A 65,870-nucleotide genomic window follows, 5' to 3' on the forward strand; every position below is an offset into this window, starting at 1 on the left:
GCTCCTTGGGCCATATGTCCAGATATGGCAGATCTGGGTTATATGGCAGCTCTGCTTTGAGCTTGTTGAGGAATTTTCAAATTGATACCTTGGAATTGGAGTTCCGGGTGACTGTGAGCTGTCTTTTGTGGGTGCTGGGAATTGAACCGGGGTCGTCTTGAAGAGCAATGTACTTTCTTATCTACTGGGCCATCTTTCTAGATCAGATCAATGTTATAGTTTTAAATATTTATCTATTTATTTAATTTGGTGTTAGGGATGGAGTCCAAGGCTTCACACATGCTAAGCAAGAGTTCTACCAAAGAGCTATACTTGCAGCCCAAGTTTCTTAAATTATTTTCATTAATTAATTTAAGAAACATCACTATAAACCAACCAATTTTTTTTCTACAAATTTGTTGAAGTTAATAAAAGTCTTTTCTTAGCCTGGGCGGTGGTGGCGCACATCTTTAATACCAGCAATAGGAAGGCAGGGGCAAGCGGAGTTCTGTGAGTTCATTGCCAGCCTGGTCTACAAAAATTGTTACAGGACAGCTGGGACTGTTTCACAGAGAAACCCTGTCTCAAAACAAAACAAAAAGTCTTTTCTGTCCTACTCTTGTTTTTGGTTCTTTTTAAGACAGGCTTTTGCTGGGTGGTGGTGGCGCACGCCTTTAATCCCAGCAGTTGGGAGGCAGAGGCAGGGAGATCTCTGTGAATTCGAGGCCAGCTCAAGCTGCAAGAGCTAGTTCCAGGACAGGCTCCAAACCTACAGAGACACCATGTCTCAAAAAACCAAAAAAAAAAAAAGACAGGGTTTCTATGTGTATGGAAAAGCCGGGCATGGTGCATCTGCAACCGCAAAACTGGGGATGGAGGCTCCGAGACAGGTAGATTCCAGGGTCCCACTGGTTAGCCAATCTAGCTAAAATAAGCTCCATGTTGAATGGAAGCCTCTGTCTCAAAAATAATACAATAGAAGAGCAATAGAGCAAAAGAGCCAACGTTTACCTCTGGCCTCCCCACACACATGCAACATGTAAGATATGCACACACAAGTGCATACAAAGGCATGCATTACACAGGAACAAAGAAAAAGAGGAAAATGTCATAAAAATAGTTAACATGCCAGGCAGTGGTGGCACACACCTTTAATCCCAGCACTTGGGAGGCAGAGGCAGGAGGATCTCAGTGAGTTCGAGGCCAGCCTGGTCTATAGAGCCAATTCCAGGACAGCCAGGGCTCTTACACAGAGAAACCCTGTCTCAAAAAACAAAAGACAAACGAATAAAAAAACCCAATAAATAAATAAACGTGATCATTATAAAAATAAAAACGGGGATGTGCTATTTTCAGGAAAACAGATAAAAGTGAAAAAAGCCGCATTTAAAAAACCAAATACCAAACCCAGCACTCAACGGGACAGAGACGGGTGGATCTCTGTGAGTTCAAGGTCAGCCTGTCTACAAGAGCTACTTTTAGGACAGGCTCTAGAACTACAGAGAAACCCTGTCTTGAAAAACCAAAAAAACAAAAAAAAAAACAAAAACAAAAAACAAAAAAAACCCAAAATTCAAATACCACATGAAGACTCTATATCTAAAAAAGGAAAAAAAGAAAGAAAGAAAGAAAGTAGAGGAGGAATATCTGGGAAGATAAAGGGGACCAGCAAGAGAGGGTGAGCATGAGCAAAGCACTGTATATACAGATATGAAAATGTCATCATAACAAAGGCCATTATTTTGAACAATTAGTACATGGTAATAATAGAGATCACATGGTAACGAGTAGATGATCGCAATAGTGCTTGTTGATTTCTTTAATTTTTTTGTTTGTTTTTTAATTCCATTTTTTTCAAGACAGGGTTTCTCTGTGTGGCTTTGGAGCCTGTCCTGGCACTGGCTCTGTAGCCCAGGCTGGCTTCAAACTCACAGAGATCCACCTGCCTTTGCCTCCCGAGTGCTGGGATTAAAGGCATGTGCCACTACCACCTGGCTTTAATTCTTCCTTTTAATACATAATTTATTTTATGTTCATTGCTGTTTTGCCTGCATGTATATCTGTACGAGCGTTTCATATTTCCTGGAACTGGAATTACAGATAGGTGTGAGCTTCTCTGTGAGTGCTGGGAATTGAAATCAGGTCCTCTGGAATAATAGCGCTCTTAACCACTGAGCCATCTCTCCAGCCCCTGCTTCTTAATTCTTAATCTCTGCACCTGTAAATTCGATTCCTTCGTCTAAGGTCTGGATTTCATCCTTTACCAAATCTAGTGTGGTTTCTTTCTTTTTGAAACAAAGTGTTACTGTTCAGTACACAGACCAGGCTGGCCTCGAACTCACAGAGATCCTCTTGCCTCTGCCTCCTGAGTGCTGGGATAAAAGGCGTGTGCCACCACTGCCCCGACAGTGTGATCTTTTCATATGTACATATTGTAAAGGTAAAAATAAAATGCTACAGATCCCCAAGTGGCTGCAGCAGCAGAAACGCTGCGGGTTCCAAAGTGGCAGCAGGCAGCAGGTCCCTGGCAGGGATGGTGCATGAGACCATGCCGCAGGTCTCTGAAGGCATGCCATGCAGAGTGAGGTTGGATATTTATTTAGTGGGTTATGGAAGTATGGCAGGGAAGGGGAGAAGGAGAAGAGCAGAGATAGAGAGAGAGGAGAGACAGAGAGGAGAGAGAGAGGAGAGAGAGAGGAGAGAGAGGGAGGGAGGAGAAAGAGAGAGAGAGAGAGAGAGAGAGAGAGAGAGAGAGAGAGAGAGAGAGGGGATAGATAGAAGCTACTTCTTCAAGAGGGAGATAGAAAAGGAAGAGATTCAGGCTACAAGCAGGAAGGAAGGTCTGCCTGCCTCAGCGGGGGGGGGGGGAGGGAGTGGGCGTGGCTTGTCTCTTAAATAGACAGGACAGACCATTACACATTTGACAAACTTTGTCTTTTCAAGGTCTTTATTCCATCATTCATTGTCCTGATACTGGTGAAAGGGTTTGTCAATGATCTTCCAGCCAGGTTAGTTGTGCAAACCTTTAATTCCAGCACTGGAGGCAGAGGCAGGAGGATCTCTGTGAGTTCCAGGCCAGCCTGGTCTATACAAGTTCCAGGCCAGCCAGGGCCACATTAGTGAGATCCTGTCTCAAAAAACAAAACAACAACCAAAAAAAAAAGGAGAGTTGAGGAAACGGAAAGAGTTCACGAATAAGGATTGATGGGACAACTTCTGAGGGCTTGATTCAGCCATGTGTTCTCTACAGATCCAGGACACAGCTCTAGCCAGATCTTAGGGGAGGGAGAACAGTCAAATGACATTTTGCTAAAGCTAAGACTAATGCTATCATGCATTTTAGTCCCATGTTCAGCAAGTCACTTGCCCATGACAGAGAGCACTTGTCAGCTAGTGTTCTGACTTTCAGGAACTAATTTCATTAAAGGGAATAATAGTGAATGCAGATCTATGGCTATTAATATCTGTGCTGGAGTGAGAGCTAGGATGGGTAGTCGCCAGTCTCATTAGAAAATTAACTAAGGCTTTAATCCCAGCACTCAGGAGGCAGAGGCAGGAGGATCTCTGTGAGTTTGAAGTCAGCCTGGTCTACAGAGCAAGTGCCAGGACAGGCTCCAAAGCTGCAGAGAAATTCTGTCTCAAACAAAAAAATCTATAAAGTTCCACAGAAAAATCCTCATCAGTGTTTCAGGAATTTGTGGGAATTCACTTAGCTGCCCCCTCAGCTTTTGCTCAAACTAACTTATAGACAGAACCCTCAGATTTAAGATCTTCTGGACTGTAAGTTTTTGAAGTTATATTTTAGTGTTTCTCAAATTGTGGTCCATGGACAATAGTGACAGAAACGCTCTAGGTGTTTTTTTAAGAAAGTAGTAAGACAGGACTGGAGGCAAAAGCCTGCAGTCCCAGCTTTTTGTCATGTTGAGGCAGGGGAATCATGTGTTCAAGTTCTGCCTGAGCTACAGCTATGCTGTGAGTTTAAGGTTAAGCCAGGCAATTTAGTGAGATCCTCTCAAAACAACTTTCAAAAAGGACTCAGTTCTTGGTGAGCATGTGTGATCAGGCCCTGGGTTCAACCTCTAGTATCGTCAAAAAGAAAAAAAATAACAGTAAGTGTGTGGGACAGACATAGGCCATTTATTTCAGTGTGAGGCATCAGATAAGAAACAACAACAAACAACCTTCTAAATCCAAGACGTGTGTGTGTGTGTGTGTGTGTGTGTGTGTGTGTGTGTGTGTGTGTGTAGCGTATAGTGCATTTTGGAAACCAAACACTGGAGGGTCAATGTTTTATTCCGACTTTAGAATTTTATGTTTGAATGTTTTCTTATGTTGGCTTAAGTTGTGTCTGTTTACTGTTCATTTGGCAAGTGTACAGAATATGGTTTAGTCATTAGACAACATTTGTTATATATGCATAGAAAAATATCTGGAAGCTTATGATGTTTGTAAACAATGCCTCTGAGTAGTAATAGGGGATGTTCTTTATTTCCTTTTAGTCTTGTTTTATTTCTCTCACTTTTTTCTTCCTTGATTTAAAAATACCCTTCCCCTTTCTGGCTTCAATTTCCCCATCTGGGAAAGAGAGTTGTAACTTTGTGAACTTCAAGAGCAGGGTCTGATAGGGTGGTCAGTGACTCCACACTAACCCCTAGCTTCCCCGTCCACCAATAGCATAAACTGCATATATAAATAACCATGTTATATTTTTACATATATTTACCTTGAGATACCCAGCGACTGTTTTGATGCCAGAAAAATGATTCCGTTTGTTCTCAAGGACCGGGAACAGAAATAACCCACTATCTACAAACCTTAAAAGTTCCCCCTCTCTTATTAGCCTTTAAAAAAAAAGCCCTCCGCGCCTATCTCTTCCTACTGCAATAAGACTGTGAACCAAAAAGTCAGGGCGTGGCCACCCCGTTCTCCCTCCCGGACATCACCGCCCCTCGCACTGCTTTCCTGCATGGTGATTGGCTGAAAGGAAGAAAGAACTCCGCCCCTGGTCTTATGACTGGAACCCCAGCCTCGATTCTTGGCTTTCGCGGTGCTGTGGTCGGTGGTTGCCAGTGCTTTCGTTTTTCCCGGGTCTGCAAGGGTGTTCGTAGCCATCGCCTGTCAGGTCGTCGCCTGCCCCGCGGGATCATGATGCCCTTCCGCCTCTCTCCGGTTTCGGGCTCGGGGCTCATCCTGTTCTGTCTGCTCCTGGGTGAGTTTTCGGGCCCTCTCCTTTAGTGTCTTCAGCTGGGCCCGGGGGGAAGGGAGGGGGAGTTCAAAGGCCACAACCTGACAGACTGGTCTGCAGGGAGGCATTGAGAGACGGAGCAGCTGACACTGGGCGGCGGCGGCCGGCGGCCCGAGGCGCGGGGCGGGGTGGGGGGGGCGGAGGGGAGCGGGGTGGGGGTGCCTTGAGCAATGACCTAGAGAAGGCCTGGCTAAGGGATGGCCTGCTAGGAGGGCCCTTGAGAGTAACAGCCGTGCAAGTAAGGGGTTGTGGAGGAGAACGGCATCGGATTAGGCCAGAGGAATGAAGAGTTCGAGACACCAGGCATGGACGGAACAACTTGGAAAACAGTCTGGGGGAGCAGGGGAGCAGACACCGGGGAGTCTGGGTTATTTGTCTCAGGGAAGAGTTTTGAAGATGGTGGAAAAACTATAGCCTGAGAAAGGAAATTTGGAACCGACGGAAGACGTTGTACCCCTGGGAAATTGTTGGGGGTCAGAGTACAGGGTTCAGATATAGGACAGTAGGGCCTAGGGGGCGGAGACAGCGTTGGGGACTTTCTAGGTGAGATCCGAGGCTAGGAGAGAAGGTGACAGGATGGGGAACGATGTGGGGGTTTAAGGATGGTCTTGGAGTTTTTAGAGCAGAGGGATCTAAAGTAGCTAGAGTAACTTACTGCAAAGAAAATTTATACCTAACCTCCGGAGACAAACAGGATGAGGGAGAACTTTGCGGGGCGGCGTGGGGGGGGGGAGTGAATATCCGACTTATAGGTGGGTTTTTTCTTTCCCCTGTAACTTTTTGCTGCTTCCTCCCCGCCAGACTCCGACAGAGAAATCCCTCCTAGATGCTAAAGCCGGGGGAGCTTCCAAGATGGTAGTTTGTGTATCTGACTTTTGTATCCCACCTCCATTTTTTTTTAGAGCCTCTTGGTTTTTTTTTTCTCCTTTCCCATTGCAGTTGACTTATTTGTGGTTTAAAAGTGGTAGGTAATAGCCTAAGGATCAGTGGTAAGAGGAAATGGGTTAAGGTTGCTTGTGATCTGCCCCAGTAGACTAACATAATAGCCTAAACTTGAACTTTGATCACAGTGTGTCCTCCTGACCTGATTTACTCTGCTTGTTGCTACTCAGTGGCTCTGGCTGTTTGTCCTTTAATAAAGGGATAGAAGGTAAAGACCCAGATTGGAATGGAGTAGAAATAGGTACATTTGTAATTCACATTTTGGTGGAATAGAATCCGCTGGAACAGTCTGTTCTCACCAGTGGGCATTTGGCAATATCTTGTAGAGGCATTTAAAAATTTTCCATAATAGCTTTTAAGTTTTTTATTTTTGAGATTGTACTGAGATTACATTTTTCTCTTCCCTTATCACTTCTAAATTCTCCCATATACCTCTCCCTGCTCTCCTTCATGATCCCTTTTTAAATTTATTCTAATTTCATGCATATATGTATTTGTATATACATCTATACCCTAGAGGCAGTTTTGCATGTCCCACAGGGCGGTGTCTAGTTAACAGAAGCCAGGAATCCTACTAACCTGCCTGCAAGAACGGGACAGTGCCTCTCAGAGTTATCTCCAGCCTGGCGTGGTGGCACCTCCTTTAATCCCAGCACTTGGGACATAGAGGCAGGCTGATCTCTGAGTCTAGCCTGGTTTACAGAGGAGTTCCAGCACAGCTAGAGATGTTACGCAGAACAACACCAAAAGAAAAGAAAAGTTATCTCCTTTAACACATTAGCAGTGGCAACTGTGAGGAGCCCAGCTTCAGAGCATGGCACCAGAGGAGTTTATCCAGTAACCCTGAAGGACCTTGCGAGGGAGCCTCTGCAATCACACCTTTCTCCAGCAGTACTGAGCTCTTTCTCCTTTTCACTCTCAGCCTTTTGCTTATATACAGTAGAATTTTCCAGAAGCTACATAATACGTGATGATATCACCCCTCCACCATGACTCCAGTGTCCTTAACTTCCATTTCTAATACAGAAGTGCCAGCAAAATATAATTCACCTAAACCAAATCTCTGGGAGGTCTTCCAGAGATGGGACATTCTGACTCTAAAACATTTGCAGGTCCTTGATCTGGCCTAGCTGATCACATTGTGTAAGCAACTCCTTGTATACTTCTGAAATTGGGCTGTGACACTTCATTCGAACCCTTACATGGGGAGCACTTGCTGCAGGCTGGCCGACCCCACAAGAGGCTTGTTTACAAGAACACGTCTGACAAAAGCAGCTATCAACCAGTAATTCCCTGCCAATTGAATCTGCACCAACACAGTGCTGTTATTGTTCAGAGAAAGAAACATAGTTGACCTACATGTTTGCTTTTGTGCCATTAATTTTTTTTAAATGAAATCTTTCGGTTTGTGTTTACAAAAGCAGTCCTTGCTTGCCGCGGAAAGTTAACAGGTGAAACAGTACATAGAAGAAATGCTCACACCTAGTGAATCTGGAGTTACTCGGTTCATCCTTTTGCGTAGTTTCCAAAGCTGACTCCCTCCCTTCCCAAGTTTATTCAGAAAGGGATGTATAGGAGCAATGTGTAACAACATAGGATTCAAGGGTAAACATTTTCTTGAGTTATCTTTTTTTTAATTTTATGTAATGTTTTGTCTGCCTGCATGTCTGTATACTACAGGTGTACCTAGCACCTGTGGTAATTTGAAGACGACAGCATTTATGTCCCCTGAAACTGGAGTTTCCATAGACGGCTGTAAGCTGCACTGGGAACCAAAACTGGGTTCTCTGGAAGAGTGACCACTAAACCACCTCTCCAACCCAGGATCCAGTTTTTAAGTCTAGCTGAAGCCAGGCGGTGATGGCACACGCCTTTAATCCCAGCACTCGGGAGGCAGAGGCAGGTGGATCTCTAAGTTTGAGGCCAGCTTGTTCTACAGAGCGAGTTCCAGGCCAGCCAGGAATGTTACACAGAGAAACCCTGTCAAAATCTGCACTGCTGTTCTTTCTGACATCTCTTGATTTTGATGTGAGGTTCAAGATTCTGTGTGCCTTTTGCTTCTAAGAATTTATCAAGCCTTCAGTGTTTTTTCTTTTCTGGATTTTGTGTTTTTATATTTCCATGTCATAATGGACACCCAATAATAGGGGTTTGAAAACTCAGTAGGCACTTACTGTGTGCCTGGTACTTACCTGAATGCCAATCCTGAATGTGTGCTCTCATTACCAGTAGTGCACTGGTGTTTCATTTGCAACTTCCTAACTGTCCCAGCTCTATTAGTAGCCTCTTAAAAATATCTACTTTAGCCAGGCAGTAGTGGCGCACGCCTTTAACCCCAGCACTTGGGAGGCACAGGCAGATCTCTGTGAGTTCAAGGCCAGCCTATTCTACAGAGAGAGCTCCAGAACAGCCAAAAATGTTACACAGAGAAATTATGTTTTGAAAAACTAAAAGGAAACAAAAACCCTACCAGGTTGCGCCTATTCCTTGGTTGTAGAACACTTGCACAGAATGTAAGAGACCCTAGGTTGACTCTCCAGCATTGTGAAAAAGGCATATCAAAATCCTTGTTTTAAATAAGTAGAGAAAACATTTTTAGACTTTAGATTGGTGTTTCTTACAGAAATTTATTCATTTATTTGGATTTTTGAGTTCTGGGATTAAAGGCATACACCACCACTGCTCACAAAAAAAATTTCGCTGCCTTTCATTTGAATGACTTATAACCAATGAAAAACCATGCTGGGGAAAAAAGTCTGAGTTAGAAACATGAAAAGGGCAACAGGTGAAATTCTTTTCCTAATATCATTGCTTAATTATATTTCCTTAGTGACAGAATTCTGTGGTCATCGATTTTTATAACTAGCTTAACTTCGGTTTTTTGTTTTTCGAGACAGGGTTTCTCTGTGTATCCCTGACTGTCTTGGAACTCACTCTAGACCAGGCTAGCCTTGAACTCACAGAGATGCACCTGCCTCTGCCTCCTGAGTTCTGGGATTAAAGGCATGTGTAACTATGCCTGGCTTAACTTCTGATTTTAAGGGATTGAATGAGACTTTTAAAAAAGCTTCAAGGCCCCTCTTAGGGCTAAAAAAGCTTTGATGAGCATCCTGAGTGTAGTCCAGGTTGGGTCGCTCTCTCCCCCAGATGTTTATTAACTGCCTATTACATTCTAACCACTACAAGCAGATGAAAGGGAGACAGCAATGGACAAGACAGTGGAGGGTCTGCTGTCATAGGATCTCCATTGTAGAGGGGGAAGATAGCCCAACAGGTAAACAATAACATTTTCAGATAGTGACAAGGGCCATAACAAACAGGAAGCAGATAATGAGGAATGAAAATGACTAGGTTAGATAGTTGGGCGGTAGGGATGCTCTGTGGGTTTATATTATGTGATCATAGGGCTTTCTAGGATTGAGTGACATTTGGTAGCAACCTTGCTGCTGGAAGGAGGTCCGTCTTACCTGTTACTATTTGAGATAATATGGGTGGGGAGGATCTGGAGGAGTTGGGGGAGGGGAAACTGATCAGAATATATTACGAGTTTTCAATAAAAATAAAAGAAACATAAAAGAAATTACTTAAGCTAAAAAAAAGAATAAATCTTGTCTCCCAAAATCTTAGGTTACTAGCCTATTTTCTGTTCTTTACCTTATGGTGTTAGTCTCTGAGAGGATACGATGACCTTAGCTGCTGGTCTTCCCGTAGCCTGTGTAGCACCAGGCCTAGTGGTTAAAGGTCAGTAAATTTTTGCTGGGGATATTCACTGGATACTGCAGATAAGATGGTGAATTAGGCCAGATGTTTTCTGTGGACCATAAAGGCTGTTTCCCAAAAGCTCCTTTGTGTCTTTGGATCAAGAACTTCCAGGGGCTGGAGAGATGGCTCAGTGGTTAAGGGCACTGACTGCTCTTCCAGAGGACCCGGGTTCAATTCCCAGCACCCACATGGCAGCTCACAACTGTCTGTAACTCTAAGATCTGACAGTTCATACCAATGCACATGAAATAAAGTTAAATAAACCATAAAAAAAAAGAACTTCCAAATCGGTGGTAAGAATGCAAGATAATTATAGGATAATGTCACATGACAATTCTAGTCTCTCTTACTTGTGCTCCTTCTTGGAGGTTAGGAGTGACCAGGGTCTTACTATGCAGCGCTGGAACTCAAACTTAGAGATCCACCTACCTCTGCCTCCTTAGTGCAGGGATTTAAGGGGTGCAGCATCACATTTAGCTTCATTGCTTAGGCATGAGGATTAATGTGGAGAACTGGAAGGATTTGGTGAGAATTAGGTTTTCTCAGCCAGCTAGCATCTGCCTCCTGGAGAGCATCAGAAAGACAAAATGTTAAGCACGGTTTTGTTGTTACTGTTTTGTTTTCTACAGTCTTAGCACATTTTGTTTCCCTGATAATGTTGAATTCCTGGTTCAGATAAAATTTGTCTCTTTGTAGTAGAGATACTTGAAAGGACAGGCTTGACATTAATCCATTATTATTAGTCTTTGGTTGGCATATCTGATATATATCAGATCTATTCTGTGTATCTAGCCTTCTTTCCCAGTAATGTACGGTGGACTTTTGTCTGTAACCTAGCATTGTTTCGTAGCACTGGAGCTAACTTCAACGACCCGGGTTCAGAAAGGCTGTACTTTCTAGTCACAATTTTGTACTGAAGTGGCCAGAGAGTCTTCAGTTCCAAAAGTGTATTATGATATTATGAGTACTTGTTGGTATCCCACTGTGCATTGCAAAAGCACTCTGGAGGTCTGCCAAATGCAGCTCAGCAATAGGCACTTTCCATTACTGCAAGAGTCGTCTACCTACTCTCTGACCTTAAAAATAATCAAGGAAGTCATTTCATGGTGTTTAGAATAGTATGTTTTGTTAATTTTAAATGTTGCTTTTCGCATGACCAACATTTATTGCTTAAAACCTTATTATTTTCTGTCATAGCAGACCTAACAGAAGGAAAAACGTGAGGCCCAATAAACAGGAGCAATTCTTTGGATGGAACTTACAAGAAGGCCATCCTTAGACAGGGAAGAAAGCATTGTCCTTTATGTCCTACTTTTTTTTTAGTGGTCTCATTCCTTAGCCCAAGCTTGCCTGGAGCTCACTGTGTAGCCTGGGCTGGCCTAGAATTCATGACCTCAACCTCCTGAGTGCTGGGATTGTAGGCCCTGCCCTGTTTTGTATAGTATGTGTGTATACTTATACATATATGTGCGTGGTACGCATGTGGAAAGCAGAGGACAACTTGCAGGAGTTACTTATCTTTTGTGGGTCCCAGGGATTGAATTTAGGATGTCAGGTTGGTACCAAGTACCTTTACCTGCTGAGCTACCTTCCTGGCCCTATGCCTTTTAAGATTTGGTTTATTCTATATGTATGTTTTCCTTGCATATATGTCTGTGTACTGTATGCATGCCTGGTGACCTCGGAGTTCAAAGATAGATTTGGATGGTTGTGAGTACCATATGGGTGCTGAGAATTGAACCCAGGTCGTCTGTAAGAGCAATGCTCTAACCACTGGGCCATCTCTCCAGCTCCATATGCCTTCTCTCACCCCCACCCCCCCAAATCCCTTTTGACCAACCTCAAGGTAAATGGGTAAAGTTTAGGATAGGACCTAATATGATGAAAGTAAAGACACAGCTTAAGATGGGAAGGGTCCCTTTCTTTAAGCTCCATTGTTTACTGAAAGGGAGGCTTTTAAATAGGACGTCTAACTTGCTTGGAAAACATCTCTTAGCTCTGAGTGTTGTTTATACCCCATCGAAAACCCGTTAGACAAATAGACACTGTAATTCTTGGCAGGGTAACTGGCCAGAGTCTCACAGCTAGTAAGCGTGGCTTCCTGAGTGGAATTTTAGCTTCTCAGGTCCACAGATGGTTCTCTTCATTGCTTCATTATATTGATTTTGAGGTCACTGTGTCGTATAAATTTTTTATTCTTATTTTCAGTTTTAAAATTTTTATCTCCGTGTTTTGCATGCTTGTATGTCTATGTATCATATTTATCCCGTTACTTGAGGAGGCCACAAGAGGGTGTTGGATCTCCTGGGACTAGAATTAGAAACTTCTGTGGGCTCTGGGAATCGAACCTGAGTCCTCTGGAAAAGCAACCAATGCTTTTAACCACTGAGCCATCTCTCCATCCCCTCTTGTATGATTTTTTTTTCACTATCTTCCATCTATATTTCTTGTTTATTTGAGACAGGGTCTCCATGTAGCCCTGGCTGTTCTGAAACTCTGTAGACCAGTCTGGTCTCGAACCCACAGAAATCTACCTGCCTCTGCTTCCTGAGTGCTGGGATTAAAGGCATGCACCAACACTGCCCAGTAGGCCTTTGTTTTAATCTGTGTACCTTTCAGGTACATTTGGGCCAAATAGACTTGAAAAAAATCTAGCCACTATTTTTTTTAATACAGTACTTTGTGTTTGGGTAACTGTGGCTGAGTTAGTTCTAAATGAACCTCTAAATGACCTGGTTAGAGCAGTACCAAGAAGATAATTGCACTCGAATGTTGACTTTTGAGGCATGACCCTTTTCTTTTTCTGTGTATGTATGTATATATTTGAATTTATTTTTGTTTTATGTGCACTAGTGTTTTGTCCACATGTATATCTCTGTGAGTAATTTGCACCCCCGGGAGTTACAGACAGTTGTGAGCTGCCATGTGGGCACTGGGAATTGAACCTCGGTCCTCTGGAAGAGCAGCCAGTACTCTTAACCACGGAGTCATCTCTCCATCCTTTCTTTTCTTTTGAGAATAAATTTTCAGCTCTATAATCAGATATTCCAGAATATATTCAGCTGTGGCTTTTAAAGGCTTTCTAGCCTTTAAAATAGTTTGGATATTCTAAAAATCACGCATAGCAGTTAAATGTGGAATTGACTTGCTAGAGACATTGTACTCAAGTGTAACATTTCAAAATTAATCTTTTACTTTATGGGAAAAGCATTATTGCTAGCTTGAAATCTGAGTCACAGTTTATGGAAAGCTGTCATGAGGTTTGAGGCAGCATCCACAACATTGCTAAGTTCATGGTTTGGAAGGCCAAGAGAACCGGCTCACCTGTAATTAGACTCAGCTGGATTTCAGGTCCACGTTGCAGGGTATTTTAATTTTGATGTAATCAATCAGTATTTATTGAAAACCTAATATCTATTCAACACTACTAGGAATGATAGGAGATAGAGGAAAAGTAATAGATCTCCTCTAATGTGACAGACAAGATAGATGACATTCATAGAAAAGATACACTTCTAGGGACTGGCTTAGATAGGATCTTATGGTTATAGGTACAAATTGGAATTCAAATGAGTGATGGAAACACTAGCAAAAGAGAATCTCTCTCCACATATATCACTCGCTCCCATACTCTAGTGTTTTATTAATAACAAACCGCTTACTGTATTTCAGTTTCCACAGCGTACTTAGTTTGCTTCGAAGGGACAGTTCAAAAGTGCTGTTTTAGAGCCTTTGCTGGTAGGCGAGACAGGCTTCAATGATAGAAAATGATTATGTTGAATACTTATTCAGTGTATTTATTGGCCATTTGTAGTTCTTCATTTGAAAATTATCATTTGTCTGTATAATAAAAAATCTTGAAAGAATAAAAAATAAGGGTAATCAAGATACTGTAAAGTCAACTGAGATGTACTAATATGCACTGTGGACAGCTCTGTAGGGCTCTTATATTCTCAGGAAGTTCTCAGAGAAGTGACTGCTAACTGAGAGCTGGATAGCATGCAAGCATGGGGTCTGTGGGGTTTTTCCTTTTTTTTAGACAGGGGTTGAGGGGGCTTACTATCCTAGACTACAGCCTTGAATTGATCTTCCTGCCTCAGCTTCCCAAGTGCTAGGATTTACAGGCATGCACCCAGCTTCAGTCCAGGTTCTCAGTTACAAACAAGCAGCAGAAAGAAAACCTGATTGATTTGAAACAGAAAGGGAATTTATTGAAAACAGTGGGGCAGGGTTAGGGAACACAGACCTGTAATTCCAGGCGGGGAATGGAATTCTTAGCTAGCCTGGGAAACTGAGTTCAAGGCCATTCTGCATTGTTTAGCCAATTGTCTGACTAGGTGTGGTGGGTCACACCTTTTAATCCTGGCACTTGGGAGGTGGAAGCACTTGGGACTGAGTTCAAGGCCATCTTAGGCTACTTAGTGTGAGGTGCTGCTGCCTTAAAAAGAAAGGGGAAGAAAGGAAGAAAAGACTTTTAAAATAAGCAGACAAACCAACTTCCCACTGCCAGATAGCAATAACAACAAGCCCTCAAACTGTAATGGGACATTTGCATACTCCCTTGAAACCACAATTCCACTGTTAGATAAATACTCAATACACACTGGTATACCAATACACAAAGAATGTTTACAACAGCATTAGGGATGGGCAGATTGAAAACCTTCTAGCTGTCCGTCTACAACACCACAGATATATAACAAGATCACCCCATAGTCAGAAGCAGTATAATAGAAATAATGAATTAATTGCAGTTACACACATCACAGTGAATCTAAAGAAGCCAGACCTAAAAGATAGCATAGTAAATTGTTGTTTATTATCAAGCTAAAAAGCAGGCAGCAGTATCTACCTTGTTACAAGTCAGGGTAGCATTTTACCGTGGAGCTATAGGAACTTTGAAGGTATAGTCAGCCTTCTTTCTTCTCCCTAGGTTGCAAATTCACAAGTTCAATCAACCATGGATCAAAGTATGAGAGAAAATCATAGTATTTATTATGCTGAAGTATAGACTTTTTGGTTGCTGCTACCTAGACGACATAGTACAACTATTTACATCACATTTACATTGTATTATGTGAGTGATCTAGGGAGGTTTTAAAATATATAGGAGGGTGTGGATGGGCTAAATGCAAATACTTTATACACCATTTTATGTCAGGGACTATAGCATCTGTGAACTTTGGTATCCTCTGAGAGTCCTGGAATCTGTTGACTCTGTTCCCATGGATACTGAGACTGTACTTGGAATGTTCTGCTTCTTGAAGGAGGATTCATTTACTCATGTAATAAAAAATGCTTTGAGCTGTACTTAGCACTGAGTACATATTTTCCTTGCATGTTATGCTGTATATGTAACATTTTAATAACATTTTGCTTTTTTAAAAAGAGAGCAAGGGGTGGTCATGTAGTTGAGTGCTAGCACACTTGCTCCCCAGTTCAATTTTCAGTAACGAAACCACAAAATAAATAAATAACGTATACAAATAGAAAAAGGTGCATAGATTAAATTACTTAGAAAGAGGAACTCCTTTGGCCGTGTGTACCAAAACTTGATTCAATACTGAATTGCACTGTTGCTGGATTGCACTGTTATGACCAAGTGCAAAACTTCAGCTTCTACCACTGGCTAATGTCACCTTTTTCCTGGGCACTTGAACCTGCCAAGCCATCCTTAACCATAGAATGCTTTATCTATAGCTGGGGCTCCAGTCTCAGTCCTTGTACTTTATAAGTCTGGGGTGGAATTCTTGGTTAGGAACAGTTTAGCTGTAAGGGAGAGTGGGAAGAAGTGCACACCATTTTCAGTTTGGATAGCACAGGAATGTGGGCCAGCCGTTAGAATCAAGCTGAAGGGTGCAGCTATTTCACATTTACAGTCTTTCTTGAGGAAGATTTAAGCCAGCAGAAGAAAGTGGCTCTCAAGTGCTAGACACAATAGAAGCCACTCTGAGTGGAGTGTAGCCTTTGGGCCCATTGGAAACAAGTTCAACCAGATTAAATAAAGGGTGTGTTCTGGGAAAATGGTCTGAGTGATTGAAGCCATAGGGTGGGACAAGATTAAAGATTACTTTGAAAATCAGACAGGAATTAAATTTATTTTGGGACCCAGTAAAAACGTTTAAAAGGGAGTGTTGGAGAAGGAGTGGTGTTTAGCAGTGTGTTTCAGGGACTCCCGGAGGGGTGGGAAGTACTGGAAGGATGGAGTGGTAGACTGGGAATAGAAGTAGGACCAAAATGCCAGGCTTTGCCTTTGTTTTCCAAGGTACAGGTTGAGGAGACAGCCCATTGGAGGAGGAAGTGAAAGTGAATCTGGTTTTTGAAACTGCTGAGTGAGCCTTGCTGGTGCTGGTGGCCTTGCAGAGGTGGCCAGGTGTGTCTGGGGGCCACAGGGCAGTCTTGTTTTTAGGCTTCTGGAGGTGCGTTAGCTACTTTGAGTTGGATTCTAAGTGATAAATGAACTAACTCCAACCTGAACTCTCTTCTGGGAACCTTTACTTTCTTACCTTGGGCAAATTGGTCTGATCACTATCTTCCACAACTTCCTGTCACTTTAAAGTCTTTGAGAAGAAAATAGTTATCATGAGACACTGTTTCTTTTCTTAATTAATTTTTTTTTCCAGACGTCGCTTCTCTGTGTAGTCCTGGCTGTCCTGGAACTTGTTCCGCCTGCCAGGTTGGCCTCCAACTCATACAGATCCGCCTGCCTGCAGATATTGTTTTGTGAGACCATCTTTCTTTGTACCTTAGGTTAGTTTTGAACATGTAATTCACATTCCTCAGCCTCCTTTTACATTTTTAAAATTTAATTTTAATTTTATGGGCATAGGTTGTAATGGTAAAAATGCTGAAGGACCCCAAGTGGCAGCAGCGGGTAGCGGGCCAAAAGACCTCGCTGCAGGTCCCCGAGTGGCGGCAGTGGGCAGTGGGTCCCGAGACTACGAAGGCAGCCAGTCCCAGGCAGGTAGCCCCCGAGTGTCCAGGAGGGGCAGAGAGTCCCAGACAAGAAGCTGCATGGCGGATGAGAGACCGAGACAGATAGGCATGTCATGCAGATTGAGCTTGGATATTTATTTAGTGGGTTATGAAAGGGAAAGGGGGGAGAAGGGGAGAAGGCAGAAGAGCAGAGAGAGGCAGAGGTGGGAAGAGGGGGGAGGAGAGGAGCCACAGCACCAGCTACTACCTCTTAGGGAGATGGAAAGGAAGGGACTTGGGCTGCAAGGGGAAGGAAGATCTGCCTGCTTTGGGGGAGGACAGGGGAGGAAGTGGGCTGGGCTTGTCTCTTAAAGGGCAGGACAGACCATTACATAGGTGCTTTGCCAGCGTATGTGTCTGTGTACCACTTGTATTCCTGGCGCTGGCCTAGGCCAGAAGTGGCTATCAGGAGGTGGAGTTACTGGTTGTGAGCCACCATATGGTACTGGGAGTCAAACTCAGGTCCTCTGGAACAGCATCTGGTGCTCACAACCACTGAGCTATTTCTCCAGCCCAGCCTTTTTTCTTAAAAAAAGTATTTTAGATTTATTTTTTATGTATATTAGTGTCTTGCATGTATGTAATTATGTACCCATAAAAGTCAGAAGAGGATATGGGACCCCTGGAACTGGAGTTATAGACTGTGAGCTGCTATGTGAGTACTAGGATTTGAACCCCTGACCCCTGCAAGAAAGAACAGGCGTTTTTAACTGCTCAGCTATCACTGCAGCCTCATGCCTTAGCTTCCTGACTGCTGGGTTTGTAAGTGAGCACTACCATGCCTGGCTTCTCAATTATTTTCGTAATAGCTTTGAGTGGTTTGAGTAGAACAAGAATATCCTTTATTTTTAAATTGATTTTAAGTAATACATAAACATAAAATTGTACGCAATAAAATGGGGTATTATGTTGATACATATGAGTATTGTGTAATTTTAAAGAATCAGGCTAAACATTGATCCCTGGTGCTGCTCATTTCTTCATGGGGAAAGCTTTGAAAGACCTGTCTTTTTGAGACATTCAGTACATTGCTGCTGTCTCTAGTCGCCCCATTGTGTAGTGCCGTGAAGCACGTCTCTCCTAGCAGTCCTAACTGGAACTTCGTTTCCATTGATTGGCATCTCTCCACCCCTTTTTCTCATCTACTCTGCTCAGCTTCTTATAACCACAGTTCTAGCCTCAACTTGTAAGGACTACCACAGAAGAGAGCTGTACACTGATACCAGTAATGAATGCAGATGCAGAACTCGTAATGAAATCATAGCAAATTGATTGCAACAACATATTAAAAGATCTTTTGTCATGACCAAGTAGGCTTTCTACAAGGGATACAAACAAGCTTAGGATGTTATGCCAAGCTGAGAGGGCAAGCACAGGCAAAGCAAACTTCCAGGTGCTTAGGAAGATTGTAAGGGTAGACTTAGATCTGCTTGACAGCTAGCTCCATTCCATGTCTGGAGAAAAGGAAGTGGCAAAAACCTGTGTTCCTCATCCAAACTTGTTCTGAATCCTTACCAGTACTTAGTCCCTGTCAGCAGCCACAAGCTTTAGCATAGCGTTTGGCCTTGCTAAGATAGCCAGATCTCTGGAGCATGAAAGGTAGGCTTTTGTGTACAGCTCGAACGCTGTTGCTGACGCGTGCCAGTTTGGTATTCCTCAGGAGTTTTCTCTTTAGTATAATAACATGTCCCTGCCTGTAGATAGATGACACTGGATCGCTTGGATAGCACTAAAGGGTGTGCAGCTATCTTAACAGGAAACAACTATCCACTTGGGTAATGTATGAGACAGGCAAGACAATTCTCAGATGGTTGACTGTTATTTATGTTGCAGGTGGATTTGCTGGCATATTTACCCCTTCTCTATCAGGATATTGAAGCTTTAGACCCTTGAGTTTAATAGGTAATGTTTCAGTAACCTTTTAAGTATAGAAGATGAGAGATAAGTTAGATGAAAAGTCCCAAAACATTTCTGCCTGAAAAGTTTCTCCATTTGCAGAAGGAGCAGGCTAAGAATTTAGAAAGTAATTGTAGGTCCATGTGAAAAGTTCATCAGTGCAGTTTTAAAGGGAAATAATTAGAACTCAGCATTGGTAAAGATTGACTTTTCTTATCGATCCAGGCTCTAACAGCCCTTTGAGATGTTGCTTCAAGAGCTAACCCTGATCACATCAGAATAACATCATTTGGGAAGACTTCCATGTGCCCTAGGTCATATAGTTGGCAACAGAATTCCGAGAAGAGCCTAAGACATCTGACCTGTCATTATTGTAGGAAGGTTTCACTGAATGGGTTTAGAGAAGCAGGAGTTTAATCCACTTTCCAGACTTCCCCCAACCCTAGTTACCTCAAAAATGAAAAGAAGCAAAGGTTGTAGCTCAGTAGAGTACCTGCCAATGTGTGAAGCCCTGGTTTGATCCACAGCATTGCAAGAAACAAACAAGAACAGCAAGAAGGCAACTGTAGTTGTCTAACAGTGACCTGACAAGGCACAAGTGAATGTGGAAATCAAAGTCACCAGTTTCTGCCATCACCTAAGCATCAAGGATCTAGTACACATTTATTTCCAGAAGAGAAAATGCTACCTTTATTACTAGTGCTCACGTCTTTAATCCCAGCACTTGGGAGGCAGAGACAGACGGATCTCTGTGAGTTCGAGGCCAGCCTGGTCTACAAGACCCAGTTCCATGACAGGCTCTAAAGTCACAGAGAAACCCTGTCTTGAACCCCCTCGCCAAAAAAAAAAAAAACCCAAAATCAAAACTACAAAGAAAGTAACCACCAGGACACCATATACTTGACCATATGGGTTTCATTTTAGAGTTGAACTTCAGCAGTGGCTAGAATTTATTTTTACCTTATGTTGTATGATTTATTTTTTTAATCTAGGAGCTGTTCAATCCTCTGCATTGGAACTTAATTTGACAAATTCAAACGGTACTTGCCTTTTTGCAAAATGGGAGATGAATTTCACAATATTTTATGAAACTACAAACAAAACTTTTGTAAGTAAAAAACTTTTTTGTCTTTTTTGAGATTGACTTACTTTTTATGTAGATGGGTGTTTTGCCTGAATGGGTATCTGTGCATCATGTTCTTATAGTGCCCTTAGAGGTCAATAGAGGACATTGAATACCATGGAGCCAGAATTACAGATGATGGTGAGCTACCATGTGGGTGCCAGGAATCCTCTGGAAGAGTAGCCACTGATATTAACCACTGAGCAGTCTTCCTAGTCCCTTAAAAAGGTGTTTTTGTTTTGGTGTTAGGGTTTGAGCCCAGAGTCTCTTTAGGTGGTACTAGGTAAACACTGTTAATTGTCCTACTTCCCAGTCCCATATTTGTCTTGAGTCTTATAGTAGGGATTTATTTACATTTGGATTTTTTTTTGTTTGAGACAGGATTTCTCTGTCCTGGAACTCCGGACCAGGGTAGCTAGCCTCATCTGCCTCTTGAGTGCTGAGATTAAGGGTGTGTGCCACCACATCTGGGTTTACATTTAGACTTTTGTACCCTTTGGTGGCGCATGCCTTTAATCCCATCTCTTGGGAGGCAGAGGCAGGAGGATCTCTATGAGTTCGAGGCCAGCCTCGTCCACAAGACCTAGTTCCTGGACAGGCTCCAAAGCTACACAGAGAAACCCATTTTCGAAAAACCAAAAAAAAAAAAAAGAGATATGTACAAATAATATTTCATGATTTCATGTTAATTGACCTAACCCTTAAAGCCTGTGTTTGTTAAAACTATTAAACTCTTAAATGTACACTGTTTAAGGTTGGAGTGGATACTTCTAATTCATTAATTTTTTTTTGAGTTTTCCTTGGAGATGGTTATATGCCAATGAGGAAACTTCATGATATTTCAGTTTTAACCACTTCTGAAGTAATATACAACATTAAATCTTAAATTTCTTTTTTTCATCTTTAAAACATTTTGATCTTTTTTTAAAAAAAATATGTGTATGTATAGGTGTGTGGGTTTAGAAATCTTTTTCTCTGTGTATTTGTGTACCACTTATGCCTGGTGCCAGAGAAGGAGAGAAAGGGTCATTGCCTCCCCCTGAACTGCAGTCAACAGACAGTTGTGAGCCCACAATGTGAATTCTGTGAATCCAACCTGGGTCCTCCTGGCGAGCAGCCAGTGCTCTTAACCATTGAGCCATCTGTCCAGCTCCCAACGTCTAAGAACTAGTTTGCTATTTCTGTCTACCTTTTTTTGGGGGGGGGGTTCTATAGCTTTGGAGCCTATCCTGGAACTCACTCTGTAGACCAGGCTGTAGACCACAGAGATCCACCTGCCTCTGCCTCTCGAGTGCTGGAGTTAAAGGTTTGTACTCCCACCACCCGGCTAAAGATATTTATTTATTTATTTATTTATTTATTTATTTTGGTTTTTCGAGACAGGGTTTCTCTGTGACTTTGGAGCCTGTCCTGGAACTAGCTCTGTAGACCAGGCTGGTCTCGAACTCACAGAGATCCACCTGCTTCTGCCTCCCGAGTGCTGGGATTAAAGGTGTGCGCCACCATCGCCCAGCTCTAAAGATTTTTTAAATTAATTATGTATACAATATTTTGCCTCATGTATTCCTGCATGCCAGAAGAGGGCACCAGATCTTTTTACGGATGGTTGTGAGACACCATGTGGTTGCTGGGAATTGAACTCAGGACCTCTGGAAGAGCAGTCAGTGCTCTTACCCTCTGAGCCATCTCTCCAGCCCTCTATCTACCTTTTTGTTTTTCTTTTCTTGGCCCCTTTGCCTTATTTTTGTTTTGTTAAGGCCCTATTTATATCATCATTTAAAAAACCGGTCTATAAGCTAGGAAAGCGCTCAGTGGTAGAACAGTTGCCCATTGTGCAGGAGACCATGATTCCATCTCCAGGTCTGCAGAAGTTAGTACACAGCTAGATGCCTTTTCCTGTTTTCTTTAGACATACATGAACTTGTCCAAATACCTGGTGTGTAACTAAAGAATTTGAGAACGGTTTTCATAGTATATCAAGTAAAGGGGTAGGACTCACTGCTGTTTTTTTCTCATCCACTCCTAAACTTTTCTTTTGTCTTTTAGAAAAATGTAACCAGTTCGGAACTTCCCAGAGTGACATATAATGAAAGCAGCTGCGGGGATGACCAGAATAGTGCCAAAATAGTGCTACAATTTGGATCCTCTGTCTCTTGGAATGTGAATTTTACCAAGGAAGCATCTGATTATTTTATCGACAGCATCTTGCTTTCCTACAACACTAGTGATAACACAACATTTCCTGGTGCTGTAGATAAAGGTAACCTTAGATGTTGGATTTGTGTTACATTCTCTTGCTTTTGTTAGTAACAAAAAATGTAAACAAAATAATCATTAGTGTGCTCGTCTATCTTCTCAATAAGAATGAAAAAAATCAGTCTTCTACCCATCTCAGTCCTAACTCCATGAATAGAACAGTGTTGGGTATAAAGTGATTGTGACTGTCATTGCTGGAGTCTCTTACTCTCTACCATTGATTACCCTGATTGTCACATGCAGTGTTTTACTGAGTGAACAATTGATAGCAACCCTGGGAAGTAAGTAAAGGGATTGAAGCTTGGTGACTTTCCCAAAGGCTCTAAATTTAGTGAGTGAGTGAAAAGCTAGTGCTTGAAGCAAAGTTTCCTGAGCTGCAGAGTTCATACATTTATTCATTAGCAGAAACTCAGCAAATGTTGGATGAATGAGAAAATTCTTTACTGGAAGTATACAAGTCCAGTCATTGGAGATTAGAAGAAATACCTCAGATCTTTTTACTATTAAGATGAACTTTTACCTGAAAAGTAAATAGTGTAGGGCTGGGGAGATGGCTCGGTGCTTAAGAGCAGTGACATCTCTTCCAGAGGACCCAGGTTCAATTCCCAGCATGCACATAACAGCTCATAACTGTCTAACTCCAGTTTTGGGGGATCCAACACCCTCACATAGAATATATACAGGCAAAACATCAGTGTACATTAAATAAACAAACAAATCTTAATAAAAATAGAAAAATAGTGATTACAGTTAAAATAACTAAGGTCAGCATTTGCTATTTTGAGACACCATCAGGTCAAGAACAACTTAGATAATTAGGCCAGTCTTGTCATTCTTAAAACAAATATGCCTTAAAATATTTTTAAGTGTGTATAGTGGAGATTTTAAGTTTTTTGTCTCTAAAGCAAGTCAAACTGACCTAAAATGCACACTCGTCTTAGCTCAGCACTCCTGAGTACTGAGGTTATGGGTGTTTGCACACCTGTATCATAAACATATTGAGTTTATGATACTGATTTTATTAGGGTCATGTGGTGAGCCCACAAGCTTTATACAGTAAATGTACAGCTGACCGATCTATTGGACTATCTGTGATAAATGTATACGTACACTCCACCCGGAGATCCCATTTTTACAGAGCTACATCTGTCCTTTGGATAAGTCACTGTCAATTCTGTAGAATCTTGTGGAATCACGGCATTTCTCCCTTCTGTAGTACCCCAGTAGTGTAGAAACCTGACATTTCCTGTAGGGCACCTGGATACTTCCCCTCACAACATGATCCAGGGTGTGAAAAGGATCCAGTCAAGTCTGTTCTCATAGCCAAAATCTACATAAAAATAGTCCCCACAGACTTTCCTTTTTTTTAAATCTATCTTTAATAACCTGGCATTAATTCAAAGCATGAAAAACAAAGTTAAGATTGTATAGGAGGTGCCCATTACGATAGACTAAATCACATTGGTGAGATCGGATTCCAAACAGCACGGGAAGGCATCACTGCTCACGGATTGATGCATTTGGTTACTGATAATTGGCCTGGGGGCAGGCAGCAGATGAAATTTACGAACTCTCAGAGAACAGGACATGGTTACTGGGTCATGAGCACTTTGAAGCGTTTCTTGATGGTGATTCAGTGTCTTGAGTATTTGTCTTCAGGGGAGAACCGAGCAGGATGGGCAGAACAAGTCTATTGTCCCATAGGGTCAAATTTCTGTAACGTATAGACACAATCTCCCTGTTCATTGTGGTAATACTGGAGGAACATGACTGTACTTCAGCAGGAAGACGCCGACCTGTCTGCAGTCAGTCGCTTTTGTCAGGAGTCCCCCACAGACTTTTTTTTTATAGACAGTAGTATCAGATAAGAAAGGAGCCTCATATAGGAGGTAACATGTCTGCTCTAGAGGCAGGCGGATCTCTGTGAGTTTGAGACCAGCCTGGTCTACAAGAGCTAGTTCCAGGACAGGCTCCAAAACCACAGAGAAACCCTGTCTCGAAAAACCAAAAAAAAAACCCCAAAAAACAAAAAACGAAACCCAAAAAACATGTCTGCTCTAACAGTAGACTCAGGAAAGCATGATCTCCTGGTCTTCTGCTCTGACTTAACAGGCTACTAATATTCTGAATTACCTTTCACCTTGGTTTCGAGTAACATAGGATCATAACCCAGGAAATTAATTGTTTATACAGGAAAAAGGCCCGAGTCACTAAAACTAGCTTCAGAGAGAAAAAGTCTCACCTGGGCACCCTGCTGGAGTCAAAAGCATGGTCCCCAAAAGAGATTCCTTTTAACTCAGCCAGCCAGATGCTAATGCAAATTAAGCCTGCAGGTTAGTATAGCTGCCAAGAATGTGTTCCCAACCACTGGGGAACTTCATAGCCACTCCCCCTCTGAGACATGAGGTGCCTTCTTGCCAGATCGCTGGTTTCTTATGACTTTGTGAAAATGCATGCTTGATACCATTGTTAACTGCCTATATAAACGGAAAGCTTTGTGGAGATCACACTTAGCCTTATCCTTTACCCTTATGCCTTACCCTTATGTCTGATGATTTGTCCTTAAGCCTTACGCCCTTATACTCATCTTCCCCTAAGGAATAAAGAAACTTGCAGGAAAAACATGCCTAAGTCAGTCAGTTTGTTTTACCCCTCAGTCCTATTCTGAACCCTGAGAGAGTGCTGGGGCCAGTCTTCAGCTCCCAGATAGGGACACAGTTCTCACCTTTCAACCCCCTCCAGTGAGATTAGATTAATATGGTGTCTGGAGTAGTTAGCTCCTGTCACTCATAGGACTCCATTCTGACTGCAGGAACATTGACGGATCAACATCAGGTGCCTATATCTGGGGTTTCATAATACCTTTGAACTTGTGGATGGAAAAATCATATTTTAAAGACTCAGAAGTAAGCCCGGTGGTGGCAGCACACACCTTTAATCCCAGCACTCAAGAGGCAGAGGCAAGTGGATCTTGGAGTTTAACCAGCCTGGTCTGCAGAGCAAGTTCCAGGGTAGCTAGGGCTACACAGAGAAAGCCTGTCTTGAACCCTGCCCCAAAAGACTCAGAAGTGAATGAGTTTCATGTTAAACGAGAGCTAGCACAGACAGAGACTTGAAAATCAAACCCAGGTTTTTTAAATTAATTTTTTATATCCCAACCGCAGTTTTCCTCCCCTTCTTTCCTCCCAGTCTCCCCACCTCCAATCCTTCTCCTCTGTTTCTCTTCAGAAAAGGGGGACCTCCCGTGGCTATTAGCCAGCCATGGCATACTAAGTTGCAGTGAGACTAGGCACCTCCTCTTCTGTTAAGGCTGGATGGGGCAATCCTGTAGGAGGAAAGGGTCTCCAAAGCAGGCAAGAAAGCCAGAGACCATCCCTGCTCCCACTGTTAGGAGTCCCACAAGAAGACCAAGCTACATATCATAACATATGCACAGAGTGTCTAGGTCAGTCACATGTAGGCTCCCCGGTTGTCAGTTTAGTCTCTGTGAGCTCCTATGAACCCAGGTTAACTGATTCTGTGGGTTTTCTTGTGCACATCCAAGTTTTAATTCGTCTAATCTCTTCATTTGAGAGAATAACTGAGGCAAGATCTTATTGGCTATTTTAGATATTTATCTCTGTGGGTGAGGCATGGTTGCATTATCTTTAATAACTAGGATAAGATTTGTCCTTGACTTTCAAGGGGTGTAGAAATCGTTGAGGGAGACAAAGCCTAATTGTGCTCCCAATTGATAGGGAGAACATTGAGCTCAGTCTGAATTTGTTGTTGCTGTTTCTAGTTTCTGCTTGAGTGGGTAGAGAGTTCGTAAGTCTTTTCTGAGCATGTGAGGGCAGTTCTAGACTCTCTTTCTCAAAGCACACAGTAAATTTAGAATGTAATGTGCATTTCACAATTGCATCTGTGGATCCCTGGACTGAATGCCTGCTTTCGGAGTGTTCTCACTAGTAGCCCTGATGAGGAGCAGAGAGAGAAGAGAGATTGGAAACAGAAAGAGAGGCCAGTTTATGATGGAGGAGCGAAAGAGCTTGGTGGAGAAATGGGTCCTGAGTTGCGGCAGCGAGTGATAGAATGTAAGTGGAAAAATGTGAGCAGGATGTTTCCACCAGAGGGAAGCAGAGGATACACAGTGGCCATTGGAGAGTTGCCTGACTACAATCCACGCTGTCTGTATGTGTAACAGGAATTCCGCAAAGACTGTTGGCTCAGTGCAGTGGGCCTCATTATAGGGACCTGGGAAGCCAAGAAAGGGTCTTTAGCATGATGGGATAGGCATTAGGGAAACTGTGGCAGGTTTTCCTAAGCCAGAAAATGATACAAGCATAGCAGAGGGAATGGTTTGTAGAGAATATATACTGCTGGATTAATTTGGAAGTGAGGAGACTACAAGCAGAGAAGCCAGCTTCAGAGGCTGTTTTAATCAGGAGATGACGCAATGCATGTCCCAACTACGTGGGCAACCGTTAAAGGAGGATGGCTTTAGTCTGACACATTAGATAAAATCACTGACATGCTAACCCCCTTCCTTGTTTTATTTTAAACAAGTGCTTGATGAATTTTTCTATGACTATCTTCTGTATTTATCAAAAACTATCTGGAATTTAAAATACTTTCCTTATATGCACTTTAGAGAATTGCCTTTGAAATAATTTAGTATTTTGAAATACTAATTTTTAGGCATTTAATAATTGAAGTAACTTTGAAACTATTTAAAAATGTTTTCATGATTAAAATACAAAAAAGGTACAGACTAATATAGCAGACCTACTGAGATCCATTACTCAGAATTAATTTTTTTATTTTAGACAGAGTCTTACTGTATAGTCCTAGGTGTTCTGGAATTCTCTTTGTAGACCAGCTTGGTCTCCAGTTCACAGAGATCTGTCTGCATCTGCTTCCTGGGTTCTGGGATTAAAGGAGTGTGCCTGGCCTAGTAGATATAATTTTAAATTGTCTGCTTCATTATTTGAAAGAAATAAAACTTTACAGATACATTTAAGGTACTCCTTGGCTCCCCTTTCCTTCCTGCCTGCAAGAAACAACTAGCCTTTCAACTTTAGGGTGTAGCATTCCTGTATGTATATTATCAATGTTCATGAATAATAGTTGTAATTTTATATAGTTTAGTATAACCCTAATATATTTAGAACTTGTTTTTCCCTATCATTGTATTTTTGCTTGTTTGATTTATTTGTTTTTGAAACAGGGGCAAAACTAAGTAGTTCTCATTTGCCTGGAAGTCAACTATGTAGACTAGGCTGGCCTCACATATAGAGAGATCCATCTGCCTCTTGTTTCCTGAGTTCTGGAAGTAAAGGCGTGCACCACCATGCCTGGTTTCCCTTTCATTGTTTTTGAGGTCTGTCTTTATATAGCAAGTTCACATCTGTTCCTTTCTGATAACAAGGAGACAATTTTAGGAAAACAAATTTAAATTCAAAAAACGCTCAAACCTCATCTGTCCATTAGGGGGTGCCAAGACAACATTAAGTGGCTACCTTGTTATATGATGGGAGAGGCACAGAAGGTAGCTAGGTGGTTAAGAGTGTTTGCCGCTCTTTCAGAGGACCAGAATTTGACTCCTGGTCAGGGAACCAATGTTGTGAATTAAAAATGCTGCATGCGAGAGAAAGATGCCTTGCGACAGAGTTCAGGTGAAGGGGTTTTTCTATTGGGGGAAAAGGGGGAAGGAAGAGGGGGATCGGCCTTTGGAAACAGGAGTGGCAGGAGAGAAGGGGGGGAGGGGAGGTGTGCAGGGCCCTTTTAAAAGGGAACTTAGTGAATGTCCACAGGAGGTGCTCTTAGTGGCTGCAGCTGAGGATGTACCCTGTCAGGACCCCAAGGGCAGGCCAGTGCAGATGCCTGAATACTAACAATACTTTCTTTTCTGCTTCTCTAAGACACTAAACCATTTAGATTTGCATGATCTCAGTATTTTGCAGTTTGACTATAGGCATTACAGTGAAAAGTCTGTTCACAGAGGCATAGTAAAAATTTCTTTTACCTAAAGATTTCCTGAGATGGAATCATCTTTATTTTTCTTTCTCATTCATTCATTCATTTTTTTGTTTCTTTGAGACAGAGTTTCATGATAAGGTTTCTCTGTGTAAACAGCCGTGGCTATCCTGCCTTGGAGCTCGCTTTGTAGACCAGGCTGGCTTTGAACTCAGATTTGCCTGCTTCTGCCTCCAGAGTGCTGGGATTAAAGGCACGTGCCACTGTTGCCCAGTTGGAATCATCTTTAAATTCCATCTAGGAAAAAAGTTCATAAATAAGTTAACAGTTGATGCAGCACAAGGATATTTATTACAAAAATCTGTGTTTAATCCAACTCTATCTTTTCTTTGAGAAATTATGATTATTATCATCACTGTTATGTGTGCATGTGTGAATGTGTATGCTGTGGCATGTTATGTAGAGGTCCGAGAACTACTTTGTGGAGTCAGTTCTCTCGTCTTTGTGTAGGCCCTGAGAATTAAGCGAAGGTCACTAGGCTGTGCACCAAGTCGCTGAGCCATCTCAGTAGCCCAAGAGAAAGGAAGATCTGTCATTTCTAATGTTGCCCGGATGGGCCACTAGCTGGCTGAAACCACACATGAGCCTGAAGTCAGTCTTCCAGCTTCTGGCGCTGGAGTGCCAGGGATTTCAGTACTGGCCTGTGTGGCTCTACCACCTCATTGTGCAGTTTACTGGGTATTGAACCTGGGACTTCTGGTGTACCTGTAGGCCAGCACTCTAACCATTGAACTACATCCTCAGCGCTCTTCCTTTCTTATGGTCTCTAAGCCCTATGTTTAATTAATCACTCACTCACTGTGTTAGTGTTAGCAGCCCCTTCCCTTCCACTCTCACTTTTCACCTAAGCAGCCCATTGTCCTTTTCCCCTGTTAGTTAAAAGTTAGGGTTTTTTCTGCCTATTGCTGCATATTTCTTACAGTTCTTAAAATAAATTAGGCTTTATTTCCTCTTTTAAGCCCCATTTCTAACCAAGAAGCTATCTGTAATTGGTACCTGCAAAAAAAAAAATGGACTCCTGTTTTGTGTGTGTGTTTTTTGTGGACTTTTTGACACTTTTTTTATCTTACTATATTTTGTTTGTTTCAGTTTTTTGTTTTTTTGGTTTTTTGGTTTTTCGAGACAGGGTTTCTCTGTAGCTTTGGAGCCTGTCCTGGAACTAGCTCTTGTAGACCAGACTGTCCTCGAACTCACAGAGATCCGCCTGCCTCTGCCTCCCAAGTGCTGGGAATAAAGGCGTGCGCCACCACCTCCTGGCCATGTTTCAGTTTTTATTGTTGTGTTCTTGCTTGTTTTGAGAGAGAGGAAATAGGGAGAGGGAGGAACATGAAGAAGGTGGGGAGGGCCAGGGAAGAGTTGGGAGAAGGAAAACATGAAGAAAATGTATTGTATTGTATGAGAAAAACTGATGTGGGGCTGTCTAGATGACTTCGTGCGTACAAGTCCGTGCTGCGCAAGTCTGACACCCTGAGTGTTGACCCCGTGATAGGAGAGAACCATCTCCTGTGGTTCATCCTCTGACCTCCCCACATGTGTTTATAACCAGCTTGCAAATGAATGCACATGCACCCAAACTAATGACAACAGTGCCGACAAAGTAGAAAACCTGCATGTATGGCTGCACATCACGTGTGCCTGCTGCCTACAGAGGCGAGAAGAGGGTGGCAGATCACATGGAACTGGAATCAGGCAGTTGTGAGCCTTCGTGTTGGTGCAGAGAATGGAACTCTGTACCTCTGGAAGAGCTGCCAGTGCTTAACAACCCTAACTGCCTGCCTCTGCCTCCCGAGTACTGGTACTAAAGGTGTGCGCCACCACCGCCCAGCACTGCCAGTGCTCTTAACCACGGAACTATCTCCTCCAGTCTTACTGCTTTCATTCTTAACCCTTATGGTCTTCCCTGCTCTCTACAGTGTCAGTGACAGTGAACTTGTCATTCCTCTCAACATGCCCCACATTTTATCACTTTTGGCATGGGGTGGGGAGGCCTAGAAGAAAAAAAAATCTGCATTTGTATGTTAATATAAACATTTTAACAGTTTCTCATGTCTTCCTGTAAATGCCACTGTTAATTTTGTTTTATAGGAAGTGTTGCTGTTGAAAGTTCTCAGAGATTCAAAATTCCATTGAATGACATCTTTAGGTGCAATAGTTTATTAACTCTCAATGTGAGTTCTGTGGTCCAGCACTTCTGGGACATTCATGTACAGGCTTTTGTTCAAAATGGCACAGTGAGTAAAAATGGTGAGTCCTAAAGTATGGATTTATATTATATGACTCTTATTTTCAGGTAGCATTCATTGAGGGCATCATTTGAGAACATTTCTTAAAGGCACAGTCTAAATATTTTCAGTATGATAGAAATTCTTCTTTGTTTGTTTTGGTTTTTTTAAGACAGGGTTTCTCTGTAATCCTGGCTGTCCTGGAATTCATGCTGTTATTCCAGGCTGGCCTCCAACTCAGAGATCTTCCCACCTCTGCCTCCCGAGACTAAAGGTATGGTCACCATGCATGCCCGACTTAAAAGTGATAGTTGTTCTTTGTAACATGAGGGGTCCTGCTAGTTGTTGGGGTTTTTGTCCCACCTGGTGCCCCATAGCAGGCAAGCCCCAAAATAAATCACACAGAGATCTCTATAAGTTATAAAGCTGATTGGCCCAATAGCTCTAGCCTCTCAGTAGCTAACTCTCACATCTTGATTAACCCATTTTTCTGATCTATGTTAGCCATGTGGCTCAGTACCTTTTTCAGTGAGGCAGATCACATCCTGCTGCTTTGGTGATCTGGGCAGGAGTGGGAGGAATCAACTTCCTCCTTCCCAGAATTCTCCTGTTCTTATTACATCATTTTTACTTCCTGTCCGGTTTTCCCGCCTGGCCAATCAGCGTTTATTTATAACATGATTGACAGAATACAGACAATTCTCCTGCACCAGTTCTTACTCGTAATTTCAGCTGCAAGTTTATGATACACAAGGGATGGCATATGTGTGGGGGGTGTAGTGTGTGTGTAGGAGGGGAGTGGGAGAGCATGCACTCCGGTGGCCAGGAGTCAACCTTGGGTGTAATTTCTCAGGTCTACTCCACATGGGTTTTTGACATAGGGTTCCTCACTGGCCTGGAAAATAGTCCTGAGTAGGTTAGGCTGGCTGTTCAGTGAGTTGTGGAGAGCTACTGGTATTGCAAGCATATGCCTCCATGCTTAGATTTCTACAGGAGTTCTGTTATTATCTCAGCTCTCAGACTTACAGAGCACACTTTCCCAGCTGAGGTATATCTCCAGCCTCAGCCTTGGCTGGTTTTTGAGACAGGACTTAGAACTCATAGAGACCAGGCTAACTTTCAACTCTTAGAGATCTACCTGCTTCTTCCTCTTTCTTAGACTGCTTGCATTAGAGATGTATACCACCATGCCTGACTCTGGAGTGGTCATTTTTGATGTTTTTTAATTTTTATGGATGTTTTGCCTGCATGTATGTTTGTGCATCATATGCATGCCTGGTGTCTGATCTCCTGGAAGTGGAGTGACAGACAGTTGTGGGCCACCATGTGGGTTCTGGGACTCGAACTCAGGACCTCTGGAAGAACAGATAGAGCCATTTAACTAGCCCTTGGAATAGTCTTTAAAAAATACTTTCTATGATGTTTTCAGCTTATAAAACCTGACCATTGATCAAATCTTCAAATAATTGGCCGTGTACTCTTAACAGTTCTGTGCCCAAAGTTTAGTTCTGTGCCCCCCTTTGTTTAAGTAAGAGAGTTTTAAACCTACTACGAAATTATATATAATAAGTACAAATATCCTTTTCTAACTAGCTTAGGTCTTATATAATAAATAACTTGGCCAAGTCATGAGAGAAAAGTAACTACATTTATATAGTCTTCAACCCCATCGAAGATCTGAGAAGGGAAATAATGTTACCTGGGTAATTAGGAAGTTCAGTAAAACAACTTCCAAAACATGCAACAAATCACAGAGACAACTGGCTACCTGGGCAATCACCCAAAGTCATGTTTGCAGTGTTGAAGCAACCAACTTTGGCTAAGGCCTAATATAACTGACATACCATTTTCAAAGGCAAGCAACTTTTCAAAACTATCTTACCCTGTCTTGGCAGGATATGACAGTCCTGTTTTATCCATTGATGCATGCTCTGTATCTCTGTCAGTGGTTGAGGTATGGGCATTTCTTTGCCCAAAGGCCAGTTTTGCCAAAAAAAAAAAAAGGCTCCAGGTGGAGTGTCTTTGGTGCTCAACATTCTCTCGGGAATAGATGGGTGCTGCCAGGAGCAATTGTCTCACTACCACGAAACTCTGAGTTAGATTAAAGGCCATTTTTTGCAACTCTTTGAAGAGGTTGAAGATTATCTATCTATACTGAGTATAATCTCTATGTATCTAAAGAACCTGATTAGTCTAATTATAAATGACAAACTTAGATGACTATTTATCTATATAATTTTCAATATCTATCTAACTTAAAGACTAAGATAATAAACAACTGTGTAACAAATGAGGATAATGACCTCCAAATATAAACAATGTACAAATATACTTTGTAATATGGTAAATATATATCAATACACAAACAATATATAAGTATCTTAATCAGAGGTAGAAATGTACACTGCAATATGATAAATATATACAATATATATCAATATAATATATGTCAATACATAAAAAATGTTTTAAACAGAGGTAGAAACATGTATGTATACAATAGTCAATTTAATTTAATTTTGTATCTATATAAGAATCGATACCAATATATTTGTCTCAAAATAATAACTCACAAGTACCAACAAGTACCAATCTATTATCCCATTAGATTTCTGTGTTCTAACCTTGACTTTTTAGAAGTTGATTTTAAAATAATTTTATATGCCTTTTAATAGAAATGTGATAATTTCATATTCATTATTTGAAAACTACTAACACTTCCTAAGAAGGATTTAAATGCCTATGACCTGCTGTAGGGGTAATGGAAATAAAAGATTCCTTTGTATTTAAATCCTTAAATGATTTACAAACTCTTTTTTTTAAGTAAGCAGTATTCTTCCTCACAGTGGTTGTATGTTGGAGGGAAAAGGACATTTTAGCTGCTATGAATTTCTCCTCAGAGGCAGGTGAAGTTCTTTGAAACAAAGACCTTTGTGGGCCGGAAAAAGAAGAGTATGTGGCCACACTTGAGTAGCTACAACCTTTTCATGTGTTCTGAGTTTGTCTACTCTGGCCAAAACTTACAAGAAATTATCTGTATATGAAACAGCAGTTTAAGAACCCTTCTCCATCCACTTTAAAAATATACCACCAAGGTCTTCATATGCTTGAACTAACACTGTAGACTGTGAGAACCTAACTCTCAGAAGTAGTTTGCTCTCCTCTGGCCTAGTAAAGCAAGATGACCACTATAGCTCGTGTTATCCTTTGTTTTAGAATACGTGTGTGAGGAAGACAGATCTGTCACCACTGTAGTGCCCGTCATTCACACTACCGTGCCATCTCCTACTGCGACACCCACTCCAACACCCACTCCAACTCCAAAGGTTGGAAACTATTCCGTTACTAATGGCAATACTACCTGTCTGCTGGCTACCATGGGGCTTCAGCTGAACATCACTGAGGAGAAGGTAGGCTTGTTCTTAAAAGCAAAAAAATTTCATCACAAGTAATGTATAGCCCTTACCACGCACTTCAGCGCTGTTATTAGAATCATTCAAGTTTAAATGCAGATTTGAGTTTTGATTAGTTTGGAATAGCTATAACCATGTGAAGCATGATTAATAAAAAGTCAAGGTCTGAAATTGGGATTCAATCTGAAGATGTGGAAAGCAAAACAGCCAGCCACTGGCTCTTACCTCCACCTCAGTCCGAAAATGGCAATCCTGCCTCCCGGAATCTCAGAGGGAGACTGCATTGAGAGCTGTCTTCCTCTCTAGGGCTGGGATTAAGGGTGCGCACCACTGTCATTAAAGGCATGCACCGCTCAGTTTCTGTGGCAACTAGTGTGGCTACTGAGATTAAAGCGGTGTGTCATTATGGCTACTGAGATTAAAGGTGTGTGTTACCATAATCTGGTCTGTAAGGCTGACCAGTGGGACTGTTTTCCTCTCAGATCTTCTGCCAGTCTTTATTTATTAAAACAATTCAAATGCCAGTACAACCATGAAGAGTTAATGACACCCTCAAGGCAACCTGACCAGTAGAAAACCTGCCGATTTAAAAGACTTCTTCATGCATTCCACCAGCCTTCAGTAGCCCAGCGTACATAGTTCAGTTGGGAATGTGGATAGATATAGATACAGTTGCGTGGTGGGGCACTATCCCAACACCACCAAACAATAAAAATAAAACCAAAGCTCTTTCACCCTTTTCTTTGAACCACACTGTAGGTTGATGTGCCTGAACGAAGCTATTTGATGAGTCAGAGCCCAGATAGATGCGCAAGTACTCGTTTGGTTGCAGTACCTCATTGGGGCACCAGGGGGAGTGCCATTGAACAAATTCCGTTTTCAAGATCCTGTGATTGAAACATGCCAGACAGATGGCTCTTGTGCTCTGTAAAAATGTGTTTATTTGGCTCATTACTGAGGAAACTTCCCTCTTGTTATTGTTGTTGAAGTTAACTGAGTCATAGGTTGAGGACTTGTGCCAAGTTTTCTTGAAAGTAAGACACCATGAATTCAAGTATTGAAACAAAGGAGTTTTTGTTGTGCATCGAAGTTGGTTTTATCAGAGTATAAGGCTGTGCTATGGACTTTTAGTTAATCGTACCTTCTTTCTGCTTATTCTCTCCTGAAGGTGCCTTTCATTTTTAACATCAACCCCACTACAACTAACTTCACTGGCAGCTGTCATCCTCAAACTGCTCAACTCAGACTGAACAACAGCCAAATTAAGTATCTTGACTTTATCTTCGCTGTGGTGAGTGCCAACTGTTTTCTAAAGTTAAGTTTTTTCTCTGAGAAGTACACCCGAAAGTCTAAACAGCGGTAGGTGTATGTGTGGGGGACATTTGGCTGTTTTCCCTTATAACACCAACTATAAAGTAAAGCTAACTTATTCCTGCTCGTCTCTGAGTCAGTTCGGTTGTCTATGTGCTGGCCTCATATATTAATAATCACAGAATGTTGCCATTCTGCCATTATGAACACTCCAATTTAGGAGCAAGAATGAACTGACATAAAAAAACCTAACTAAATATTCCATATGTAATTAGTTTTTTTTTGAGACAGGGTTTCTTTGTGTAGCTTTGGCTGGCCTGGAACTTAGATCAAGCTGTCCTTGAACTCACAATGATCCACCTGCCTCTGCCCTCCTGACTGCTAGGGTTAAAGGCATGTGGCACCACCTTCAGTTTAGGATTCCTTTTTAAAAAGTTAAATTTATTATTATGTGCATTGGTGTTTTGCATGCATGTATGTCTGTGTGAGGGTGCCAGATCCCCTGGAACTAAAGCCCCAAACTGCTGCAAGTCCCCATGCGGGTGCTGGGAATTGAACCTGAGTCCTGGTAGAGCAGCCGCTGCTCCCAACTGCTGAACCATCTCTCAGTCTTCATTAAGATTTTTTATAATAGTGTCTGTATTAGTAATAGCTAGCATTAATGAGCATTGTCAGCTCTTTGTTTCTCTAGGTCCTGCATACACAGATTAAACCAACCTTGAATCAATATTAAGTAAAAAGGTCTGGGGTTCAAGATTGGTGGCAGACACTCTTGCTTAGAATGCTCAAGACCCTGTGTTTGGTCCCCATTCCTCTCGTTTTTACATGCTTCAGGGTGTGTGTGTGTGTGTAGGTCAGAAGATAACTTTTGGGAGTTGGTTTTTTTTTTAATTTATTTTTATTTTAATGTGCATTGGTGTTTTGCCATGGGTGTTGGGTCCCCAGGAACTGGAGTCATAGTCAGATGTTAGCTGCCATGTGGGTGCTGGGAATTGAATCAGGGTCCATCTGGAAGAGCAGTCAGTGCTCTTAACCACTGACACATCTCTCCAGACCCCTACACTATTTTCCTTTTACATAGCATTTATATTTAAGGATTTTAAGTAATTTGAGGGATGATACAGAAGACATGTGTAAGTCATAAGCAAATAGCACCATTTTGAGAAAGGGCATCCTAGATTTTGGTAGATCCTGGTGCTAATCCTCTGAGAATGTGAGGGACAATTCTTTTGTTAAACAGGCTCTGTGTTAAGTGCATACATTGACTCATTAAATCAGGATCCTCTATAGTGCTAGCATTCAGACTTTTGTTGCTCATGCTTTTGTCAAGAGCTAAACTCGGAGCAGTTAGGCATACCTGTTCTACTTGCTAGCATCCGTTAATAGTTGACCTTAATTTCTAACATCTCAGAAGCAATTACTAGTCTTAATTTTATGTGATTGGTAGATGTACGTGTGCAATACTAGCAAATGGGAATGAAGAATAGGAGATTGTTCTGGGCGAGCCACCACCATTCTCAAGCAGTACTGTCATATAATTGTATAAAAAAACCACTTTTGCTTTCAATTCATATTACTATATATGTAGGGATGGGGATAGAGTCTCAGTATCTGATATATAAGAAGTAGCTATCAGCCGGGCAGTGGTGGCATACACCTTTAAACCCAGCAGAGATTTAATCAGGAGACAGAGGCAGGCAGATCTCTGTGAGTTTGAGACCAGCCTGGTCTACAAGAGCTAGTTCCAGGACAGGCTGCAAAGCCACAGAGAAACCCTGTCTTGAGAAACCCCCCCCCCAAAAAAAAAGGCAAGGCAAGGTGGTATACATCTACCTATAGGAAGCAGGAGGATTAAGAGTCCAAGGCTAACTGGACAGTAGGCACTGTTTCAAAAAATAACACCCAAGAACAAATGTCAGTATCTCATTTCACCAGGCTCTTCAATACCGAAAGGACAGGCCTGGTGTAGGAGGTCCTTCTGTCTGTGTGTTGCTTTCATTGGTTGAATAAAGAAGCTGCCTTGGCCTTTTGATAGGGCAAAACTTAGGCAGAGTAGACAGAACTGAATACTGGAAAGAAAGCAGTCAGAGAGCCATCCTGAAGATGCCAGGTCAGACACGCTGAATCTTTCCCAGTAAGCCACGACTTCGTGCTGAATACAGATTATTAAAAATGGGTTAAATCAAGATGTGAGAGTTAGCCAATAGGAAGTTAGAGCTAATGGGCCAGGCAGTGCTTAAATGAATACAGTTTCTGTGTGGTTATTTCGGGTGTAGGCTAGCCGGGCTGCCCGAGCAAAGGGCCACCCTCCTCGTACAACACAGGCCTTTGTAGTAGTAGTGGTATGTAAGCTCTTCGGACTCTCTTGTGGGGCCTGTCACCCAGCTCCCAAATGAACCACAAATGGAGGCGTATTCTTAGTTATGAATGCTCAGCCTTAGCTTGTCTTGTTTCTTGCCTGATTTCCTCAACTTATAAATTACCCTGTTTATTTTTTGCCTCTTGGCTTTCCTGTTCTCTTACTTCTGTAAATCTTATTCCTACTCCATGGATTGCTGTGTAGCTGAGTGGCTGACCCCTGATGTCCTCCAACTTTTCCAGAACCCCTTCTTCCAGTTCTCCCCCCTCCCTCTCCCTCCCTCCCTCCTCCTTCTCCCTCCTTCCCCCTCTCTCTTCAAGATAGAGTTTCTCTGTGTAGCTTTAGAACCTGTCCCTTAACTCCCTCTGTAGACCATGTGGCCTCGAACTTACCGACATCTGCCTGCTTCTACCTCTCTAGTGCTGGAATTAAAGGCGTGTGTCACCATACCTGGCCAGTGTTCTCCTTCTGTATATACTCTGCCTGCCAGCCCTGCCTATCCTTTCTCCTGCCTTGGTGTTTGGCTGTTCAGATCTTTATTAGACCATCAGGTGTTCTAGATAGGCAAATATCACAGCTTCACAGAGTTAAGCAAATGCAACATAAACAAAAGTAACACACGTTAAAATAATATTCCCAGCAGGCCTTCCTTCACTCTGACTTTCAGGCATAGCTTGTGAAGCCTGAGCACAGCAGTATCCAGTCCATATATTTGTAGCCAGACTTTGGGTTTACATTCCAGCTCACTGATTACTAATTGGCAGCAGTGGGGGAGGTCACTTAGCAACTCTGTGCTTGAATGACTCATCTTCAATAATGGCCACAATAATGGCATCAGGAGTATAGAGGTGTTGGAGCCAGGGCTGGTGGCATAGGCATTATACTCCCAGCTACTTGGGAGGCTGAGATAAGAGGATTGCAAATTCAAAGCAAGACTGTGCTATGTGATTTCAGTGCTAGTCTGGGCAAATTAGTGAGACCTTGTCTCAAAATAGCAAATATAATTGCTGGGGACATATAGCTTGGTGTCAGGATGCTTGCCCCACGTGTGTAGAATGCTAGGATTAAGCTCCACTATCTCACATACAAAAAGAACAATGGTTGGCACTTAGTTCTCAAGTGTGTGACAGTACTTATTCTGATCGATTACCTTTGTTTGCTTATGCTATTGCCTTCTCAAATATATTCTTTGTCCATTTGCCCACCCCAAATCTACCATCCCTCCTCAGCTGGCATGACTTTTGCATCTTCCCTCATTGGAAATAATTTCTTCCTGTCAATTTTCTTGCCACTTTCTTTATGTAACAGGATTAGCTTATTTTTTTTTTTTGATTTTTTTTTTTTTTTGATTTTTCGAGACAGGGTTTCTCTGTAGCTTTTGGTTCCTGTCCTGGAACTAGCTCTTGTAGACCAGGCTGGCCTCGAACTCACAGAGATCCGCCTGCCTCTGCCTCCTGAGTGCTGGGATTAAAGGCGTGCGCCACCACCGCCCGGCTCAGGATTAGCTTATTTGTATATCTTTTCTTTCAAGTCCAGGGGCCAGTGGGGTTGGTGTGGGGAGCAGAACTCCAGGGCTTATAAATTCTAAGCAAGCCCTTTACTTTATGTTTTTTGGCAGATGACAAGCAGTAGGAGGGCAAGATACAAGTTTGTTTCAACTTGTTAGTTCCATGGAGTGCTTAGATATGTTACTGTGTGTATACTAAGCACTTATATTCTTGGAATGGCTGGTTGATCAGTTGAATGTTTCAGAAAGATACAGATGGGGAGGCGGGGCTAGGTAGAGGGATACTGGATAGGATCCACACCACAATGGGATGACTAGCTCAGAGTATCCTATTTTATATTTTGGAGATCTAGAAGGGGGGACCTCAAAGCTTCAAACATTCAGGTCTGGGGAGATGGCTCAGAGGTTAGGAGCACTGGCTGCTCTTCCAGAGGACCTTAGTTCAATTCCCAGCAACCACATGGTGGCTCACAACCATCCGTAGTGAGATCTGGTGCCCTCTTCTGGCCTGCAGGTATACATGCTGACAGAGCACTGTATACATAATAAATGAATCTTGAAAGAAGCAACAAAACAAAAATCATTAACAGTTCTAATTCTAAGGTGAGGGGAATGCCAGTTACCCTTATTTGATTAGTACACACTCTAGGCATGTGTCAGAATATGACATCGAGCCCCATTAATACATAAAATTGTTGGGTGTAGTAGTGTACACCTTTAATCCTAGCACTTGGGAGTTAGAGGCAGGAGATGTCTGTGAGTTCCAGGCTAGCCTGGTTTACAGAGTGAGTTCCAGGACAGCCCTGGATATGTAGAGAAACCTTATCTCAAAAAATACATATAATTAATATAATTAGTGGGATGTGGTAGTGCAAGCCTTTCATCCAGCCCTTGGGAGGCAGAGACAGGGAGATTGCTGAGTTGAAGCCAGCCTGGTCTCCATAATTAGTTTCAGCCTATCCAAGGCCCACAGCAAGTCACTGTCTCAAAGTAAAAGTAAGATATATGTTAATTAAAAAAATGAAACTACCCAGCACTTGGGAGGCAGAGTCAGGGAGATCTGTGAGTTTGAGGCTAGTCTGGCCTCCATAGTGAGTTCCAGGACAGCTAGAGGATATATAATAGACCCTGTCTTACAAAAACAAATGAGTAAATAAAAATAAAAACTGGGGCAAGGTGGGTCAGTGGGTAAAGACACTTGCTGCCAAGTCTGATGATATCTTGAGTTTCATCCCAGAACCAACATGGTGGAGGGAGAGAGCCAAGTGCCATGAGTTGTCCTCTGACCTCCACACATGCCATGCTATGAGTTCATGCATACACATACGCACAGGTAAAATAAGTAAATGCAATAAGCATTTTAATAGGTAAACATTGGCCTGATGATGTCCTTAATTGAATAAATTCAGACTTGGCGTGTTACATGCAGTAAGCTCTGGGTTCCAGCCCCAAACCACAAAGGTTAGAAAACAAAAATAAAATGCAAATGTAATAGGATTAAAAATCAATATAGTGAGAAAATAAAATAGATAATAGTAATGAAAATAAGGGAACAGAGTAAGCACTGTCAAGGCCCAGCACTCAGTAAATATAGAAGGGACAGGGCATGCTGAGGTTACATTCAGAAGCCAAGATCTGGTTTGAAATCTAGTAACAGGTTCAGAGCTAGAACCGAGTGGCCAGCAGGGAACACTGATATGACTTGCTGACATGTCGTTGGACAGGACATATCCCAGTGTGGTGCATATGACCAGGCCCCAGCTCCCAGAGAATCTTGAGTATGGCATTCTAGGTGGGCTGTAAAATTCTGTGCTGTTAGCCAGGCTCAACAATTCTTTGTAGGAGATTTGGGCTGCCAAGGATTAGTAAGCAGTGGAAAGAAAAACAAACGGACAAAACCAAACACTAAAAAATGAATGAATACATAAAAAATAAAGGAACAGAACTGGAGAATCTGAAAGGGCAGCCAGCCTGGCATGGTGGCACATGCTTTTAAGCCCAGAACTCAGAAAATAGAGTTCAAGTCCAGTCTGGTCTGCAGAATGACCAGACAGTCTTGGACTTCCAGGATAGCCAGGACTACACAGAGAAACCCTGTCTCCAAAAAAAAAAAAAAAAAAAGTCACATTGTGACCTAGGCTAGTATGGACTTAGCAAGTGACAAGTAGAGTAAGAGAGATGAATCATCCTGTATTCAGGAATGCTTGAATGCCGTGATCAAAGAGTTTAGAAATGAAATGGATTGGAAAATAGTTTTGTTACAATTAGCAAGAAGATTTAAATTGTAGTTTATACTGCTGGCTGATGTCTCATGGTTTCCTTGTCTGTATAACAGTACTACATTGCTATTCTGAAGATATTTATCGACTGTTTCTTTAGTCAGCTGTGATTAACTGGAAGCTCTTTTTCAAACAGAAGAGTGAAAACCGATTCTATCTGAAGGAAGTGAATGTCAGCATGCTTTTGGCTAATGGCTCAGGTAAGCACAGCACTGGCCTGGGGGAGAGGAGTGTGGGTTTTGTGGAAGGAGTGGAAATAATTAGCTAATGGCAAGATCATGTCTTATGAAATAGAAGATATTATATAAAAAGTATTTCTTGATCACAACTTAAAATCTAATATAAAACTCTATAGTATACTATCCCTTGCAAAATCATCTCCCTTGCAGGGTCATCTTTTCAAAGTATGGTGGATAATTGTTAAGGAAACAACTGCGTTCTAGACTACAGAACCATTTACAGAAAGATTAGGGAGAAGTGGATGTGATGGTGCATTCCTGGAACTGCAGCCTTGGAAAGCAGAGACAGGATCATAAGTTTGATAACAGTCTGGGATGCATAGTGAACCCTAGGTCAGTCTGGGCTATATAGTGAGATCCTGTTTCAGAAACCAAAGAAAATACAACAAACAAGTTAAGTGAACTCAGTGATGGCAAGAGTTGCTGTTGAACTGAGTGATGGTAAAATTGCTGTGTTCTAGTGAAAACCCTCAAGAAAGTGCTAGGGAGATAGCTTAGTTGTTCAAGAGCTTGTAAACACAAAACCCAAGTAAAAAGGAAAGTGTGTGCAGTGGTGTGCACTTGGGCGTTCAGTGCTAGGGAGGCAGAGACAGGTGGATCCCTGGAGCTTGCTGGCCAGCTTACTTGGCAAACCATAAGCCTGTGAAAGACCCTTTGTCCACTGAAGGATGTCATCTGGCTATCACTGCATGCTTATACACATGCAGGTCCAGGTGCATCTACACAGACACACACAGACATACACGCGCACACACATGAGACACAACCCTAACGACTGATTTTTCTTTTGTTGATAGATTAAGTAGTTAACTTGCCTGTTCTTTTTCCTGCAGTTTTCAGTGTTGCAAATAACAACCTTAGCTTCTGGGATGCCCCTCTGGGAAGTTCTTACATGTGCAACAAAGAGCAGGTGATATCCGTGTCTACAACATTTCAGATAAACACCTTTAACCTAAAGGTGCAGCCTTTTAATGTGACAAAAGGAAAGTATTCCACAGGTAAGAGTCAAGCAAACTTTATTTACTATGTTGCTCTATCACTCTATGGTGGCCTTCCCTCTGAGTCTGTACATGAACATAGAGAACTAATGAATTCCTTTCTTGATTCTTATAGAGAGCTCTCACAGCCTGGAAGCCTCTAGCTTCATTTGCTCAAAATAGATGTAATTTTTTAAAATCTGAAAATCATTTAAAGTATTTAAGGGTCCCTTTTAAGAAACAGGTGCAGCCAGTTGTGGTGGCGCACACCTTTAATCCTAGCACTCAGGGGGCAGAGACAGGTGAATATCTGAGTTTGAGGCCAGCCTGGTCTACAGAGTGAGTTGCAGGGCAGCCAGGGCTACACAGAGAAGCCCTGGCTTAAAAACAAAAACAGATGCTCACCTAAGGTTGAATTTGGGTGGGGGTAACACTTGGAGCAACAGCTTTCAGTACCTTACATTTGCCTTCTTGAGACCATCCTCTTGGGAAACATTTTCATACCCAAATGAAAACAGTTTGGTTTGATTTGCTTAAGACACAAGATAAAGAGTGCTAGGTAGGTCTCACATCCCATGAATTCTAGTCTTGCTAGCCAAAATGATATACAGTTCTTAAAGCACGTCTTAATTCAAATAAGGCTTTTTTTGAAGACCTGCTCTGGGCTAATGATGGCCTTTATCAGGTTTTTAATGAAATCCTCATATGGGGTTAATTATATTGTATTTGTGTGAATATGAGAAAGATGTTTTTGGTATTGCAGATTAAATTTTGCATGACTGAAAGAAAGTACAGCAAATTCCTTAAGTGACTTATGCTTTTAAGCCAATTACTTAAAATTGGGGTTTTGTGGAGCAGATCTTTGCTGAGCAGAGCTATTCCAGTCATCCCCATCCTTTCAAACACTTAATCTGGAGGTCGATAAGTAAATGGAGAAGCTGTGATTAAAGCGTATGTGCTGTGGACTATTCAGCGGCCTTTGCAGTGGGTACCAAAAGCCTAGTGATCTCGCTTGCAGCCCAAAGACACAAGCCCTGTACCCTCCCATTCTTGGGGGAAGAAAGGTTAATCACAGATTAAAAATTTCAAGACTCCTTTTCCTTGCCAGGAGTGGCGACCATCAGTACTCAGGTAGTCAAAGCACAGGTATCTGGAGGTCAAGGTCATCCTTGGCTATGTAGTCAGTTTGAGGCTAGCCTGGTGTGTATGAGATCCAGCTTCAAAAAAACCAAAACAGAATCCAATTTCTTCCTGTGTTTATTTTGTCTATTACTTTAATTATTTTGATCCTATAAATAGATTTAAGTCATCATCTAGCTCCCCTACACTATCCTAATTTGAGGTTTTGTATTTAGAATTTAAAATCCACTGCAGTATTATTTTCAGTTCAGGTCTGTTTATCTAGTTGGCAGTGGCCCCAGATGAGCTATGCTCTTTGCCTAATTTGAACGTTTCGGTGCCAGAGAGATATATAACATTTAATACCGATATTGAATGCATGATCTATTTATGGAACTAGGTTCTTGGTTGTGCGTAACTATAAATATAACACCCAGGTAATACTTAAGTGTATTCAGAGAGGAAATAGAATTGCAGTCAGGTTGGAGAGTGTTGATTGGATATTATTAGTTCAGACTACTTGCTATAAATAGAAAAAACAACCCCTCTGACCTCCTATTCTGAGCCAGATTGATAAAACACGTAGTAAACACACTCAAATTAGTAAGGGGTCCTAGTTTCTTAATTCTTCCACCCACCCAAATCAACATGTTTTTAGCCAGGGACATACAAGCTTTTTGAGAAAAAGTCTGTAAACTGCTTTCTCAAGCTTTGAGGTCATGAGATGTGTGTCACAACTATTCAGCTCTGCCATTGGAGTTTGGAAACCGCCCTAGGCAATTCATACAGCTGAGTGTGGCTGCATTCCAGTAAAACTTTAGGGACATGAAAATTTGAATTTCATGCAACTCTCATGTCTCACAAAAGACTGTCTTCTTTTCCAGTCATTTAAAATTATCGATGTTATTTTTAGCTCTTCAGCCAGGTTTGGGCCATTGGCTGTAGTTTTGACCCCGCCCCCCATTGTTAAGAATTCCAGAGCCAGCAATTATTCAGTCCAGTGATAACCCTGGTGTTCTCTATCTCCCCAGAGATATATTCTCCCACTCAGAGGTTATACTAAGTCATTTTCCCATCTTAGAAGTATAACACAGTGTGTGTATATCACATGATATGTGGTTTTACGTAGAGCTATAAATGAGTCTACATTATCCACACATGGGAATATTTTTTATGTACTCACAAATGAAAGACAAATACACTTTAGGGTTTTAGGTTTAACTGGTCACCACTTTCTATACTTTATCATAAAAATATATGCCTGCCTTTGTTAGTTGAAATTTAGAAGAATTTCTGACTTTTGAATCAACATCTTTTACTTTGGGACATTTCTTTTTGATTATACTCATTATTTGTTACACACTTTTTCTCACCTACAGCCCAGGAGTGTTCGCTGGATGATGACACCATTCTAATACCAATTATAGTTGGTGCTGGTCTTTCAGGCTTGATTATTGTTATAGTGATTGCTTACCTAATTGGCAGAAGAAAGAGTTATGCTGGATATCAGACTCTGTAACACTAATCCACATGTGATCTCTGTTACAAAATAATAAAGCAAGTACAAGTTCTCGTATGCAATATTATTGAAGGTACATTTACTTACAGTCCTGCTCTTAGATTGGGTGGTATGGTAGATTTCAAATTTAAACAAAAGAATCCCAAATACTATCAACTACCAAGGAGTCGTGTGATTTTGGTTTCCCTGACCAAGGAGTTTAAAACTTCTATAGCAAAAGACATGTACAGAATTACCTGGACTGCAGGTTCTGTCTCACTAGCTGCAATTTGTGCTGCAGCTTTTGACTTAAATTTTGACAAGAATGGACAGTGTAGGAAAGAGAGCAGAGATTTCTCTGCCTGCATGAGGTTGACTTTGGACAACATGATCTCCAGAATTTGTACTTGCTCCTTTTGCATTGTTTGTGACTTTTGTTTGCAGGTTGACTTAGCTACTTTGGCATTGCTCCATATGTGACCTATGAAAGAGATATCAGTAGATTTGAGCAGAGCCCAGCAGTATCACGCTCTTGCCAGTACAATTCTTTTCTCATGCTTTTTGAATACATTTGTATTTAATGTGGCTGAAAAGACAAAAACACAAAAGCTTTTTAAATTTTAGAATAGATGTTAATCTTTTTATTTAATCTTTTTTAAAAAAAACTGGATATTTCAATCTTTTAAATTGCAAGACACAAGGCAATTCCAACTGGGCATTTCAATCTGTTTTTAGGTGCTTTAGAGATAATTGCTAGGCAGTGCCAAATGAAGGCATTAGTGCTTTGTACCCAGAAATTGGCCTCTACATGCAGCACTAAGATGAATGCAGATTTCTCTTGAACCTTCCAGTCTTCCTTGTTGGTGGTAATGTGCTTTGTTCTTTCCTTTTTCTCCAAGAAGAAATGTCAATATGTCTTAGAACCTAGATAACGAAGTGCACTTACACTCATAAAATAGCTTGCACCTAATCCGAAAAGTCATGGTCTTGCCTTAGTCCATTAACAACACATTCTTCATTTCCAGTTTGCATTGACTGCTACAGCATTTACTGATTTGGCTTCATTTTTAACTGGTTCTGTGGTAATCAAAACTTACACTGTTACCGTCCATTGTGGTGCTTTTGTATTCAGTTTTGTACTCAGAGATGGCACCAGTTGTTCATTTGCTGTGCATCCTAATGCTTACATGAGGGAGCAAATTATTTCAGCCGGATAGTTAATACATCATGTATTCCTTGCAGCTTCTAGGAGATCTTTCATACATATATGCATGCATGCATACATATATATTGGTATGACCCAGCAAACATTTCTTAAAATATCGACCGGTAGCCATTTACAGAAGGTTCTTATTATTTAGGGAGGGCAGATCATATGCCTTTCATTCACCCAAAAATGAACTGTCTGGATTTCAAAATGCTTATGTTGAATATGTAGTACATTTGCATACATATAAAGGCAATTGCATGTTAGCATGTGTATGTCTGTAACTGTCTTTTGAGTTCTATAGGAGTGAGAGATGTGTCACTTTAACTTACTGTCCACTTAGCCTGAAAATCTTACAGAATCATATTCCTGACTAACCGTCTCCTAGAGCAACAGGGAAATGCATGACCAGCTTAAAACACTTGCTAGAAATAAAACAAATCTGATTTTTAAACTATTTTCCATTTAAACTGTTTTAGCATAAGCTTGTTAATCTTAAAAGAAAGGATTATGCTTTTAAGAACATAGGTATTAGAGACAGTTGTCATGAATCAACAAAACTTTTTTAAAAGACTAATTGGCACAAGTGGGTGGCACTGGCTTAATGCTGTTAATGTTTCTAAAAGTTTTTACATTTAGATTATATATCGGATTCACATTAAAATACCTCCAAAGCGCTGTTTTATAGAAAGATCTGACTTCAATGAATATTTTTGTATTTTACATGGGCCAGTTTATGTACTGCTATTTACATATTATTTCTTAGAGACACATAATCTTTGTATCTTTTGTATTTTTGTTTTGTTTTGTTTTTCTGGTTTTGCGCCTTGATGGTAATACTCTATTTGGTTTGGGATGTTTTTCCATGCTTTATCATTTGTATAAACAACTGGTCCATGTAAGTACTTTTCATGTTTTTTCTTCAAATGTTTAAAGTGCTAGTTGATGTACGATATCTCTTCTCAGATATTTGCCTGTCTGTTTGCCCAAAATTGCTTCTAAATCAATAAAGATACTTTTATTTCTTAAGGAAATTTGCTCACATTTTTTCCCATTGATTAAAGTGAAAATTTTGTATATCACGTAATGGTAATTTCAAACAAACAAACAAAAAACAGCCTTAGAAAGAAGTGCTTAAAAGTAGAACTAGATTGTTTTCAATACATTTTGTCCGTGTGTTGCTCTGTCTGGAAAGAAAACCCCATATGAAAGGCTTGACTGACAGAGGATGGCTGCAGAATAAGAACTACATGAGACATGCATCTTTACCTAGACTGCAGGTCTGTATGATTTTCGTTGGCAAATATGATACAGAGTGTGTGTGCGTGTCACATGTGTGCATGTAAGCACCGTTGTTGAGTCAGTCACAGCGAGTGAGGAAAATAGTAATCGAGGATATTTGTCTCATAGTTAAAGCTTCAGAGCATCTTTTTGGTACCGTTTTCTCAGTTCCTAAGCTGAGGCCAGGATTTCATATCCATAACACAATCTGCCTGTTAGAACATCCCCAAAATCTCCACATAGTTTCTCAGTCTTACTAGTATGCCATGCACGACAATGTAGCAGCCCCGCTGGTAGCTGTCTCCTAGGTTCCCGAGGTAAGCCTTGGGATTACAGTTAGTTATCACCCTTCTCAACATGATTGTTAGCTACTGGGTGAGACCCAGTTGCTGGACTCCTCGGGGTTGTTAGCTTCAGTTTCTTCAGCTAAGGGATTGGAGACTTGAAACTTGTGCCAACTCTTACTTCCTTGAGTACTACCTTCCATTTCAGGGAAGGTACCTACACCCTTGAGTATTTTAGAAGAAACCTGCTAAGCTATAAGGTGTGTTTCAAGCACATACTCAAACTCAGGGAGTAGTTTACCATCTTACACTTCCTGCATGTTGTCAGAGGGAAGTTTTAGAAGATTCATCCATTTTTAAGATGGTAGCCCTTCATCTGTTTGTTTAGGTAGAGAAAGTTAAATTGTCTTGGCCTCCTTTCTCTTCTATTCATCTCCTTTTCTTTTACCTTGGTAGCTAAATTCCTTTCTAACGATGATGTCTTTGACATTGGTGTTGACATATATAAGTTATACTGAACAGCTTCAACTATTTTGTGTATGTACATGTGTGTGTACTTGTATGTGTGTATGTTGTGTGCGTGTGGTTGTGGTTGTCTGAGTGTAAGCATGTGAAGGCCAGAAGTCTACATTGAGGTCAAGTTTCTTCCTGTGTACTTTCCGCCTTATTTTTTCAGACAGGGTCTTCATTAACCTGAAGTTCACTGTTTCCTCTAGACTTCTTGGCCAGAGTGCTCCTGGATCTACCATCTCCTCCCCTTGTGCTGACCTGGGGTTGCAGATGAACACAGTGGATGCTAGGCATATTTTTTTTATTTTTTATTTTGGTTTTTCGAGACAGGGTTTCTCTGTGGCTTTGGAGCCTGTCCTGGAACTAGCTCTGTAGACCAGGCTGGTCTCGAACTCACAGAGATCTGCCTGCCTCTGCCTCCCAAGTGCTGGGATGAAAGGCGTGCACCACCACCGCCCGGCTTTTTTTTTTTTTAATAATTATCACATGTGCTCACTCATAGGTGGTTTTTTAAAAATATTTATTTATTTATTATGTATACAATATTCTGTCTGTGTGTATGCCTGCAGGCCAGAAGAGGGCACCAGACCCCATTATAGATGGTTGTGAGCCATCATGTGGTTGCTGGGAATTGAACTCAGGACCTTTGGAAGAGCAGGCAATGCTCTTAACCACTGAGCCATCTCTCCAGCCCGATGCTAGGCATATTACACAATATGCACTTTACCCACTGAGCCGTCTCTCCTGTTCCAGTACCAAGTATCTGTTTAGCTTCATGTGATGTACTTGAAATGTTTTGAATATAGATCTAAAAGATACATAAGATGTTACATTAGAAGGTGAGTCACGAAGTGACTCTTTCAAAAAATAATTAGTTTTTAAGAGGAGTTTCATATTGTTATAGATAAGTGTTTTCTAATTCTTAGGCTAAAATATCTTTGAAAGATCTTTGAGTAGAAAATTGAAGATAAGCAGGGTTTTATTTTTTCTTTATAGGTAACTTCATTGAAATTTTAATGAGCACGAAACTTTTTTAATCTTTAAAAATTTCTATTGCTCCTGTGGTTCGGAAACTTTTTCACAGGATTAGATGTATCTCGGTGATATATTTCAGTGATGTATCTCAGAGTACTTTCTTAGCATGTATCAGGTACTGAATTCAAGGCCCAGTGCCGGGGGTGGGGGATTTCAACAGTCAGACACAGTGCCACTCACCCCTTTAATCACAGCACTTAGGAGAATGAGGCAGGCAGATCCCTGCAAGTTCAAGCCCAGCCTGGTCTACATAGCGAGTTTAAGGTCAAACAAGATGACACACTAAGACCCTGTCTTAAGAAAATCGTACAAATACAGTTTATTTACTTTTTTAGAAACGTTTCCATTATACTATTAAGTGTATGTTAAGCAAATAGCTGAGGCTATTCTTCAGGACACAGTCCTATTGACATGAACTGTGGTAGGGAGCACACTCGTAATCTCAGCACTTGGGAGGTGGAGGCAGGAGACCAGGATTTCTAGGTCATCCTTGCTCACATAGTGAATTTGAGACCATTGAGACCAATCTGGACTGCGTAAAACCCTGTTTCAAAAACAAAGAACAAAAAGTAAATCAACTTTAAATCAAAATTCGTTTCAAGTCCTTCATGTTCTTTTAAAGTTGAATTCATAAAATCAATAGTTATTATAAATTAATATTTCACATACTAATTGAGCATTTTAAGTAAGTGGCAACATCTAGAAAGATCTTTGTATTCGTGGAATTGCCTTTTTGATCTGCTCTGGGAATATTTGTCTTACATGAAAGCCTTATTGGCAGTATTTATGAAAGTCATCTTAGTACTAGGTCAAACACCCAATTTGGGGACAAGAGGACTGTTGAGATTTTTGCCAAAATAAGAAATTAATATACTAATGAATTTTTAAAAATCCAATAGTTATTAAATCGAAGGCATAATACTTTATGGTATGTGCCACCTAATAGTTTATAGGCTGGTTGGTAATTTGGGAAATTGAAGGGGCGGAGCTAATTGGGAACTCCTTAGTACCATCTGTTCACAAGTCAAATCGGCCTTGTCAACTCTCTGGATTCTTAGTAGAACCCCGTTTAAAATGACCATCAAGTTGGCAGCCAAAGTCAATGTCAGAATGCCTATAAACCCTAGGGTTGCATCTGGTTCCCAGTTACTGCCCTAGAGGCTGGCCGTCAGAAAAGAGCTTGGCACATTTTGTGATGGCAAATCATGATCAGGCTACATTTCATCCTATTCCTTTTTGTTTTATGTAAATGAGTGTTTTGCCAACACATATGTCTGTCTACCACTTGTGTACCCTTTCAACATGGAATGAAGAAGAGGGCACCAGATCCCCTGGAACTGGAGTTACGGATGGTTGTGAACTGCCATGTGGGTGCTGGGAATCAAACCTAGGTCCTGGAAGAGCAGCCAGTGCTCTTAACTCCAACCCTGTTTATTCTTATTTGACACAATCCTAGTAAGTTTATTTAACAACGTGGTCAATCAACCTCTGGTAGAGTCCAATCTTTGGAAGCAAACTCCAGGCAACACAAGTAGGGGAGTCGGGAGTACTGATGAGTGGTGTTTTAGTATCTTGACCCTCTGTGAATCTTTGCAATTGTCTTTTCTCTCCATCCTTCCCTGCAGTCATAGTACGTTTTTCTTTTTTGATCAGTGTTTTCTGGAATCTCATTCCTTCTATGTCCTAGGAAACAGTCCATTAAACATCTTCAATATGTCATTAGCCTTGCTCTTTTTAAAAATTTACTTGTTTTTTTTTCTGTTAAATGTAACTATTTCTTTAAACCGAAGATAGTAATTGAAGACACTGTCTTAAAAGCTTCCATATCTTCATAAAGGGGAACTATAACTCCATATCTGTTCTTCAGTCTGCTGAGATATTACAGAGAACACACATTCTAGCAAAGTACACTTTGCCTGTGACACAATGGAGGAGAAGCATTAGCCTTGTGCGCTCTCTCTCTCTCTCTTTCTCTCTCTCTCTCTCTCTCTCTCTCTCTCTCTCTCTCTCTCTCTCTCTCTCTCTCTCTCTCTCTCTCTCTCTCTCTCTCCCTGGGTGTCCTGAACTAGCTCTTGTAGACCAGGCTAGTCTTGAACTCACAGAGATTCTCCTGCTTCTGTCTCCTGAGTGCTGGGATCAAGGGTGTGCACCACCACCACCCGGCCCAGCCTTGCTCTTTTTATGAACATTTTTCTTCCCTCATTTTCTGAACATTTATCTCATCTTACAGATGCATTTCAGATACCCCCCTTTCTTTATGTCTCAATTTAAGTACCACCCTGCTGTCTTTCTCGGAATCTTAAATTTATGCAAACGACTTCCTTCTCCTTAGCCCTGGGCATCACGACTGGTCACTAGCTATTCACTTGCCATTCACTGTCTCTGCAGTAGTTTGACTCATACCTTATCCTCCACATGGCTTTCTCCAATATGCAGCATTCCAGAATTCTGTAAAATATTAAGCTCTTCTCCCATGCTAATTGGATCACTCCCCTTCCTGAGCTGTGACACCATCTTCTACCTGCCTTCCCTACTTTTTTATACCTTTGCCTCTGTAATGCTAGTATCCCTAGGGTTTTCTCTATGGACCCTTTTCATTTTACTTGTCCCAGTTTATAGATATTTTGGTTGGTACCTAGACGTCTTTTGTTAGCATTTTATACAACTATATAGGGGAAAGGTTTTCATTACCACATTTTCCTAACCACCCATTCTTGCTGATGCTCTTTCCCTCCCCTCCCTCTCCCGCCTTTGTGTGACATGTATTGTATCCCACTCTTCCTCCCTGAAAAATAGCTTCCCCTCCCGTGGTCTAGTTTCATGACTGTATGTACAAATTAAAATACGGTGTCTGAGTACGAAAGAAATGTGGGATTTGTCTTTGAGTCTGGCTTATTTTGCTTAACATGCTAACTTTAAGTTCCATCGAAATTCATTTGGGTGGAATGGTTTCATTTCCATTGTGTATATGTACCACATTTTCGTTATCTAGTTCCCTTTTCATAGACAGGCAGGCCGGTTCCTACTATGTATTTGTTTACTACTGCATAGTGCAGCAATAGATAAAGATGTGCAGGTATTTACTATTGGATAGACCCCTTTATGTGTATGCTATACCTGGGACACAGCCATCTTAAATTCGATCCAAAACCAAGTATCTCTCTCTTCTCCAGATCCCCTTTCACTCTCTGTCCCACTCATCCTCAATAACTCCAAATGCAACAAGACTAAAATTCACATTTCTTTCCTTTGGATTTTCACGATGGATGGCACCAGCATCTCCGTAACCACTCATGGGAGCCATCCTGTTACTGCAGCCTGTTGCACACTTTACACCCAGTTTTGTCAATTTTGCCTTCAAAACAGGTCTGTGGTCTCCCACTTTTGCATCTACACTTCGTTCACCCAGTTCAGGAAAAATTATATTGGTCACTTGGATGCTAGGAATAGATGTGGTGGCTCTTAGCTTACTACCTGCAATCTTCCATCTGCAATTCTGAAGCAAGTACCCTGCTGAATTTTTCTTGCTATTTGTTTGTTTCCATTGGGATAAGGCAGAACCACCTAGGAGTGTGAAGTATTTTTGTGAGCTGACTTCCAGCCAACCCATCCATAGTTCTGTCATCTGCCTTGCATTGCTCCTGGAGTTCCATGTTTTCTTACCCTCTGTGCTTTGGTCTGCACTGTTTATTACACTTGCAATGCCTCCCACTACCGCCTGCTTAATTCCTTGTCTTCAAACCCAGCCCAGATGCCTTTCCAAGTTGTCTTATGTAACTAAAGCGAGTTGTCTAGGTCCCTGAACCACTTCCATACCTTGTGCTTTGCTTGTCCCACCGTAGCATATCTTGCTTTTCTAACCACTGATTTCTGTGTTTCACTCTTACACTAGACTACACAGATTATTTTTTAAGTTAGAATACAGTGTTTTGTTGTAGCATTTTTATACATTCCATTATATTTTGTTCTCATCTTCTCCTTCCTCACTGTCTTCCCTGTCCTTCATGCGCCCTTCTTGACAAATAGCTTCCCCTTCTGCTTTCATGTCACCTATATAGCAGTGCATATATATCTCATATCTATATCATCCTGCCTCTTCAGAAGCTCCTCTGCCATTCATGGTCTCCTTTGTATTTACACACATTTAGAATCTGCATATTAAAAGTGGTATTTGTCTGAGACTGGCTGATTTTGCTTAACATGCTGATTTTAGTTCCATCAGTTTCTTTTCAAGTGGAATTTCATTTTTCTTTATGGCTACATAAAATTCCAGTTTGTATATATAGCACACTTTCCTTATTTATTTACTTGTGGGACATCTAAGTTAAGTTTTGACTGCATCTTATGACTAGCGCTGCTGCAGTAAATGTGAATATGCAGGTATCTCTGACGTGTTGATTTCATTTTTGGATATATACTGAGGAGTGGGATAGCTGGATCGTACAGTAATTTTATTTTTAGGGTGTCTTGTTTTTTAATTAATTTTCTGTGGATATATAACTAATAATAGAATTTCTGGATCACTGTGTGTATGGCATTTCTCTTTAATTTTTCAGATTAATTTTCTTTGACAGTTTGATATATCTATATATTGTGTCCTGATTACTCTCTCCCTCCCATCCCTATCAGTGCGCCCCCTTCCTGACCAGTCCCTTTTCCAGATTCACAATCCCCCACTGTGGAAACTTGATACTGATTTCCATGGTGGCGAAACCAAATTTACATTCCTACCAGTAGAGAATAAGTATTCCTCTTTCCCTAGACTACATGCACATCATGAAGCCAACAGGCCAGCAGGGCCAGATTAGCTTGCCTCATTACCAAGTGAGCTCACATACTGCGTATTGAGCTCTCGTGGCAGCCTTAAATAGCTGTTCATTTGGTGAGTTAGTTTAGTGCCTTATAACGTTCAGAATTCAACATGATAGCTGCCTCTGAAAGCTCAAGACTGATTAGGGAAATCAAATTATATTTATTCATTGTTCTTTTCTGTAAGATCCCTGGGAATATGTGATCACTGCACACATTTCTCCCCCAGCAACTGCTTTTTATGGAGGGGTGACTGCATAAAAGTGCTGGTTTTTTGTTTGTTTATTTTTTTTTTTTGTCTTTTAAAGGGATCTCTTTTGGGCAACATCTCATTTACTGATACTGAATACCAATGACTTGCTGTTTTGATGTAAAAATATGTATGGTGGAAAGTGCTGTCATTTGAACTTAAAATGGAGACATTGGAAATGTCATTGTTTCTGTTCTCAATTGTCCTTTCTCCACATCCAGCTCAAGACTGCAGTGCAGATGAAGACAACTTCCTTGTGCCCATAGTCGTGGGAGCAGCCCTGGCAGGAGTACTTATTCTAGTGTTGCTGGCTTATTTTATTGGTCTCAAGCGCCATCATACTGGATATGAGCAGTTTTAGAACCTACAATCTGATTGATTATATTCCAAAGTACATTCAGATAACAAGGTTTTCTTGCCTGTCAGTGTATGAAGCACTTTGCTCCTTAAAACAGACACCTTGGAACTTTCATTCCTAAATCAGCCCCAGCGTTTTGAGATTAGTCTTTCTTTCATAAAAAAATGTTCTCCTCTGATCGGCTTAAAATGCAGACTGGCTTTAAAGAAAAAGAACATGTATGACGTATGTGCAATGTTTTAAGATCTGTCTTAAGAAGCTTTGGCCACATTGGGATCCTAACCTGAGATGCCTTAAACTTATTAACATGCCCATAATAAAAAGATAAATGGAGTTGTATCTTACTGGAATTAATAAATTCTGCTTCGCCACTGGTGTTCTGTTTCGGTGTGTAACAGCTGTCCTGATTTAAGCTCATCACTACCATGCTGAAAATGCCCAGCAGATCGGCTCAGACTTGGTTTTCAAGGGTATGAAGTAGAAATAGGCATCAGGGCCAGCCACAGTTTTTATAAAGCCTGAAGAGAAGCCAGAGTGGTACATCTTTTTAATGTTATGACTTCCACTGTTGCCTTTGAGTTCCACTTAAATATGAAATTAGATTCTCAAACTTGTGATTGTTTCCATAGATTAAAAACAGACCGAGGAGGCTATAACAGAACTCAAACTGGCTCCTTAATTAGAGGTTATTTTTTTGGGGGGGGGGGTTCTTTTTCTTTTTTTCTTTTCTGTTTTTTTTTTTTTTTTGTTTTTTCGAGACAGGATTTCTCTGTAGCTCTGGAGCCTGTCCTGGAACTAGCTCTTGTAGACCAGGCTGGCCTTGAACTCACAGAGATCTGCCCGCCTCTGCCTCCCGAGTGCTGGGTTTGAAGGTGTGTGCCACCACTGCCTGGCTGGTGGGGGGGGGCTTGTTTTATGAGTCAAGAGTTTCTGTAGCCTTGGCTGGTCTGGTGCTTGCTCTGTAGTTCAGGCTGGCTTCAAACTCACAGATCCACTTGCCGTGGCTTGCCAAATGCAAAGACCCCAGGCACGTGTTACCATGCCCAACCCGAGCTTTTAAGAAAATATTTTTTTCAGCAGTATAAATGGAAAAGATTCAAATATTTAACCACTTGCCTTGTTTCCCTCCCCCTTGGATGCCTGATTAACACGGAAAGATAGAAGATTCTATGAGCTAATTAGGACAGATTGTGTTGTGTTTCTCTACCTCATCTTGTTGATCTCTGGAGCATTAAAATCTATTTAGTGTTGTCATCAGACTGGTACTTATGAAATGTAAGCTAACAGCAATCTCAGAAGGGAGGCAGCGAAGCACAGCAGCTACGCTCTTGCTTCTCCAAGACAGCCGCTGAGGGGCACCATGTGGGGGGGTAGAAAGGGACTGAAAATTAGCTAGACCATCCGCAGTGAAACATGTTCATGGTAAAAGTGAGGGGCTGATGGAATATATAAATAAATCCAGAGATTTAGCAGATGAGACCATGTTCATACTGAGACGATCATTAATTCATTCCAATGTGTGTATTGGCTTGTTCAGTTTCTGTCACGTACTAATTAGCAGGACAAATGTGTTTAGGTACCCCAGCTGTCAGTGTCTGTTAGGGAGCTTTCAGTAAAACAGTAGCCCTCCAAAAAAAAAAGAGAGAGGCTAATTGTAGTTACTGAAATTCACATTATGTCTTCCGCACCATGCCAGTGTTTCTGTGAATGACAACACTGTAAGGAGAGGAAGTCTCAGAGGACACACGCCGGCTGTTAATGGATCACAGATCACACAAAACATTATCACTTATTCATTGCTTCAGCCTTGTACTGAAAAGCCCTTAGAGATTATTTACTCTGAAGTCCACAATTGTATGGACAGGGACACGACTCCACTGACGTTCCCTGTCTGGTGGCAACGAACTCGCTAGTATTTGGTTTAAAATCTCAATAAAACGCAGCCTCTCAATAGTAACATGATGCCTGATGTGAAACGTGAACTTTTGAGAGTGGCGGGCACTTTGTGTGGTCCTTTGTTTTGCTCCAGTCAGTTTGAAATAATAAATATAGGGCATCTCAGTCATCTACCAAGACACACCTGCTAGGATTTCTGATCCCAAATATAGGAGGGAAAGGCAAGGGAATGAGTAATTGTGGCTCCATTGCAGTGGTATTAAAAATGCCTTTAATCCTGAAGTACCTTATAATGTAGGTGTCAATATTCCCTTTTAGTATTTGAAGGAAGTGAGGCCCAGCTTAAATAACTTGGCAAAGCCCTTAAGTTAGGTAGCACCACAAAGAGTCTGATTTCCAGTTCAGTTATGTCTTTAGTCAGTTTAGTATCCACATTGCTCATGCTGTGGTCTGCATACCATGGGATGGACTTGTGGGCCTTAGATTCTTCAGCCAGGCCATTAGCTGAAAAGAATTCCATGTAACCTGGGAGCTACCTACTACCTGTGTTAAAGGAATGATACTGGAGAGATTGCTAAGACTATTGGTTGCTCTTGCAGAGAATCTGGGTTTGGTTCCCAGCACCCATATGACAGCTGCCATCCACCTGTAGCTTCAGGGTACTGAACAGGCGGTATACAGACAGACGTATATGCAAAACATCCACATAGATAAAATACAAAGAAATTAATCTTTAAAAGAACTATGGCACATTATCACGATCCTTTCTTTTACACAGAATTTCTTTTTCAAGTGTGCTTGGAAACCTAAGAGCCTAAGAGCCTCAGGGATGCTAGGCGAGTGAGCACTTTAACACTGAGCTCGGTCCCCATTCACACTTAACACTTTAAGACTAGGTGTTGCAAGGGAGAAAGGAAATGGGGTGATTCAGAGGCAGTCGTTTCCCTAATACTGTCAGGCAACTCTAAAATCACATATGCTCAATCATATAACCTCAATTCTCAATTTGAACCCTTTCCCATTTTCCCCTTGTGTACTGAGAAATTTGTTTGGCTTTACACGAAATGGTAAGAAACAATGATCCGTGGCTACGGAATGCTTGGGTGGATATTGGGGAAATAAGAGGAACGCTCTACAAAGATTAGCGTGTGCCTGCACTCTCAAAATGCTTCTTGTTTGCTTCTGCCTATCTCATTGCACTCCTTACTAATTTCCTTTCTCTGCTGTCTGTTCTTTTCTAACAGCTGAAGAATGTGCTGCTGACTCTGACCTCAGCTTTCTTATTCCTGTTGCAGTGGGTGTGGCCTTGGGCTTCCTTATAATTGCTGTGTTTGTATCTTACATGATTGGAAGAAGGAAAAGTCGTACTGGTTATCAGTCTGTCTAATCAGCTCAGTCTAGCGCATCCACTGGCTAGCAGCAAAGAATGGCTGTGCGCTAGCCTCAGGTTTCCAGACTGACTACAGTGAGTTGCAGGCTGCCTTGGGCATGAGTCGTGTTTGAAAAATGTACTAGGACCAGTCTTTCCCTCCCTTCATTTTCTTCTACATTTGCTAAGATGTAACTGAAAGAGCACTTACACTTTAGACTACGTCTCTTTAAAGGAAATCATTTTAAGCATCTGGATCCAATTTTTGAAAGCGTTTCTACTGAAGTATAATTTTATATGTTGCAGTTAGTTGTATTTTGCTACTTTGATGTTATTTGCAAAATCAAAGCTGATAAGAGAATTTAACTTGCTTCCCCAAATAAAGTTTAAAACTTAATCAATTCATCTTCTTTGGCAAACATAAAATTTGACTCATAATGAGTTTCTTCCCCTTCTAAAGAGAATTACTTAAACCTGTGTAATTCTTTTACTTACAGAGGAGGTCTAGGGTATATCCCAGTGGTACTGCATGTCTATGTGAAGTGTTGAGTTCTGCCCTCATAACTGCAAAACTTAACGTTTTGAAACAAAAATGCACTCAAAAGAAAACTATTAGAACTATAATATTTCAACAAGAATTTTTCTTTTTTCGGGGGGGTGCTTCTGCAGTTTGGAATGCATTGGTTATATTTATGCTGCAAGACGAAGCAGCACTCAGCGTTTTGTAAGGTGTTGATTTGGAATGGGCTCTGTGTTTTTTAAGGCTATGATTTAGAACTGTTTCCCTGCTTTTAACTTGTTCAGAACGTTAATTCATCCTGCACAACAAAAGAAAACTGCTTCTGTATACGTTTTGTGCCTCAGTGAATTCAAATTGATATTTCTAATGCATTGACGTTTTCCTCTCACAGACGCTCATGCTAACTGTAGAATCTAGTGGGCCCCGGCGTGCCACCCGTCAAGTGGCCGCCAACCAAAACTCGGCTGGGATGTTCTTAGAAATGTATTGATCTTGATAGACATATATCCCTGTAGGAGCCACCGATGACTCTGGCTTCTGGAGTAGGGCAATAAGAGACTACTCATCCGTATGTTTTCTGGATTGAAGAGCTTCAGCTGCTGAATTCCTGGAAGTTTAATGCTGTGCATGTTTAGGTTCCAAATGTCAGCTTTGCACGCCTGATCTTAGCGTGAGGCAGATGCTGATTGTCTCGAGCCTTTTCCCTCTCGAATAAAAACAAAAGAATCCAGAGATTCACTTCAGAGATTTTGGTTAAGCCTAAAATATTGATCTAGAGTCTAAGTGATGTCAGTTTGGTAGCAGATCCCAGGATCAAGTCCCAATCTACCTCTCAGCACAGTGCGGCTGCTCAACACTCTGCTGCTGTTGTGAATTGTTGCCAGGATATTTTGCCATTAACTGTGGTTATGAAATTCTGTTAAAAAGAAAGCAAGTTTGTCAGTTTGCTTCCCTACTATCTTACCTCTATGTCCATCCCAAGAGCAGGGACTCCCAACTGGGTAGAGTGCCAGATTACGCAGTCCCATCTCCTTTAGCAAAGTGCTCCATTTGCTCCAGTATACACAGAATGGCTTTAAAAAGATGTCCTCCAAAGGCTTATGCTTATTTGTTATGCAGTAAAAGTCACTTGGTACTATAAACAACAATGGCTTCATTTTGACATATATTTGGGATGATTATCTAGAAGCCTGATTAAGTAAATGGACTTTTTGGCTTGCTAAATATATGACTTGAATAATCGGACAGCTTCCAAAAGTATGGGTTTATTTAAAACCTTTTTACTTTTTGAGCAGGAAACGAATGTATCTAATTCTTCGTTAGGAATCATGGCTTTATCTTAGATAATTAGCAGACATGTCTTTTATTCTCCGAGCATTAAAATACAAAATAATTCTAGAAGGTTAAAAAGCTGCTTCAACTCCAGTTGAATATAGGAAGTTTAAAGGCTGTGAACCGAGTTTGAGTGTTCAATTAGCTCTTCTCGGTGAGTTCATTTTCTATCAAAGCAACAGTGGATTGGACTAGGACTTTGAACTCATGATAGGCAAATCATTTTCCACCTAAGCCTCTTTGGGAGAACTGATGCTTGCTGCTCTTTAAAGTTTTGGATTTATTCATTTAAGGAACTAATGAATCGTGGAAAAATAAAGTATGCTGTGGTATTCATTTGATCTCCTATGTGTGATTTTGAATTGATACATTAAAGCTAATAAAGGTGATATATATTCCATGCCACCATGGATAACTTCATTTTTATTCTGTGCGCACAGCCATAAGAGCTTAGATTGATTTGTATCTTTAGATCCTGTTCTTTTGATGTGCCAGCCTGAATCATGATCTCAAAGGTCTTCAACTTGACCAAGTCCCATTGTAAGGAAGACAGACACTAGAACCCTTTTAATAGATAGTTCAAATATGGGGGCCTACAGAGTCATGAAAAGGCCAAGAAAATACCCAAACCAAAGGAGCTGAAACAAGAAATATTCTATAGAAACCCCCTCTTTCCCCAACCAGTGCCATCAAATACTGTATAGAGCCATTATCTCAAGCTACTGAAGCTAAGTTCTTGATAAATATACTTACATGTTTGTAAGCCCCGATGAAGTTCATTCTGATCAATAGATGCTGTCAACGGGCAGGAGAGGAGCTGACAGGTTCCCTGAATTCCCTTCAACCCTCTGCCCACTCATTTAGTAGATGACTAGGTTAAATAATAACTATACTCCTTTCTGTTTACATAAATTCGGATATTTTGGTGGGAGAAGGAACTTAGCACTGACTCTCAATTTTTCTTAAATGTTCGCATTTTATTTTGTGACAGCTACATGTTTTATGCATCCCCCTTTTCTTTTTTCAAGACAGGGTGTCTCTGTGTAACAGCCCTAACTGTCCAGCTACTTGTTTTGATAGACTAGGTTGGGCTTGAACTCCCAGAGATCACCTGGTCTCTGCCTCCCAAGTGCTGGGATTAAAGAGGTGTTGCCACCACCATCCACCTATGCCCCCCCTTTCCCTCTGAGACATGATCTCACATAAACAGGCTAAGGCTTTGAACTCCCAAGCCTCCTGTCTCTACCTCCTGGGTGTTGATGTTTCACACCGCGCTGCCATAGGCAGCTTCAGTAGCTTGGGAAAATGGCTCTATATAGTATTTGATGGCACTGGCTGGGGAAGGAGGGGGTTTCTGTAGAATATTTCTTGTTTCAGCTTCTTTATTGAATGTGTTCCACAATTCAATACCTTGCTTGAAGTTTACAGCTAGCAAGAAGACTATGCGTATTGCTTTTAAGCTTTTCTGTGATCAACTTGAACCTTTTACATTTGTTGTATCTAATCCTTGAAAGCTCCTCCTGTGTTTAGAACCCCGAGGAAGCATTTCCTCTTTTCCATTACTTTCCTGTTTAAGTATTTCGGAGGCACTGTAAATCCGGATTGCTTTCTCTCAAGAGCTATCTATAGCGTACAACAAATTTTGGTACACAATGCATTTTTAATAGCAAATCAGCTCTAGTTTCTTTCCTTTCCTTTCCTTTTTTTTTCTTGAGACAAGGTCTCACTATATAGGCTTGGCTGGCTGTGAGCTTCCCAGAGCTCTTCCTGCTTCTCAGGTGCCGATGTTAAAGGTGTGCACCACCATGCCTGGTAGCAAATCTCATTTAAGCGAGCAGCTTCAGTGCTAATGACTCGACACAGCTCGCTCCATTCAGGACAGTAATTCTGAGGTTGCATATTACCTCCCAGTGTACAGAGGTATGGTCACTGGAGCATTAAAGGTGGTGGCTAAACTACCACCTGAGCTCAGCCTTGTCTGCCCCCCACAGATCATGCCATTTAGCATTGTGCATCCTGCCCTGCTAAGAAATGGTAGACTTATAAAGCGTTTGCCTTATGTTAGTTCCAGAAACCTGGCTTGCGTGCTCTCCCTGCTTGCCTCTAGTCAATCCATGCATGTTCTGCACTAGTCTGGAGATTTGAAGGATGGATGGCCGTTGCGGCAAGCATGCCTTTGGAAAGTTCATTGCCAGTTGGCAGTGTACCTTATTAATCTGATGTTAAGGTCTGGATGTCACTTTTTTTCCAAGCTGGCCTCATTCGGCCATTCTGATCACGTACCATTATCATTCTGCCCTTAAATTCTGCATCATGAATCATTTTGACTGTGCATTAGTGTGTTTAAGAAACTAAATGGAACGCTCTCTGTCCTCTCTTTCCTTAAATTAATGTCACTGCAATCCCCGAGTCATCCCTTGGCTTTAAGTGCACTGTAGCTATGACACTTGGCAGTCTTAGCCCTGATACACAGCTCCTACTCCCAAATCTAGAGCAGTTTTGAAAAAGTATTGAGCGATTCTTTCCTCCATATTTAAATGTATTTATCTAGCCATATGGACCCCCCCCCCGAACCCCAAGGGTGTTCTCATCTCAAGGTCCTTGCACTTTCTGTGCCTTCTAGCTGGGAAGCTTGGTCCCTAGCTCTCTTCATAGCTCGCCCTCTCACCCCAGTCAAGTCTTTTTAAATCACCATCCTGTCAGTGAAGTATTACCTGCCCAGCCTGTTTAAAATGGCACTCCAGGACCGTAGAGATGGCTCACTGGGTAAGAGCACTTGTTGTGCAGGCTTAAGGACCCGAATCTGAAGCCCTAGCTGGGTATGGCCGTGCATACTCATAACCTCAACACTAGCAGCAGAGACAGACAGAGGGTGGAAGAGCTCACTGGCCAGCCAGCTGAACTGAAATGGCAGACTTTAGGCTGTTAAGAAACTCCATGGTTTGGCTGTTGCTATTGGTTATTGTTGTTTAGGGGTGTAAGTAGGGGTGGTTATTCATTTTGTTTTGAATTTTTTTCTTACTGGTTTTTTTTTTGTTGTTGTTCTGATTGAGGTAGGGAGAGGCACAGAGAAAACATGAAGTTGGGTAGGTAGGGTGATGGAGGAGTTAGAGGAGGGGAACATGCTGAAAATATAATGTATGGGGGGTGGAAGAAACCCTGTTTCAAGGAAATGAGGCAGAAAATCATCCATTGTCTTCTGGCCTTTGCATGTGCATGTGGACATGCACTAATGCACACACACACAAACACACGATAACAATAGTCCCATGACGTTCCATTCTTTTTACCTTGTGTCCCTTATCTCCATCAGATATGCCGTGTCACTTACTTGTTAATGTATGTTGCCCTCTAGAAGGAAGACGAATTTAGTGAGAACAGGATTTGTTGCTGAATCTTTTATTTTGTCCCAATACCTAAAACAGCGCCTGGCATATAATTTGTGCAGGATAAAAAAAACTTATTGAATGACTGAGCAATCATCTTGTGCAGTAGCTAAACATTTATTAAGCACCACATGCCTTATTCCGTCAAGTGTACGATCTATCAATTGTAAGATCAATATTACCAATTATAGCGTAGCCATAAGAGACCTGCTGATTTCAAAGATGTTAAAAATTGGAATAAAAAGGATTTTGGAATTGATATTTTCTGGACACCATGGAGAGTGCTGTATATAGATTATATCATTTACCATTAATCAGTAGCTAGTAATGAATAGCTAAACACACCATCTTATCCTGGTAGCAGATTAAGCCAGGCCTTTTATACACTCTCATTACAGCTTTTCTATAGGACAACATACCAGTTCTCTTTTTTTTGAAACTTTCATTTACAGTTTTATTTGGTGTACATGCATGCACGTATGTGCAGATGGCAGAGGACCACTTTTGGGAGGGAGGTCAGTTCTCCCTCCACCATGGGAATCTCAAGGATCAATTGCAGGTTATCAGGCTTGGTGTCAGTTGCGCTCACCCACTGAGCCATCTCATTGATCCTCTTCTTTATTTTTTAACAATTGACATGTGGGGCTGGAGAGATGGCTCAGCAGATAAGAGCACTTAGCTGCTTTTGCAGAGGACCTAGGCTCAATCGCCAGTACCCACATGGCAGCTCAAAACCATCTGTAACTCTCATCTCAGGGGATCGGCTCTCATGGTCGCCTTTCTAGTTTCACGACCAACAACCACACCCACAAACCCACAAATCCAGAAAGTAAAAATGTGTATTTTTACCAGGATCCACCTGAGAGAGATTATGCTTTTTTATGTGTGTGACAATTGCCTGTTATGTCACTTACCATCATTCCCAGTTCCACGTATTTCCCCACAAATGTTAGGATTCTCTTTTTGAGAAGACTTTATTTATATGTATGTATACATGTGCAGTTGTGTGTACGCACACGAGTGCATGGGTCTCCAGAGGCCAGAAGCAGGCGTTAGATTCCCAGGAGCTGAAGTTCCAGGAGGGTGTGAGCTCAGGTCCCCTAGAGGAGAGCAGCAGGCATTCATAGTGCCCCACCTTCTCTCCAGCCCCGTGATTTCATTTTTTGAAGGCAGCATAAAAATCCATTGCACATAGTGACTATTTTTTTCTTATTCGTTGATGTGATTCTATTTCTTAGTTATTATGAAGAGTATAGCAATAAACACAGGAGAGTAAGTGCCTCTTCATTTCCCAGATGGCTAAGGGAAAAACATACTAGTTACTGTGTCCCTTCTAATTCCAAAAAATAGTCTGTATCTGTGGCTGCTGTAATTTTCAATTTTAAGGCAGACAGCAGGTCCAGTGTCCTCTTTGCTTTCTTTTTAGTGCTGTGTCTTCTAGAATGGCATATATGTCAGAACAGATTTTTGAACCTTGGCTTTTAAACCACAAAGTAGCTTATGTGGCCCTGAACAATTTCCTTAGCCTCTCCGAGTTAGGCTTCTCCATCTCTAGTATAACAATGCATTCAGTGCTGTAGAGTTGAAAAGATTGAAGAGAGTTCCACAAGTATATAGTAGGCGATAAATATTTGCTTAATGCTGTCGAGCTGAATCTTTTCCTTAAAGATGATAAATTTAAGATGTGATCACAGGAGGAGGAAGTGGAGAGGGAATAAGGCTGAGATAAAACCTGGAGATGTATAAATAAAACAGATAAAACAAGACAGATACTCAAACTGAGTTAGAAAAAGAAGACTGAATCATGAAGCTGCATAGTGAGTCTCAGAATCCACATGAAAGATGAACATACAAGACTCAAAGGAATAAATTCTTTGATTTTCAAGCTTCATCTGAGAGAATGCATAGGTGATGAATACCAAGAAGCCACAGCCAGGTACTACTTCACCCCGAAAAGGGCAAAAACTCTCAAATCCTGGCAAAGGGTTGAAAACTGTTGCTGTGGACATATATTTGTGGAACATAATCTGAAGATCCCACACAAGTAGACACAGAACTATCACATGATCCAGCAGTCCCACCACTAGTTCCAATCCAGAGGAAATGAAACCGGTGCGATTCAATACTTAGAGGTTAGTTGCAGCGCTATTCACCAGAACCCAGATATGGAAGCACCCTATGTATCCATTGGCAGATGAAGTATAAAGGAAGTGTTGTACACATATACAGTAGAACATTATTTACTCTCAAAAGAGTGCAGTCTGGAACGGGAGAGATGGCTCAGCAGTTAAGAGCACTGGGATGCTCTTCCAGAGGATTCAATTCCTAGCACACACATGGTGGCTCACAAACATCTGTAGGTCCAGTTCCAGGGGATTTAACACCCTCTTCTGACCTCCATAGGCAACATGCGTACACATAAGGCACAGATATGCTTGCAGGCAAAACACCCATACACATTTTTTTTTAATGTAGAAAGAGGAAAAAATGTAATTCAATCATTTGCTGCAGTGTGG

General features: G+C 41.4%; 1 protein-coding gene and 1 pseudogene across 3 annotated transcripts; one reads left to right on the forward strand and one right to left on the reverse strand.

Moving 5' to 3' along the window:
• The first annotated feature begins 4,987 nt into the window (after positions 1 to 4,987).
• Lamp2 (lysosomal associated membrane protein 2) lies at positions 4,988 to 60,371 on the forward strand. 3 transcript variants are annotated; one of them, XM_075958478.1, is made up of 9 exons: positions 4,988 to 5,188; positions 19,792 to 19,907; positions 21,969 to 22,182; positions 30,279 to 30,437; positions 33,632 to 33,825; positions 34,997 to 35,119; positions 41,421 to 41,484; positions 42,357 to 42,521; positions 57,992 to 60,371. In XM_075958478.1, the coding sequence occupies exons 1-9, from the start codon at positions 4,990 to 4,992 to the stop codon at positions 58,132 to 58,134; spliced, it is 1,377 nt and encodes a 458-aa protein (XP_075814593.1). In that variant the 5' UTR covers positions 4,988 to 4,989; the 3' UTR covers positions 58,135 to 60,371. The 3 variants fall into 3 exon arrangements, with proteins under 3 accessions (XP_075814593.1, XP_075814594.1, XP_075814595.1); XM_075958479.1 differs by lacking the exon at positions 57,992 to 60,371 and adding an exon at positions 54,715 to 55,227; XM_075958480.1 differs by lacking the exon at positions 57,992 to 60,371 and adding an exon at positions 44,999 to 47,358.
• Positions 23,752 to 23,946, reverse strand: LOC142841527 (H/ACA ribonucleoprotein complex subunit 3 pseudogene; annotated as a pseudogene).
• Positions 60,372 to 65,870: the final 5,499 nt, after the last annotated feature.

This window comes from Microtus pennsylvanicus, chromosome X (assembly GCF_037038515.1).
Source record: "Microtus pennsylvanicus isolate mMicPen1 chromosome X, mMicPen1.hap1, whole genome shotgun sequence".
Lineage (NCBI taxonomy): Eukaryota > Metazoa > Chordata > Mammalia > Rodentia > Cricetidae > Microtus > Microtus pennsylvanicus.

What these genes read in the sequence shown, in the direction of transcription:
- Lamp2 (XM_075958478.1), top strand. Translation starts at nt 4,990, where the DNA reads ATGACTGGAACCCCAGCCTCGATTCTTGGCTTTCGCGGTGCTGTGGTC. An exon ending in TCCTGGTGCTGTAGATAAAG is followed by an intron (nt 22,183 to 30,278) that starts GTAACCTTAGAT and finishes TTTGTTTTATAG; the next exon opens with GAAGTGTTGCTGTTGAAAGT. An exon ending in AAAAGGAAAGTATTCCACAG is followed by an intron (nt 42,522 to 57,991) that starts GTAAGAGTCAAG and finishes CTTTTCTAACAG; the next exon opens with CTGAAGAATGTGCTGCTGAC.